The sequence below is a fragment of the Triticum dicoccoides genome, chromosome 1B, assembly GCF_002162155.2.
Source record: "Triticum dicoccoides isolate Atlit2015 ecotype Zavitan chromosome 1B, WEW_v2.0, whole genome shotgun sequence".
NCBI lineage: Eukaryota > Viridiplantae > Streptophyta > Magnoliopsida > Poales > Poaceae > Triticum > Triticum dicoccoides.
The window spans coordinates 663,191,337-663,256,019 of NC_041381.1; the positions used below are offsets into that span (position 1 = coordinate 663,191,337).

At 44.4% G+C, this 64,683-nt stretch overlaps 1 protein-coding gene across 1 annotated transcript; it reads left to right on the forward strand.

Moving 5' to 3' along the window:
• The first annotated feature begins 37,801 nt into the window (after positions 1–37,801).
• LOC119311670 lies at positions 37,802–39,608 on the forward strand. Its single transcript, XM_037587345.1, has 3 exons — positions 37,802–37,999; positions 38,747–38,943; positions 39,206–39,608. The coding sequence occupies exons 1-3, from the start codon at positions 37,886–37,888 to the stop codon at positions 39,381–39,383; spliced, it is 489 nt and encodes a 162-aa protein (XP_037443242.1). The 5' UTR covers positions 37,802–37,885; the 3' UTR covers positions 39,384–39,608.
• Positions 39,609–64,683: the final 25,075 nt, after the last annotated feature.

Below are 64,683 nucleotides of genomic sequence, written 5' to 3' on the forward strand. Positions count from 1 at the left end.
CCCCCGCTGGGGAAGAGGCTTTCTTCTTCTCCTCCTCACCTTGCTAAGAGGAGTCGGGCTCGGAGTCGTCATCTGATAGCACCTGAAAACGGGAACTCTTCCGAGTCCCCGTGGCCTTCTTCTTGGCCTTCTTCCCCGGCACCACATGGGGTGCCGGAGCCAGCAGCCCCGTCAAACGGGCGTCCGCTGGGTCCTCTGGCAATGGGGCCGGACAAATAGCCTATTCGGTCTTCTTCTGCCAGTCCTGTCAAAGGAAAGGGAGTTTAGATCCCGCATAGAGTCAAACTATGGAAAGCAAGCGTCTCTTAAAGGACAAAATCACTTACCTCATCAGCTGGACGCTCCGAGCTGAATCCGCGATCTTCGGTAGAAGATGCGGGAGCCTCGGCGCCCTTGAACAGCACCTTCCAGACATCTTCGTACGTAGTGTCGAAGAGCCCATTCAAAGTCTGGTGCTGCGCCGGATCGAACTCCCACATGTTGAAGCCCCGTCGTTGGCACGGGAGAATCTGGCGGATGAGCATGACCTGGACTACGTTGACAAGCTTGAGCTTCTTGTCCACTAGCTTTTGGATGCAAGCTTGGAGTCTGGTCAGCTCCTCCGAATCACCCCATGACCGGCCGCTCTCTTTCCAGGAGGTGAGCCGTGTGGGGATGCCGGATCAGAATTCGGGGGCCGCTGCCCATTCGGGGTCACGCGGCTCGGTGATGAAGAACCACCCCGATTGCCACCCCTTGATGGTTTCCACGAAAGTGCCCTCAAGCCAAGTAACGTAGGACATCCTGCCAACCATGGCACCTCCGCACTCCGCTTGGCTGCCCTTCACAACCTTCGGCTTGACACTGAAGGTCTTGAGCCATAAGCCGAAGTGGGGCTGGATGCAGAGGAAGGCCTCATACACGACGATAAACGCCGAGATGTTGAGGATGAAATTCGGGGCCAAACCATGGAAATCCAGGCCGTAGTAGAACATGAGCCCCCGGACAAAGGGATGGAGTGGGAAGCCCAGTCCGCGGAGGAAATGGGGAAGGAATACTACCCTCTCATGGGGCTTGGGGTCGGGATGAGCTCTCCCTTGTTGGGGAGCCGGTGCGCGATGTCGCTGGGCAAGTATCCGGCGCTGCGCAGCTTCTGGATCTGCCCCTCTGTGACGGAGGAGGCCATCCACTTGCCTCCCGCTCCGGACATAGTTGGAGAAGGTTGAGGTGAGATGTGCGGGCTTGGGCGCTGGAGCTAGGGTTCACAGAGATGGATAAGCCAAGGAGGAAGAAGGCGCAGGTAATAGGGTTGGATCTTTATCCCCTTATATGGGCGGACGAAAACATGCGTCCCCACCGGCCTGATAAAACTCGCTTATCCCCCAAGCGCCGCAATCAATGGCGCGGTTGGGTTACCCACGTCCGTATTGATGGGGATCCCGGAATAAGGGGAACACGATCTCTGCTTCGACAAGACGTGCCAAGGAAACCGCTTCGCTAAACGCGCTGAGGTGATACAATAAAAACGATTTAAGTAAAAGGCTTGGTAGCGGTGTGACGTCACACCATCAAATACGTGAGCAGATTGAACTTGTGCAAATATTATTCTCTCTACGGTGGTATTGAGCCGGACACTATCCTGGTGTTCACAATCTTCTATAAATTATTCGGAGGAGGAACCCACCTTGCAATGCCAAAGACAATATGTGCGCCGGACTCGTCATCATTGAAGCCTGGTTCAGGGGCTACTGAGGGAGTCCTGGACTAGGGGCTGTCCGGATAGCTGAACTATCATCATCGGCCGGACTCCAAAACTATGAAGATACAAGATTGAAGACTTCGTCCCGTGTCCGGATGGGACTTTCCTTGGCGTGGAAGGCAAGCTTGGCGATACGGATATGTAGATCTCCTACCATTGTAACCGACTCTGTGTAACCCTAGCCCTCTCCGGTGTCTATATAAACCGGATGGCTTTAGTCCGTAGGATGAACAACAATCATACCATAGGCTAGCTTCTAGGGTTTAGCCTCCTTGATCTCGTGGTAGATCTACTCTTGTAACACACGCCATCAATATTAATCAAGCAGGACGTAGGGTTTTACCTCCATCAAGAGGGCCCGAACCTGGGTAAAACATCGTGTCCCTTGTCTCCTGTTACCATCCGCCTAGACGCACAGTTCGGGACCCCCTACCCGAGATCCGCCGGTTTTGACACCGACATCGGGATACATCAAGACCGTGCCATAGAGGAACACGAGAGAGAACACGAGAAAGAGAGATAAAACATATAGCTACTGGTACATACCCTCGGCCTCGAGGGTGAACTACTCCCTCCTCGTCATGGAGAGCGCCGGTATGATGAAGATGGCCACCGGTGATGGGTTCCCCCTCCGGCAGGGTGCCGGAATGGGCACCCGAGAGGTTTTTGGTGGCTATAGAGGCTTGCGGCGGTGGAACTCCCGATCTATCTTGATATTCGATGTTTTTAGGGTACAAGGGAATATATAGGCAAAAGAAGTTGGTTGGGGGAGCCTCGAGGGGCCCACGAGAGGGTAGGGCGCGCCCAGGGGGGTGGGCGCGCCCCCTGCCTCGTGGCCTCCTTGATGATCTCCTGGCTTGCACTCCAAGTTCCTGGATGGGTTCTATTCCAAAAATAACTTTTCCGAATGTTTCATTCCGTTTGGACTCCGTTTGATATTCCTTTTCTTCGAAATACTGAAACAGGCAATAAAACAACAATATGGGATGGGCCTCCGGTTAATAGGTTAGTCCCAAAAGTAATATAAAAGTGTATAATAAAGTCTGTAATCATTCAAAACAGATAATAAAATAGCCTGAATGCTTCATAAGTTATAGATACATTGGAGACGTATCAGCGTCCCCAAGCTTAATTCCTGCTCGTCCTCGAGTAGGTAAATGATAAAAGAAATAATTTATGAAGTGTGAATGCTAGAGGTGCACAAGTTTGATCAATGATAATTTTAATCACCTTTACTAGCATCATTATATGTCATAACAGTAATTCATCTCATAAAACTTTTCACGATCAAGCAACAAGCTATTCATATGTTAAAGCGTAGACCATAAACTTTCTTGAAAACTAGCAAACTTCGTTCTTAGTCATCAAACAATTACAATTCATCTTATTTTCAGGAAGGGTCTATGTCAGAGCTTTGATTTAGCAAACTTCACATACTCAACCATCATATAGTCTTCTACAATTGCTAACACTCATGCAATACTTGTGGTTATGAAGTTTTAATCAGACACAGAGAAAGATAGGGGCTTATAATGTTGCCTCCAAACGTATTCACCTTTGGGTGATGTCAACAATAATAGTTCATGCTAACGTACATCCAATTGGATATATATATTAGGATCACCCCAACACAAATTGCTTGCCAAAGGATAAAATGAAAAAGGGAAAGGTGAAGATCACCTTGACTCTTGCATAAAGTAAAAGATAGTCCCTTCGCAGAGGGAAGCAGAGGTTGCCATGCGCTTTTAGGGTTGGATACACAAAATCTTAATGCGAAAGAACGTAACTTTATATTGCCCCTTGTATATGGACCTTTATTATGCAGTCTGTCGCTTTTATTGCTTCCATAACAAGATCGTACAAAGCTTATTTTCTCCGCACTAATAAGTCATGCATATTTAGAGGGAAAATTTTATTGCTTGCACCGATGACAACTTACTTGAAGGATCTTACTCAATCCATAGGTAGATATGGTGGACTCTCATGGCAAACTGGGTTTAAGGATATTTGGAAGCACAAGTAGTATCTCTACTTGGTGCTAGGAATTTTGGCTAGCATGAGGGGGAAAGGCAAACTCAACATGTTTGAATGATCCATGACAATATACTTTAACTGAGATGTGAGAAAACATAACCCATTACGTTGTCTTCCTTGTCCAACATCAACTCTTTAGCATGTCATACTTAATGAGTGCTCACAATTATAAAAGATGTCTATGATAATATATTTATATGTGAAATCTCTCTTCCTTCAATATTATTTCATGAATTGTTCGAATGACCAATACAATGCTTGCTAACCGTCAATAAACTTACTACCTCTACTTCTTAGATGTGAAGTCATTACTCCCCATGGCATAAGCCTATGAAGCATATATAATTTCAGATCTATGACATTCAACTCATTCAGCCATTTACTCACAGGATATAAGTGAAGCACACGAGTAAATGAAAAACTACTCAAAAAGATATAAGTGAAGATCAATGAGTAGCTAAATAATTATGCAACTATGTGAAGACGCTCTACCCTTTAAGAATTTCAGATCTTGGTATTTTATTCAAACAGCAAGCAAAGCAAAATAAAATGGTATTGCAAGGATAGCACGACTCATCTGAAGAAGCAAAAACGTAGGTTCAACCGATACTAACCGATAGTTGTTGAAAAAGAAAGGTGGGATGCCTACCGGGGCATCCCCAAGCTTAGATGCTTGAGACTTCTTGGAATATTATCTTGGGGTGCCTTGGGCATCCCCAAGCTTGAACTTTTGTGTATCCTTAATTCTTCTCATATCATGGTTTCTCTTTTTATCAAAAGCTTCATTCACACCAAACTCAACAAGAACTCGTGAGATAGGTTAGTGTAAACCAATGCAAAAACCTTATCATTTTCTACTGTAACAAATCACTAATATTATTATTCAACATTTAATACTAAATTTCTCTGCATATTTAATATTCATATCCTCAAATAGAATCATAAAACAAGCAAACATATGCAAACAATGCAAACATAACAGCAATCTGCCAAATCAGTACAGTCTGTAAAGAATGCAAGATTCATCATACTTCCCTAACTCCAAAAATTATAAGAAAAATACTAAGCTGTAAAATATTTATCAGAGCTCATTATGCAAAATTATTCAACATTATATCACACTCTGACTTTTCTAGGGAATTTTTACAACAGCGGTAAACTTTCTGTTTTCAAACAGCAACATGTATACTAGCAAAATAAGCATGGTAAAGGCTATCCTTGACATTTTTATTGAAAATAAAGATGCGAAAGATTATTATAAATAACAAAAAGCTGATACTAATAAAATAAAATGATGCTCCAAGCAAAACACATATCATGTGGTGAATAAAAATACAGCTGCAAATAAAGTTACCAATGAACGAAGACGAAAGAGGGGATGCCATCCGGGGCATCCCCAAGCTTAGGCTCTTGGTTGTCATTGAATATTACCTTGGGGTGCCTTGGGCATCCCCAAGCTTAGGCTCTTGCCACTCCTTATTCCATAGTCCATCGAATCCTTACCCAAAACTTGAAAACTTCAACCACACAAAACTCAAAACAAAACTCGTAAGCTCCGTTAGTGTAAGAAAACAAATCACCACTTTAAGGTACTATAATGAACTCATTCTTTATTTATAATGGTGTTAAACCTACTGTATTCCAACTTCTCTATGGTTCATACCCTTACATACTAGCCATAGATTCATCAAAATAAGCAAACAACACAATGAAGACAGAATCTGTCAAAAACAGAACAGTCTGTAGTAATCTGTATCAAACGTATACTTCTGGAACTCAAATAATTCTGAAATAAATTGGTGGACCTGAGGAATTTGTCAATTAATCATCTTCAAAAAGAATAAACCTAAAAGAACTCTTCGGTAAAAAAATGACAGCTATTCTCGTGAGCGCAAAGTTTCTATTTTTTACAGCAAGATCATATAGACTTCATCCAAGTCTTCCCAAAGGCTCTACTTGGCACTTTATTGAAAAAAAAGCTATAAAACATGATTACTACAGTAGCATAATCATGTGGACACACAAAAACAGTAAGGGTAAATATTGGGTTGTCTCCCAACAAACGTTTTTCTTTAATGCCTTTCTAGCTAGGCATGATGATGACAATGATGCTCACATAAAAGACAAGAATTGAAACATAACGGGAGCATCATGAAGCATATGACTAGCACATTTAAGTCTAACCCACTTCCTATGCATAGGGATTTTGTGATCAAACAACTTATGGGAACAATAATCAACTAGCATAGAAAGGCAAAACAAGCATAACTTCAAAACTTTAAGCACATAGAGAGGAAACTTGACATTATTGCAATTCCTACAAGCATATGTTCCTCTCTCATAATAATTTTCAGTAGCATCATGAATGAGTTCAACAATATAACCAGCACCTAAAGCATTTTTTTCATTATCTACAAGCATAGAAAATTTACTACTCTCCACATAAGCAAAATTCTTCTCATGAATAATAGTGGGAGCAAATTCAACAAAATAACTATCATGTGAGGCATAATCCAATCTTTACCTAATAATAAAGAAAGTTGAGTTTCTATCGTCCGTCGTCATTCGCATTTTTGCAGAAAAACCCTTGTGTTTTCTGATAATTGAACCGGCTGTCCCTCTTAAAAGTGGATCTGAGAAAACAGTATCCTTTGTTTCGTTTTTATCCAGCCGTTCCCTTTCCAACCACGGCGGAGGAGGAGAAGTAGGGGGACGGAGGAGGAGAAGTAGGATTAGGATGGAGGCCGCATCGCCGGCGCCAGGAAATAAATAAAAGGGATGCTTCCACAAAGAAATAGGATTAGCATGAGAATACAAAAAAATTGGCAGGGGAGGCCCTTGAAACAGCCTCTGCTTTGACTCAATTGCAATTGGCTTGACTGCATATATTCGGTGAAGAAATCAGAGATTTAGATCGGGTAAAGAACGAACCCACAACGCCAGCGCGAGGCGAGGGACGTCTGGTAAAGAACGAACCCACAACATGAGCGAGGCGAGGGACGGCCCGAGACCGTCGATGGGGCTGTCAATGTTGTCCTCCCACATGGAGGTGAGGTAGAGGGTGTTGGCGGCGGCGCGACGGCGACGCGGCAGGGCTCCCTGCGTGCGTGCTCCTCCCCGTGCCAAGTGAAAAAGAAAGAATTGGGAGGAAAAGAGGAAGAAGAAGAAAGGAGAGGATCTGGGAGGCGCAAGAGTTCTGGTGGTGCGGCGTCCGCAGGGGCGCGGGAGAGGTGGTGGCTCAGGCGTTGAGTGCATGGAGGAAGAAGGGGAGGCACTCGGGAGACTCGTGAGATTTGGGCGGCCATTGAGGAGGGGGAGTGCTGCACATGGCCCCTCGCTGGACAGAGAGGGAGTGAGAAGAAGGCGTTGGAGATGGGATGATTAGTGGCCTGAGAAGATAAGGTTGCATAGCGGTGCGTGCGGCCAAATGATACGCGTCGCCGGCCTGAGACGGTTGATGGAATCGTTGTCGTCTACAGCTGAATAAGGTAAAACAGATGCATGCACGCGTCCCTCCTGAGCATCTTCATTTGTTTCTCGACGTGCATGCATTTGTTTGCTTCTGCGATTTTACATGCACAGAGTTGCCGGGTTTGGTTCTACTTTTTTTCTTCTAGAAGTTGGATTTACATCTGTTTGTGTTATCATTTTTCTTCTTTCTAAATTTCTTGAAGAAAAAACAGCATAGTACTTAGTATGAAAACAACACATATATTCTGATGCTTATCTCTAGCGTAATTAAATTTATTTATAAGTAGTTACGTATGCTTTATTTATGATGCAAAATTATATCAGCTTTTTAATCAATGACATTCATATAGTATACAAACTCTCATGGATGCAAACAATTTGGATGGCAATCTTGAGTCATGGATGCCAAGGAACAAAGAAGGAAAAAAGATACAGACCGATATGTACCGATGACCAATAAAGTAAAACTGACAAAAAACTGAAAAAACTTCATGAAGCCTATCAACTTAACAAAAGAATAAAAGATTCGATCCAGTTGAAAAAAAATCACACAAGAAAAAAAGAAATATGCAAACATGGAGCCAACCCAGAAGATAAAAAAGTGTTCATGAAAAAGGAAGAAATACACAAATATGCAACCAGGAGAAAAACTAAAATAGAGCAAATTACAGCTAGCCGTGAATTGAGGCGCAACACACTAAGCAAAGATTCAATTGCAAAGAATAATCCTGCATATATCGCGACAGAACATGAAGTTAGTACATCTATACAGAAGAACTTCATGGTTAGCACACACACAACATGGTTGAGCGCTAGGTGAAGTATACAACATTTTTATCATGTAGTATCAGTAACTCAACATAAGTGTTGCGTGTATGATTTTTTTAGATATGCGTTGTCTCCATATATTGATAGTCTCATCTACAATGTCATCTTGAAGTCGGACGAAAAACATCATATTTCCTATTGAATTTTTTTTGAATTAGTAATTGAACCCTTGAAAAATGTTCTTCAAAGTCGAGAAAAATGCACTCCGTGGAAGTCCTACGGGTACCCTCTCTCTTCAACCACTGCCTCTCCACCCCGTAGCAACGCACGAGCATGTTTCCTAGTTGAAAACTAAAATCATGATGACAAGTTTCATGGTTATCATTATTTTTTATAGCATACAAGTCATCACAATAATCATCATAGTTAACAACTTTGTTCTCATAATCAATTGGAACCTCTTCCGAAATAGTGGAATCATCACAAAATAAAGTTGACACTCCTCCAAATACACTTTCATTTCATCACAATAAGATTCAATATCCTCCAAAATAGTGGGATCAATACTACCTAAAGTTGACACTCTTCCAAACTCACTTTCATCAATATAATCATCATAAATAGGAGGCATGCTTTCATCATAATAAATATTCTCATCAAAACTTGGGGGACAAAAAATATCATATTCATCAAACATAGCATCCCCAAGCTTGTGGCTTTGCAAATCATTAGCATCATGGATATTCAAGGAATTCATACTAACAACATTGCAATCATGCTCATTATTCAAAGAATTCATGCAAAACATTTTATAGACTTCTTCTTCTAGCACTTGAGCACAATTTTCCTTACCATCATTCTCACGAAAGATATTAAAAATATGAAGCGTATGAGACAAACTCAATTCCATTTTTTTGTAATTTTTTTTTATAAACTAAACTAGTGATAAAACAAGAAACAAAAAGATTCGATTGCGAGATCTAAAGATATACCTTCAAGCACTCACTTCCCCGGCAACGGCGCCAGAAAAGAGCTTAGATGACGGGGTGTGAGTGCCGCTTACCTAGCCTCCCCGACAACGGCGCCAGAGAAGAGCTTGATGTCTACTACATAACCTTCTTCTTGTAGACGTTGTTGCGCCTGCAAGTGTACAGGTTTCTAGGACAGTAGCAAATTCCCTCAAGTGGATGACCTAAGGTTTATCAACCGTGGGAGGCGTAGGATGAAGATGGTCTCTCTCAAACAACCCTGCAACCAAATAACAAAAAGTCTCTTGTGTCCCCAACACACCCAATATAATGGTAAATTGTATAGGTGCACTAGTTCAGCGAAGAGATGGTGATACAAGTGCAATATGGATGGTAGATAAAGGTTTTTGTAATCTTAAATTATAAAAACAGCAAGGTAGCTAAATATAAAAGTGAGCGTAAACGGTATTGCAATGGTAGGTGACGGTGTCCTGGACTAGGGGGTACTCACCACGTCATCTCCCGATCTGTTAGATTGGGCCGAGGACCCCCATGGCCGTATACTCATGGGCCAGTCCGGACAGCTGCCGCATACAAGGAAGATTCCGCAAGACTTGGCGATCAAGACAAGGACTCCTCCCCCACTGGCGTATTCGGCTAGGACTCATGTTATCCTAGGCCTCTGGTGCATTATATAAACCGAGGCCAGGCTAGTCGACACATATACAACAACAATCATACCATATGCTAGCTTCTAGGGTTTAGCCTCTCTGATCTCGTGGTAGATCAACTCTTGTACTACCCATACAATCAATATTAATCAAGCAGGAGTAGGGTTTTACCTCCATCGAGAGGGCCCGAACCTGGGTAAACATTGTGTCCCTTGCCTCCTGTTACCATTGATCCTAAGACGCACCGCTTGGGACCCCCTACCCGAGATCCGCCGGTTTTGACACCGACATTGGTGCTTTCATTGAGAGTTCCGCTGTGTGATCGGCGAAAGGATCAATGGCTCGGCTGTAGGTCAACTGCAACGTCCGCTTCTTCGTCACCAGCTTGACTGGTCACCTTGGCTTGATCGAGGACTGCGCCCTACCTCCGATCGTCATGTTCGGATAAAGGCCTTCATCAACACCGACTCCGATCTCCATCAAGATCATGGAGGAGTCATCCATGGAGCTCGGGGGCTCAACGTCAACATTGCCCTCAGGCGACCGTGCTGTTTTTCTGGACAGAAAACTTGTATCCGCCTCCACCGCCTCCTCAAGTGTCGCTTAAACGATTACTTCGGTGGAATTATGCGGAATTAAGTCTACAACAACCCTGCAAAAATTTCGTCGAGTTTCGATGGAGGAATCTCCGGCAATCTCCGATATACCGGAGCCCTGTTGAATCTGGACGAGAATCCGGACGAGTTTAGGGTGTGGTATCCAGCATCTCGCTCGGACGTCCTTTGGAGGATCCAACCGTTGATTTGCTGCGGAATTCCCATATTATCACCTGCCAAAAATTCAGCTCGATCTGACCGTCCAAACTCCGGGAAACTTCCGATAAGTGCATCACTTTTTGGATCTGTTTTCTGCGCGAGAACGAATCCGACCCGAATTCATCTTCTTTATTAACGGGATCTCGGACATCCTTTTTGAAGGAAGTTTTCGTATGGGGTGTTGTGTTTTACTCTCAAACACATCCCAGTAGTATTAAAAGTATTCTTGCAATACGAACTTCACCGTCGCGCCGGTGTCAAACCAGCCCGACAACATCACTCCATGGCGGCCGACCTGCGTTAGAAACGTCGTCGCTTTGTTGAGCCGAGCTCAACTTCTTCGGATCATCAACTCGGCAAGCCGAACAAGAGTCCGGCATCGCGAAGGATAAATCATCACCAACATCGCCGCCCCACGGATTACACGGAGCGGGCGTACCGGCATCGCCGCACGGTCGCTTCATCAAGCCGGCATCGACCTCGTCACGACCTGCATCGGCAGAGCCGCACTATTGCTTCATCGAGCCAGTGTCCATCACGCCGAACTACTTCAACACCTCAGGTGACACATCTCCTCACCGACCTGCTCCGTCTCCTCGCCTAGACTGGGGGCTTCGCCATCTCTTCATCAACCTACTCCGGACACTTCGGCGTCACTAGCCGACCAGCTCCGTCACGTTAGCTGGACCGAGGGCTTTGCCTCGGCGAGCCAACCTTTGCCAGCATCGTCATGCCTTCGCTTCATCACCCATCAGGCAATGGGTGTGCGGATCGAGTCCCAATTTTTGGAGTAACCTTTCTTCGAACCGCTACAACAAATAAACCAGGTGCTATTAATCCCAGCAATTTTTGCTTGTTCGGGTTTATTTTTCCCAAGAAATTATTACTCTGCTTTGTTCCATCATCTATAACCAAGTCTATCAAATGGTGGCCGCATTAACGACAGTCGCATGGTGGCCAGTTTCCCTACATAGTCCGGCGAACGCTGCATCCGGAACTCGAACCAACCTGTGAATTCAGGACTTGCCATGCCTTTAGCGCATCACGCCGCCGCCCTGCATCGACATTGACTTTGGCGCTAGGCCATATTTCTTTTATTACTCACTTTGCATAAATTATTTGTTATGCAACGAATTTTATTATTATTATTATTACTATTATCTCCGGTTTGCACTATTTTTGTGCACAGGAAAATGATCCAGCCGGACTATATCCGTTGGCGTCACCTCGGTTGGACGGGGGGCTTCGTCAACACTTCATGCCGGGGACTTCGGCATCACCCTCCCGTCATGCATTGACCGTGCTATGTCACCACTTCGTAGTGCCGACCTCTTTGCTCCGCCACCTCAGGACCGGCTTGGGGGATGGAACCTTGTCCAGCATCAAGCTCGGACCGCGTCACCAATACCGAAGACATTAACCAGCTAAGTTGTCTTCATGCTCAAGGTTTTAAATTTTTAACTTGTGTTCAGCTCGACCAAGCATTATACTTTTTTGGAAAAATGTTGCTTGTAAAAATTTCCTTGTCCAAACTTTGTTTGTGACGCGCAAATTCAAATACCCCGTTTACTTGGGGGCTTCCTTCATGAAGCTTTTTCCTCTTGCATATGGTTATACTTGTACGGCTTCGTTCCTTGTTCGTGTATTACGCCACAATATGCACCATATTGACTTAAGCGATTTGCAAGCTGGGTTGCCTGGCTCCTGTGCTTACCCCTACGTTCCTGATTGTTCGGCTAGGGAGTAAAGGGAGCACCTCTGCGATTGTCACGATCGGGTCAACCGAGCCGGACCTCAGACTGGGTGAAGTTGAAAGCTAGCGCTCTTATTGTTTTCAATCATGGTCGGCACACAACGGAACTCATGAGTACAAAAAATCTATTGCACAAGTCTCATAATAACAATGAGCACCGAAGAAAGGTATCGATGGGGGTACTATTTTCTTCGAAGATGCTTCTTACTCTTCGCAGTAATATAGCATAAGTTCCCTGAGCGCGCTTTGTCTGTTACAGCCTTATGACCCGATTTCCTGGTTATTGGAAACACCGTCGATATTCTCGACAGATGGAGTATATAATACTTGTTGGTCCTTGACCGAAGAGGGACAAGCCGACGGTCGTTTAAGACGCGTTTAAAGTTCGGTTGAACATAGATATGATATAAGTACTTCGGTACATGCAATCATTCTTTTACCCAAGTCACTTGGGGGCTCTTAAATTTATATGAGCCGTTTTATGATAAGTGTTTTTCTTCTTAGTCGTTGCAAAGTTTTTATTATTATTTATCACTCCTTTTTTTCGACACAAGTGTGCGGTCACTAGCCGGGGAGACTAATTCCTCTCTCAAAGCCGCTAGAGTTTAGTTTGGTAAACTGGCCTAGTAAGAAGTACTCCGCATTCGGGATAGGAGGTTGAAGCTGTAGGCTGACCCGCTTGAAGTTTTGAGATAGGATGTGTCATGTTAAAGCACGGCAGAAGCACCTTTTTTTTCTAAAGTCCAATTTTCGAATTGGCACCGAACACTTGATCTAGTTCGGACATTAACCTTTTGAATAAGTTTTTTGGCTTTTCGAGCCCATGGCACTTTTAAACTATTTGTGTATTTTCAGCACAAGTCTCGCAGTGCAACGCCGGACACCTTTAGAGATTCGGCAAAAACATTCTCGGATATTGCTATATATGCATCGGTTTCGAATTGTGTCTTCGGTGAATAGTTGGGTTGCCCGGCTCTTGCGCTTGCCTCCTATGTTCTGCTTTGTTCGGCTAGGTGTGCAAAGGGAGAACCACTGCGATTGTGCTTCCAGCTCACATGGTTAAGCACCTCAGTGGAGAAAGCCGAAAGCTGACTGTCACAATAAGCGTAAACTGGTCGGCGATCCGATGACGACGTTAAACGATGGGTCATTCATAACAATGGCCGAAGTGTTTACGGCTTGACCTCGACTGTCGCCGAACACTACCGGGGGCTATTAACTGGCCTCCCAAACTAAATCCTCGATATTTTGCTCTTACATTGGAGCTGAGGTTTCATGATCATGCTTAGCATGACAACCCAAAGAAAGGAACCGATAGCGGGACTATTTTCTTTGGAAGACATTTCTTCTGTTAAACAGTAATATAACATGTCTCTCCGCGTACCTTTGTTTATAAAACCGTATGGCCAGATTGCCTTGTTTGTTGTAAATCTTTGCCCTCATAAAGGCTTTATAAAGTAGGACAAACACTCCTCAGCTATTGGCCGAGGAGGTGGAAGCCGATGGTCGGTCAACAAAGTTTTGTACAATGCCGATCCGAGCATTAATGACGTAAAGTACTTGGATACATAGAGTCATTACACATAATTTGTTATTTTACTATGGATATCGATCCTTAATTCGGCCTCCCGTGCCCGCATTAAGGCTCGGGGGCTACTGGGCTTCAGGCTTATTATTTACAAATATTAAAGGGGCACATCGATCCCCTGATCTGGTGTTGCCACCCGACCAGTGTCTCGGGGGCTACTGCATTGCCTGTTCTATGCAGAAAATTTTAAGTGCAATACAGTTTCCGAGGAGATTTTGATCCTCAGGTTGGTCGGCCGCACCCAACCTGAGTCTCGAGGACTGAGCACGCCGCTTTTTGTGTCCCGGAGTATTCTGCCGAGCTAGGACTTGATCCTCAGACCGATTTTGCAAATCAACCTAAGTCTCAGCAGCTACGGGGATCAGCGGTCTTATGTCATCCTTCATGTGCATCTCGGGTTTTAGACCGATACCCACCTTGAGGGCTACTGGCTATGTATCTCGGCAGAGAATAAAGTGCACCAATCAAAAATATTGACAAAAATCGGCCCACATTCGGGGTGGTGCACCACCTCGGAAGCAGTCCGGCATAAAGCTCAGGCGCTAGTGGCTAGCTCCATAGAGGGCATTTCCGGCATTAAGCTCGGCTAAACTCCTTCAAACTTCTTCGAACCAAGGTTATTTACAACACCTAGGATACAGTCCGGCATTGGAGCTCGGATACATAGTCCAGCGTTGGAGCTCGGATACATAGTCCGGCGTTAGAGCTGGGAAGCAGTCCGACATTGGTGCTCGGCTGCAAAAGATACCTCGAATGTAGTCCGGCATTGGAGCTTGGACGCAAGAGGACGCTGCCGTCCGGGAACAACTTCAAAACCGAGGTGTGGCATAAAAATAACAAGGCGTTGATAAAGGCCGGAAACTTAAAGGGGCTCCTCGGATACCCGACGTGTAAACTCGTCGAATGCATTTTGGCGATCCTCAAGATCGAAGATGAGAAGATTTGTTGAACCAGTTTTCAAGACCGACGACTGAATATGAAGAACATTCCGGAAGAATCGAGGACCGTCCCTAACTTGAAGACCGGTTCAGGGGGCTATTGACGGTGTCCTGGACTAGGGGGTACTCACCACGTCATCTCCCGATCTGTTAGATTGGGCCGAGGACCCCCATGGTCGTATACTCATGGGGGTCAAGACAAGGACTCCTCCCCCACTGTCGTATTCGGCTAGGACTCATGTTATCCTAGGCCTTTGGTGCATTATATAAACCGAGGCCAGGCTAGTCGACACATATACAACAACAATCATACCATAGGCTAGCTTCTAGGGTTTAGCCTCTCTGATCTCGTGGTAGATCAACTCTTGTACTACCCATATCATCAATATTAATCAAGCAGGAGTAGGGTTTTACCTCCATCGAGAGGGCCCGAACCTGGGTAAACATTGTGTCCCTTGCCTCCTGTTACCATTGATCCTAAGACACACCGCTTGGGACCCCCTACCCGAGATCCGCCGGTTTTGACACCGACAGTAGGAAACAAGGCCTAGGGTTCATACTTTCACTAGTGCAAGTTCTCTCAACAATAATAACATAGATAGATCATATAATAATCCATCAACATGCAACAAAGAGTCACTCCAAAGCCACTAATGGTGGAGAACAAATGAAGAGATTATGATAGGGTACGAAACCACCTCAAAGTTATCCTTTCTGTTCTATCTATTCAAGAGTTCGTAGTAAAATAACATAAATCTATTCTTTCCGCTCAATCTATCATAGAGTTCATACTAGAATAACACCTTAAGACACAAATCAACCAAAACCCTAATGTCACCTAGATACTCCAATGACACCTCAAGTATCCGTGGGCATGATTATACGATATGCATCACACAATCTTGGATTCATCTATTCAACCAACACAAAGTACTTCAAAGAGTGCCCCAAAGTTTCTATCAGAGAGTCAAGATGAAAACATGTGCCAACCCCTATGCATAGGTTCATGGGCGGAACCCGCAAGTTGGTCACTGATACGTCTCCAACGTATCTATAATTTTTTATTGCTCCATGCTACTTTATCTACTGTTTTAGGCAATATTGGGCTTTATTATCCACTTTTATATTATTTTTGGGACTAACCTATTAACCGGAGGCCCAACCCAGATTTGTTGTTTTATGCCTATTTCAGTGTTTCGAGGAAAAGTAATATCAGACGGAGTCAAAACGGAACGAAATCAACTGGAGAAGTTAATTTTGGAAGTAAACCCACCTTATGGACTTGGACTCCACGTCATAAGATACAGGAGGTGCTCACGAGGGTGGGGGCGCGCCCACCACCCTAGGGCGCGCCCCCCCTGCCTCGTGGGGCCCCCGTAGCTCCACCGACGTACCCCCTGCACCCATATATACCTACGTATCGTAAAACTTCCAGAACAGAAGATAGATCGGGAGTTCCACCGCCGCAAGCCTCTGTAGCCACCAAAAACCCCTCGGGGGCCCGTTCCGGCGCCCTGCCGGAGGGGGATCCCATCACCAGTGGCCATCTTCATCATCCCGGCGCTATCCATGATGAGGAGGGAGTAGTTCACCCTCGAGGCTGAGGGTATGTACCAGTAGCTATGTGTTTGATCTCTCTCTCTCTCTCTCTCTCTCGTGTCCTCTCTCGTGTTCTCTCTCGTGTTCTCTCTATGGCACGATCTTGATGTATCCCGAGCTTTGCTATTGTAGTTGGATATTATGATGTTTCTCCCCCACTACTCTCTTGTGATGAATTGAGTTTCCCCTTTGAAGTTATCTTATCGGATTGAGTCTTCTATGAGAACACTTGATGTATGTCTTGCATGGGATAACCGTGGTGACAATGGGTTATTCTATTGATCCACTTGATGTATGTTTTGGTGATCACTTGCGGGTTTCGTGACATTGGGAACCTATGCATAGGGGTTGGCACACGTTCTTGACTCTCCGGTAGTAGCTTTGGGGCACTCTTTGAAGTACTTTTATGTTGGTTGGATGAATCTGAGATTGTGTGATGCATATCGTATAATCATGCCCACGGATACTTGAGGTGACAATGGAGTATCTAGGTGACATTACGGTTTTGGTTGATTTGTGTCTTAAGGTGTTATTTTAGTACGAACTCTTTTATAGATCGATCTGAAAGAATAACTTTGAGGTGGTTTCGTACGCTACCATAATCTCTATGTTTGTTCTCCTCTATTAGTGGCTTTGGAGTGACTCTTTGTTGCATGTTGAGGGCTTGTTATATGATCTATCTATGTTATTATTGTTGAGAGAACTTGCACTAGTGAAAGTATGAACCCTAGGGCTTGTTTCCTATCATTGCAATACCGTTTACGCTCACTTTTACCACTTGTTACCTTGCTGTTTTTACAATTTCAGATTACAAATACCTTTATCTACCATCCATATTGCACTTGTATCACCATCTCTTCGCCGAACTAGTGCACCTATACAATTTACCATTGTATTTGGTGTGTTGGGGACACAAGAGACTCTTTGTTATTTGGTTGCATGGTTGTTTGAGAGAGAACATCTTCATCCTATGCCTCCTACGGATTGATAAACCTTAGGTCATCCACTTGAGGGAAATTTGCTATTGTCCTACAAACCTGTGCACTTGCAGGCCCAACAATGTCTACAAGAAGAAGGTTGTGTAGTAGACATCAAGCTCTTTTCTAGCGCCGTTGCCGGGGAGGTTAGCGCTTGAAGGTATATCTTTAGATCTTGCAATCGAATCTTTTTGTTTCTTGTTTTAGCACTAGTTTAGTTTATAAAAGAAAATTACAAAAAATGGAGTTAAGTTTATCTTATATGCTTCACCTTTTTAATATCTTTCATGAGTATGATGGAAAGGAAAATTGTGCTCAAGTACTAGAAGAATAATTACATAGAATTCTTGGCATAAAATATGTGAAAGATGAGCATGCTTGCAATGTTGTTAGTACAAATTCCCTGAATATCCATGATGCTAATGATATGCAAAGCCATGAGCTTGGGGAAGCTATGTTTGATGGAGATGATATTTTTTGTCCCCCAAGCCTTGATGAGCAAATTTACTATGATGAAAGCATGCCTCCTATCTATGATGATTATTGTGATGACACTTATGCTTTAAAGAATAATTATAACCATGAAACTTGTCATCTTGATCTTAATTTTCAAGCATATGATAGTTATTTTGTTGAGTCTGCTCCCACTACTATTCATGAGAAGAATTTTGATTATGTGGAGAATAGTAAATTTTCTATGCTTGTAGATCATGAAAAGAATACTTTAGGTGCTGGTTATATTGTTGAATTGATTCATGATGCTACTGAAAATTATTATGAGGGAGGAACATATGCTTGTAGGAATTGCAATAATGTCAAGTTTCCTCTCTATGTGCTTAAAATTTTGAAGCTATGCTTGTTTTGCCTTCCTATGCTAGCTAATTATTGTTCCCATAAGTTGTTTTCTCACAAAATCCCTATGCATAGGAAGTGGATTAGACTTAAATGTGCTAGTCATATGCTTCATGATGCTCCCGTTATGTTTCAATTCTTATCTTTTATGTGAGCATCATTGTCATCATCAAGCCTAGCTAGAAAGGCATTAAAGAAAAGCGCTTGTTGGGAGACAACCCAATATTTATCCTTACTGTTTTTGCGTGTCCACATCATTATGCTACTGTAGTAATCATGTTTTATAGATTTTGTTTCAATAAAGTGCCAAGTAGAACCTTTGGGAAGACTTGGGTGAAGTTTATGTGATCTTGCTGTGAAAAACAGAAACTTTAGTGCTGACGAGATTAGCTGCCTTTTTTTTAACTGGAGAGTGATTTTAGGTTGATTATTTTTGCAGATTATTAATAGACAAATTTCGCAGGTCCAGAAATTTATTTCATAATTTTTGGGGTTCCATAATTATACGTTTGTTACAGATTATTACAGACTGTTCTGTTTTTGACAGATTCTGTTTTCTATGTGTTGTTTGCTTATTTTGATGAATCTATGAGTAGTATCGGAGGGTATGAACCATAGATAAGTTGGAGTACAGTAGATATTACACCAATATGAATTTAGAATGACTTCATTACAGTACCTAAGTGGTGATTTATTTTCTTATACTAACGGAGCTTACGAGTTTTGTTTTGAGTTTTGTGTGGTTGAAGTTTTCAAGTTTTGGGTAAGGATTCGATGGACTATGGAATAAGGAGTGACAAGAGCCTAAGCTTGGGGATGCCCAAGGAACCCCAAGGTAATGTTCAAGGATAACCAAGCAACTAAGCTTGGGGATGCCCCGGATGGCATCCCCTCTTTCGTCTTCGTTCATCGGTAACTTTACTTGTAGCTATATTTTTATTCGCCACATGATATATGTTTTGCTTGGAGCGTCATTTTATTTTGGTAGTTTTTGCTTGCTGTTAGTTATAATAATGTTTTGCATCTTTAGTTTCAATAAAAAAGTCAAGGATAGACTTTGCCATGCTTATTTTGCTAGTATACATGTTGCTGTTTGAAAACAGAAAGTTTACCGCTGTTGCAAATATTCCCTAGAAAAGTCAGAGAACGGTATAACGTTGAATCTTTTTTCATATTAAGATCTGATAAATTTATTACAGTGGGAATTTTAGTTCATAATTTTTGGAGTCAGGGAAGTATTGTTACTCTTGCATTCTTTACAGACTCTACTGTTTTGGCAGATTGCTGTTATGGTTGCATTGTTTGCATATGTTTGCTTGTTTAATGATTCTACTTGAGGATAGGAGTATTAAATATGCAGAGGCATTTAGTATTCAATGTTGAATAATAATTTTAGTGATTTGTTACAGTAGAATATGATAAGGTTTTGCATTGGCTTATACTAACCTATCTCATGAGTTCTTGTTGAGTTTGTTGTGAACGAAGCTTTTGATAAAAAGAGAAACCATAATATGAGAGGAATTAAGGAGACACAAAAGTTCAAGCTTGGGGATGCCCAAGGCACCCCAAGATAATATTCCAAGAAGTCTCAAGCATCTAAGCTTGGGGATGCCCCGGTAGGCATCCCACCTTTCTTCTTCAACAACTATCGGTTAGTATCGGTCGAGCCTAAGTTTTTGCTTCTTCACATGAGTTGTGATATCCTTGCAATGTAGTTTTCTTTAGATTTGCTTGCTGTTTGAATAAAGTATCAAGATCTGAAATTATTAAATGAGAGAGAGTCTTCGCATAGTTGCATAATTATTCGACTACTCATTGATCTTCACTTATATCTTTCAAAGTAGTTTGTCATTAGCTCTAGTACTTCACTTATATCTTTTAGAGCACAATGGTGGTTTTATTTTGAAGAAACAGATGAACTCTCATGCTTCGCTTATATTATTTTGAGAGTCTTTAATAGCATGGTAATTTGCTTAACATTAATACACTTGGTATTCAAGATATGTGAAACTTTCTTTTGAGTGCGTTGAATACTAAGATAAGTTTCATGCTTGATAATTGTTTTGAGATATGGAGGTGATAATATCAAAGTGATGCTAGTTGGGTGATTATGAATTTAAAGAATGCTTGTGTTGAAGTTTGTGATTCCCGTAGCATGCATGTATGGTGAACCGCTTTGTGATGAAGTTGGAGCACAATTTTATTTATTGATTGTCTTCCTTATGAGTGGCGGTCGGGGACGAGCGATGGTCTTTTCCTACCAATCTATCCCCCTAGGAGCATGCGTGTAGTGCTTTGGTTTTTGATGACTTCTAATTTTTTGCAACAAGTGCATGAGTTCTTTTGATTAATGTTGAGTCCATGGATTATGCGCACCCGTTCACCCTTCCATTATTGCTAGCCTCTCTTGTGCCGCGCAACTTTCGCCGGTACCATACACCCACCATATACCTTCCTCAAAACAGCCACCATACCTACCTATTATGGCATTAACATAGACATTCCGAGATATATTGCCATGCAACTTTCCACCGTTCCGTTCATATGACACACATTACTTTTGTCATATTGCTTTTTGCATGAACATGTAGTTGACATTGTATTTGTGGCAAGGCCACCTTCATAATTTTCATACATGTCGCTCTTGATTCATTGCATATCCCGGTACACCACCGGAGGCATTCATATAGAGTCATATTTTGTTCTAAGAATCGAGTTGTAATTGTTGAGTTATAAGAAAAATAAAAGTGTGATGATCATCATTATTAGAGCATTGTCCCAGTGAGGAAAGGATGATGGAGACTATGATTCCCCCATAAGTCGGGATGAGACTCCGGACGAAATATAGAAAAATGAGGCCATAAAAAAAAGAGAAAAGGCCCAACAAAAAAATGAGAGAAAAAGAGAGAAGGGACAATGCTACTATCCTTTTACCACACTTGTGCTTCAAAGTAGCACCATGATCTTCATGATAGAGAGAGTCTCGTATGTTGTCACTTTCGTATACTAGTGGGAATCTTTCATTATAGAACTTGGCTTGTATATTCGAATGATGGGCTTCCTCAAAAGTGCCCTAGGTCTTCGTGAGCAAGCAAGTTGGATGCACACCCACTTAGTTTCTTTTGTTGAGCTTTCATATATTTATAGCTCTAGTGCATCCGTTGCATGGCAATCCCTACTCACTCACATTGATATCTATTAATGGGCATCTCCATAGCCCGTTGATACGCCTAGTTGATATGAGACTATCTTCTCCTTTTTGTCTTCTCCACAACCACCATTCTATTCCACATATAGTGCTATGTCCATGGCTCACGCTCATGTATTGCGTGAAAGTTGAAAGAGTTTTAGATTATTAAAGTATGAAACAATTGCTTGGCTTGTCATCGGGGTTGTGCATGATTAAATACTTTGTGTGATGAAGATAGAGCAACAGCCAGACTACATGATTTTGTAGGGATAACTTTCTTTACAACAACAACAACAACAAAGCCTTTAGTCCCAAACAAATTGGGGTAGGCTAGAGGTGAAACCCATAAGATCTCGCAACCAACTCATGGCTCTGGCACATGGATAGCAAGCTTCCACGCACCCCTGTCCATAGCTAGCTCTTTGTCGATACTCCAATCCTTCAGGTCTCTCTTAACGGACTCCTCCCATGTCAAAATCGATCGACCCCACCCTCTCTTGACATTCTCCGCACGCTTTAGCCGTCCGCTATGCACTGGAGCTTCTGGAGGCCTGCGCTGAATATGCCCAAACCATCTCAAACGATGTTGGACAAGCTTCTCCTCAATTGGTGCTACCCCAACTCTATCTCGTATATCATCATTCCGGACTCGATCCTTCCTCGTGTGGCCACACATCCATCTCAACATACGCATCTCCGCCACACCTAACTGTTGAACATGTCGCCTTTTAGTCGGCCAACACTCCGCGCCATACAACATTGCGGGTCGAACCGCCGTCCTGTAGAACTTGCCTTTTAGCTTTTGTGGCACTCTCTTGTCACAGAGAATGCCAGAAGTTTGGCACCACTTCATCCATCCGGCTTTGATTCGATGGTTCACATCTTAATCAATACCCCCATCCTCCTACAACATTGACCCCAAATACCGAAAGGTGTCCTTCCGAGGTACCACCTGGCCATCAAGGCTAACCTCCTCCTCCTCACAGCTAGTAGTACTGAAACCGCACATCATGTACTCGGTTTTAGTTCTACTAAGCCTAAACCCTTTCGATTCCAAGGTTTGTCTCCATAACTCTAACTTCCTATTTACCCCCATCCGGCTATCGTCAACTAGCACCACATCATCCGCAAAGAGCATACACCATGGGATATCTCCTTGTATACCCCTTGTGACCTCATCCATCACCAATGCAAAAAGATAAGGGCTCAAAGCTGACCCCTGATGCAGTCCTATCTTAATCGAGAAGTCATCGGTGTCGACATCACTTGTTCGAACACTTGTCACAACATTATTGTACATGTCCTTGATGAGGGTAATGTACTTTGCTGGGACTTTGTGTTTCTCCAAGGCCCACCACATGACATTCCGCGGTATCTTATCATAGGCCTTCTCCAAGTCAATGAACACCATATGCAAGTCCTTCTTATGCTCCCTATATCTCTCCATAAGTTGTCGTACCAAGAAAATGGCTTCCATGGTCGACCTCCCAGGCATGAAACCAAACTAATTTTTGGTCACGCTTGTCATTCTTCTTAAGCGGTGCTCAATGACTCTCTCCCATAGCTTCATTGTATGGCTCATCAGCTTAATTCCACGGTAATTAGTACAACTCTGAACATCCCCCTTGTTCTTGAAGATTGGTACTAATATACTCCGTCTCCATTCTTCTGGCATCTTGTTTGCCCGAAAAATGAGGTTGAAAAGCTTGGTTAGCCATACTATCGCTACGTCCCCGAGACCTTTCCACACCTCAATGGGGATACAATCAGGGCCCATCGCCTTGCCTCCTTTCATCCTTTTTAAAGCCTCCTTCACCTCAGACTCCTGGATGCGCCGCACAAAACGCATGCTGGTCTCATCAAAGGAGTCATTCAGTTCAATGGTAGAACTCTCATTCTCCCCATTGAACAGCTTGTCTAAGTACTCCCGCCATCTATGCTTAATCTCTTCGTCCTTCACCAAGAGTTGGCCTGCTCCGTCCTTGATGCATTTGACTTGGCCAATATCCCTCGTCTTCCTCTCCCGGATCTTAGCCATCTTATAGATGTCCCTTTCACCTTCCTTCGTGCCTAACCGTTGGTAGAGGTCCTCATATGCCCGACCCCTTGCTTCACCAACAGCTCGCTTTGCGGCCTTCTTTGCCATCTTGTACTTCTCTATGTTGTCTGCACTCCTATCCAGGTATAGGCGTCTGAAGCAATCTTTCTTCTCTTTAAGCGCCTTCTGGACATCATCATTCCACCACCAGGTATCGTTATCTTCGCTTCTCCTTCCCCTGGACACTCCAAACTCCTCCGAGGCCACCTTACGAATGCAAGTCGCCATCTTCATCCACACATTGTCCGCATCCCCTCCTTCCTCCCAAGGGCCCTCCTTAAATACCCTCTCCTTGAACACCTGAGCTACCTCCCCCTTGAGCTTCCACCACTTCGTTCTAGCGACCTTGGCACGCTTATCCCGCTTGACACGAATCCGAAAGCGGAAGTCAGCAACCACCAGCTTATGTTGGGGTACAACACTCTCCCCAGGTATCACCTTACAGTCTAGGCACGCACGCCTATCTTCTCTTCTCGAGAGGATGAAATCAATCTGGCTAGAGTGTTGGCCACTACTAAAAGTCACCAGATGTGATTCTCTCTTTCTAAAGAGGGTGTTAGCTACAATCATGTTGTAGGCTAGAGCAAAGCTTAAGACATCTTCTCCTTCTTGATTCCTGATGCCATAGCCAAAGCCCCCATGCGCCCCTTCAAAACCTGTGTTAGATGTGCCCACGTGGCCATTGAGGTCTCCTCCTATGAAGAGCTTCTCACCAATCGGTACACTCCTAACCACGTCTTCCAAGCCTTCCCAGAACTCCCTCTTGGTGTTCTCATTGTGGCCTACTTGCGGGGCATATGCGCTGATAACATTGAGAACCAAGTCCTCAGCTACCAGCTTGACCAGGATAATCCGGTCCCCACGTCTCCTGACGTCTACCACTCCATACTTGAGGCTCTTGTTGATCAAGATGCCTACGCCATTTCTGTTTGCAGCCGTCCCCGTGTACCACAGCTTGAAGCCGGTATCCTCCACCTCCTTCGCCTTCTGTCCTCTCCATTTGGTTTCTTGGACGCAAAGGATATCAACACCTCTCCTCACTGCTGCATCAACTAGCTCCCGAAGCTTCCCTGTCAGAGACCCTACGTTCCAGCTACCTAAGCGAATCCTCCTAGGCTCGGCTAGCTTCCTTACCCTTCGCACTCGTCGAGTCAAATGCGAAGACCCTTGCTCATTTTCCACTACATCCGGGCGCCGATGTAGCGCGCCACTAAGGATGCGACGACCCGATCCTCGCTCACTTGCCACCGTATCCGGATCAAGATACGGCGCGCCACTTGGGGGGTGATGGCCCGGCCCTTGCCCATTTTCCACCACACCCGGGTTCCGATGTGGCGCGTCGCTGAGAGGGTTACGCCCCAACGAAAATCTTTTGGGTTTCATCTCCATAAGAGTGGCTGAGTTTTTACGTTGGCTCGCCAAGCCTATCACAACCCTCCTCCTTTACCCGGGCTTGGGATAACTTTCTTTAGCCATGCTATTTTGAGAAGACATGATTGCTTTGATTAGTATGCTTGAAGTATTACTATTTCTTTTATCAATATGAACTTTTATTTTGTATTCATTCGGATCTCAATGTTCATGCCACAATTAAGAAGATTTACATTGAAATTATGCCAAAGTATCACTCCGCATCAATTTTTTTTATCATTTACCTACTCGAGGACGAGCAGGAATTAAGCTTGGGGATGCTTGATACGTCTCCAACGTATCTATAATTTTTGATTGCTCCATGCTACTTTATCTACTATTTTAGGCAATATGGGCTTTATTATCCACTTTTATATTATTTTTGGGACTAACCTATTAACCGGAGGCCCAACCCAGATTTCCTGTTTTATGCCTATTTCAGTGTTTCGAGGAAAAGGAATATCAGACGGAGTCAAAACGGAACAAAATCAACTGGAGAAGTTAATTTTGGAAGGAAACCCACCTGATGGACTTGGACTCCACGTCAGAAGATACGGGAGGTGCTCACGAGGGTGGGGGCGCGCCCACCCCCCTAGGACGCGCCCCCCTGCCTCGTGGGGCCCCCGTAGCTCCACCGACGTACCCCCTGCACCCATATATACCTACGTATCGTAAAACTTCCAGAACAGAAGATAGATCGGGAGTTCCACCGCCGCAAGCCTCTGTAGCCACCAAGAACCTCTCGGGAGCCCGTTCCGGCGCCCTGCCGGAGGGGGATCCCATCACCGGTGGCCATCTTCATCATCCCGGTGCTATCCATGACGAGGAGGGAGTAGTTCACCCTCGAGGCTGAGGGTGTGTACCAGTAGCTATGTGTTTGATCTCTCTCTCTCATGTTCTCTCTCGTGTTCCCTCTATGGCACGATCTTGATGTATCCCGAGCTTTGCTATTGTAGTTGGATCTTATGATGTTTCTCCCCCTCTACTCTCTTGTGATGAATTGAGTTTCCCCTTTGAAGTTATCTTATCGGATTGAGTCTTTTATGAGAACACTTGATGTATGTCTTGCGTGGGATAACCGTGGTGACAATGGGTTATTCTATTGATCCACTTGATGTATGTTTTGGTGATCAACTTGCGGGTTTCGTGACATTGGGAACCTATGCATAGGGGTTGGCACACGTTCTTGACTCTCCGGTAGTAGCTTTGGGGCACTCTTTGAAGTACTTTTATGTTGGTTGGATGAATCTGAGATTGTGTGACGCATATCGTATAAGCATGCCCACGGATACTTGAGGTGACAATGGAGTATCTAGGTGACATTACGGTTTTGGTTGATTTGTGTCTTAAGGTGTTATTCTCGTACGAACTCTTTTATAGATCGATCCGAAAGAATAACTTTGAGGTGGTTTCGTACCCTACCATAATCTCTACGTTTGTTCTCCGCTATTAGTGGCTTTGGAGTGACTCTTTGTTGCATGTTGAGGGCTTGTTATATGATCTATCTATGTTATTATTGTTGAGAGAACTTGCACTAGTGAAAGTATGAACCCTAGGCCTTGTTTCCTATCATTGCAATACCGTTTACGCTCACTTTTACCACTTGTTACCTTGCTGTTTTTACAATTTCAGATTACAAATACCTTTATCTACCATCCATATTGCACTTGTATCACCATGTCTTCGCCGAACTAGTGCACCTATACAATTTACCATTGTATTGGGTGTGTTGGGGACACAAGAGACTCTTTGTTATTTGGTTGCAGGGTTGTTTGAGAGAGACCATGTTCATCCTACGCCTCCTATGGATTGATAAACCTTAGGTCATCCACTTGAGGGAAATTTGCTACTGTCCTACAAACCTGTGTACTTGCAGGCCCAACAACGTCTACAAGAAGAAGGTTGTGTAGTAGACATCAGTCACCAAAACATACATCAAGTGGCACATGATATCCCATTGTCACCACAGATAATCACGGCAATACATACATCAAGTGTTCTCAAATCATTAAAGACTCAATCCGATAAGATAACTTCAAAGAGAAAACTCAATCCATTACAAGAGAGTAGAGGGGGAGAAACATCATAAGATCCAACTATAATAGCAAAGCTCGGGATACATCAAGATCGTGCCATAGAGGAACACGAGAGAGAACACGAGAGAGGGAGATCAAACACATAGCTACTAGTACATACCCTCAGCCTCGAGGGTTAACTACTCCCTCCTCGTCATGGAGAGCGCTGGGATGATGAAGATGGCCTCCGGTGATGGGTTCCCCCTCCGGCAGGGTGCCGGAACGGGCTCCCGAGAGGTTTTTGGTGGCTACAGAGGCTTGCGGCGGCGGAACTCCCGATCTATCTTGATATTCGATGTTTTTAGGGTACGAGGGAATATATAGGTGAAAGAAGTCAGTCTGGGGAGCCTCGAGGGGCCCAGGAGAGGGTAGGGCGCGCCCAGGGGGGTGGGCGCGCCCAGGGGGGTGGGCGCGCCCCCGTGTCTCGTGGCCTCCTCGATGATCCCCTGGCTTGCACTCCAAGTTCCTGGGATTGGTTCTGTTCGAAAAATAACTTTTCCGAAGGTTTCATTCCGTTTGGACTCCGTTTGATATTCCTTTTCTTCGAAATACTGAAACAGGCAATAAAACAACAATATGGGCTGGGCCTCCGATTAATAGGTTAGTCCCAAAAGTAATATAAAATTGTATAATAAAGCCCGCAATCATTCAAAACAGATAATAAAATAGCATGAATGCTTCATAAATTATAGATACGTTGGAGACATATCAACCATCAACTTTGTCCTAATTCCATCAACCATGGTCCTTATTGGCTTAGCCCTCACGTCTAGGACCCACCTATTCAAAACCTCACTTAGATTGTTAACAACTAAGTTTGTCTTGCAGTTCAAATGCATGGCATGTCTGGCCCAAGTGTGTTTGGGTATTTTGCTAGGCCACACCCAAGCTGCTTCACAATCTCCCTTTAACTCATGCATTGCAACTTGAAAACCATGTTCAGTATATGAGTAACTTGCTCCATCCATGTATTTTTTTAATTCTGGCCCTCTAAACCCAGCAATTTGAAAGTTCTGGTAGATATGCCTAAGGCAAAACCTTTGTGGGCAATTGGGGAAGACTCTATTTATGGCTTTCAAAAGACCCTGTATGAAACAACTACAACTAAGTAACTACAACTACATGAAAGTACCTACATGAAAGTAACTACACGAAAGTACAACTAAATATATTACCTTTTTGCCTATCTGAAATGATTGTGTACTGTCCAAACTTGCCAGATTCCCCACCTATTGCTACCTTCAGCTGGTATAGAAACCATGTCCAGGAATTTGTGTCCTCCTTGTCTACAATTCCAAAAGCAATGGGAAAAATGTTGTTGTTCCCATCTCTTCCAGTAGCAGCTAGGATTTGTTGACCAGTAGTGAGCTTTATGAAGCATCCATCCAAACCTACAATATTAGCACAAATGATTAGTACTTGAAAGAACATATAAGTGGCATATGAACATATAAGTGGCACAAACAATACAAGGCAATTACCTATGAATGGTTTACAACCATTGAGGAACCCTTCTTTGCATCTATTCAGGCAGATGAACAATCCATGAAACCTAGGGTTCTTTCTAGGGTGCTCCCTAATATATTTTGTTGTCACACTACATCTAGAACTTGGATTAGTGTCTAGACAGCCTGTAAATAATCCCTAATCCTGGTGTATTGGGCCTTCTGATCTCCTAACACAACACTCTTTGTTGCCTTCCTAGCCCTGTAGGCCATGTGGGTTGATATATCCACTCCATACTTTCTCTTTGCAGTGTTAATAATTGTAGTTATTGTTGTGTTAGGGTCATTCCTCACTGCCTCCTCACAATGTTTTGCAACCCACTTGGCAGTGACTTTGGTGCTCTCTGACACAGAAGGGCATGTGTGCACCAAATACAACTTCCTAATGGTAAATGTCTTCTCCTTTGCAATCTGAGAAGCTGCCATGTAGAAAGGGCATTGCTGACCTATGCACTGTGCTATAATCCTGTCACTGCAGTTTCTATGGTACTCAAAGTTCCTGTTCTGTGATGTGCAGGGTTTGGAGTGCAGTTCTGAACTGGTACACATCAATGAAGCAAAGATGCTTCACAAATTGGTCATGTGGGTCAGCTCTGTCCTCAACATACCATAACCTTGGCTTCATCTTCTTTTCTCTACTCTTCCTACCATTGGGAAACACATAAGCCATTGCCTCAGCACCATCATCATCTTCCAAACCCAGGTCTTCTGGTTTTTTGTACTCATCATCTGATGGTATCCAGTCCTCCTCACACATTTCCACTACACTTCCCTGTGATCTACTAGTTGGCCCTTTTCTGTGCCTCTTGGCCTTATTCTTCTTTTGGATATGTTGCCCACTCTCTTGCTCCTCTTCATTGCTTTGCTCCTCTTGCACCTCTTCCTCCAATTCCTCCTCCTCTTCATCATCATCATCCTCTTCTTCACCTGATGGCTCATACAGTTCCTCCTCCTCATTTGTATCCCACATCTCCTCAACATCTATGTCCCCTTCATAATGCAGTAATGGATCATCCCTCTGTTTTTTCATTTCCTCAAGCCTAGCAAGGATATCCCCATATTCTATCAAATTACCATCTTCACTGTTCTCTTCGTTGTCCATATCTGCATCTTTCCTTTTCAAAGGAGTGGCCTTCTCTTTTTCTTTCTTACTCTTCCTAAAAATTGCAATTTCCTTTCTCCTTGTCTCCTCCATAATTTTTTCTATTTGCAGTTGCTCCTCTGAAATGATTGTGCTCTGCTGTGTTACAAACTGTATTGGTAGTGGTTCTTCTTCTGCAACTTCTTCTGCTGCGTCTGAATTTTCTACATTACCTGCATTGAACAACACTCTTTCTTGATCTACCTGATACAGTTGGGGCTCTCCAATTTCCTGCAGAGGGATCTGCTGCTCAATAACATTACCACTGCTATTTATATCTGCAGGTTTGGGGAAACTAGCCCTAGCAACTGTCACATTGAAGATCTTCTGCTTCTGTTGTACTATGTGATTTAGAATTTCCTCCAGCATGTCATCATCCTCTATTTCTTGCATTCCTTCTATCGCTAGGCTAGGACCCTTCACATAGTACATGTAATCCCTCAAACCACATCCTTCAGTCTCTATCAGTGCTACTAGATTGTAAAATGTGATGTCTAACAACATCATAGTTCTCTCAAGATTGTCTTTGTCATGAAAATGCATCCTCAATTCCCAAACCTCATCATCCAGACTACAAATTTATAAAGAAACATGGTGTTGTATAAGTGTTCAATTATAACACTTATGAAAAAGCAGAATAGCAACAAACAAGAGCAATACAAAGCTTTGGGTTACTTAAGTAACCAATGTAGTAGAAAGCAAAACAGTACAAAATCCCTAGCTTTGTTTCATTAAGAACTACTGCAATACAGATCAACACAGCACCTAATTCCAACTATATAACTGTAGCTTATTTCAACTAAATAAGACACAAACAGCGCCTAGTTTAAACATAATGAGTTAATTTCAGAAACATATCATCGCAATAACAACCATAGGCCCAACAATATGCAATGGAGATGGGGAACTGGATCTCATTATAAGCTAACCCTAGCCCTAGAAACGGAATGTAATGGAGAAGGGGAAGGGGATCTCACTATACACCGCCGAAGCATGAGGCGATGTGGTGGCTTCCAATTGGATTCGCCTTCACCGCCGTCGCGAAAGATCTAGCCGCTGCGTATTCCATCGAATACTGCACCTCCTCCTCCGCATTGGGCATTGCCTTGCTAGGGTTCGAGCTCCCGCAAAGCTCACCTCCTGGGTCGGGATCCGAGTCGCCTGCGCCACTGTAGGGAGGATCGCCGCTGCCGACACCGCCTGCTTTCGCCGGAGTAGCCATCTGCTTACGCGATGCGAGGAGGGTAGAGAGCGGATGGGAGAGGGGGGAAGAAGGGGAACAGCGGGCGGACGCTAGGAGGGGGGAGACGACGGGGTCAAACGAATAGAGGGGGGATGGAGGGGGACGTCACTGTCAAACGGCTGTCGGGATGGCCGATTGTGCCACGTACGCAAAAAATGGGCCCCACCTGTCATAAACAAGCTTAACTGAGCCCGATCCGCCGATCAATGCTTTGTGCAAAAATATTACCGTAGACACGGTGTTTTTTGCAAAAGAAATGTATTGTAGTGGTTTTCGCAAAGCTTGCCTTCAAAGTGGTGGTTTTCAGCAATTTACTCAGAGGAATGCCTTGTGTGCTATCAAACGTCACAACGTAACTTGGTGACTATAAAGATGCTCTACAGGTATCTTCGAAGGTGTTTGTTGGGTTGGCATAGATCGAGATTAGAATTTGTCACTCCAAGTATCGGAGAGGTATCTCTGGGCCCTTTCGGTAATGCACATCATATGAAGCCTTGCAGGCAATGTGACTAATGAGCTAGTTACGGGATGATGCACTACGGAACGAGTAAAAGGACTTGCTGGTAACGAGATTGAACTAGGTATGAGGATACCGAGGATCGAATCTCGGGCAAGTAACATACCGATGACAAAGGGAATAACGTATGTTGACATTGCGGTTCGTCCGATAAAGATCTTCGTAGAATACGTGGGAACCAATATGAGCATCCAGGTTCCGTTATTGGTTATTGACCGGAGAGGTGTCTCGGTCATGTCTACATAGTTCTCAAACCCGTAAGGTCCGCACGCTTAACGTTCGATGACGATATGTATTATATGAGTTATGTGTTTTGGTGACCAAAGATTGTTCGGAGTCCCGGATGAGATCACGGACATGACTAGGAGTCTTGAAATGGTCGACAGGTAAATATTGATATATTGGACGATTGTATTCGGACACCGGAATGGTTTCGGAAAGGTTCGGGTATTTTTGGAGTACGGGGAGGTTACCGGACCCCCCCCCCGGGGGGGGGGGGGAATTGTTTGGCCTACATGGGCCATAGGGGAGAAGGGAGGCATCCCACAAGGGGTGGCCGTGCCTCCCTCCCATGGGGAGTCCGAATTGGACTAGGGGAGGGGCGCACCCCCCTTTCCTTCTCCTCTTCCCTCTCCCTTCCCCTTTTCCCCCTCCATGAGAAGGAAAAAAGAGGGGGGGTGAATCCTACTTGGACTGGGAGTCCTAGTAGGACTCCCCCCTCCTTGGCATGCCCCTTGTGGCCAGCCTCCTTCCCTCCTCCTTTATATACGGGGGCAGGGGGCACCCCAAAGCACATCAATTATCTTAGCCGTGTGCGGTGCCCCCCTCCACCATTACTCCTTCGATCATATTGTCGTAGTGCTTAGGCGAAGCCCTGTGCGGATCACTTCACCAACACCGTCATCACGCAGTCGTGCTGACAGAACTCATCAACTCCTTCGTGCCTCCACTAGATCAAGAGTTTGAGGGACATCATCGAGCTTAACGTGTGCAGAACTCGAAGGTGCCATACGTTCGGTACTTGATCGGTTGATTCGAGAAGACATTCCACTACATCAACCACGTTAAGTTAATGTTTCCTCTTTTCGGTCTACGAGGGTACGTGGACACACCCTCCCCCTCTTGTTGCTATGCATCTCCTAGATAGATCTTGCGTGAGCGTAGATTTTTTTTTTTTGAAATTGCATGCTACGTTTCCCAATAGTGGCATTCGAGCCAGGTCTATGCGTAGATATGCACAAGGCGAACACAAAGAGTTGTGGGCGGTGATCGTCATACTGCTTACCACCAACGTCTTATTTTGATTCGACGGTAGTGTTGGATGAAGCGGCCCGGACCAACCTTACATGACCACGTTCATGATCTCGGTTCCACCGACAGACATGCAACTAGTTTTGCATAAAGGTGGCTGGCGGGTGTCTGTTTCTCCAACTTTAGTTGAATCGAATTTGAGTATGGCTGGTCCTTGTGAAGGTTAAAACAGCAAACTTGATAAATCACCGTTGTGGTTTTTGTGCCGTAGGTATGTACGGTTCATGCTAGCAGCCACGTAAAACTTGCAACAAACAAAGTAGAGGATGTCTAACTTGTTTTTGCAAGGCATGTTGTGATGTGATATGGTCAAGACATGATGTGATATAAAGATTGTTGTATGAGATGATCATGTTTTGTAAAAGTTATCGGCAACTGGCAGGAGCCATACGGTTGTTGCTTTATTGTATGAAATACAAGCGCTATGTAATTGCTTTACTTTATCATAAGCGGCAATGATAGTCGTAGAAGCAATAGTTGGGGAGACGACCACGACGCTATGATGGAGATCAAGGTGTCAAGCTGGTGACGATGGAGATCATGACGTTGCTTCGATGATGGAGATCAAAAGCACAAGATGATGATGACCATATCATATCACATATTTTGATTGCATGTGATGTTTATGTTTTATGCATCTTATTTTGCTTAGTACGGCGGTAGCATTATAAGATGACCCCTCATTAAAATTTCAAGGTATAAGTGCTCTCCCCGAGTATGCACCATTGCGAAAGTTCTTCGTGCTGAGACACCAAATGATGATCGGGTGTGATAGGCTCTACGTTCAAATATAACGGGTGCAAGCCTGATTTGCACACACGGAATACTCAGGTTAAACTTGATGAGCCTAGCATATACAGATATGGCCTCGGAACACTGGAGACCGAAAGGCCGAACGTGAATCATATAGTAGATATGATCAACATAGTGATGTTCACCATTGAAGACTACTCCATCTCACGTGATGATCGGACATGGTTTAGTTGATTTAGATCATGTATCATTTAGATGACTAGAGGGATGTCTATCTAAGTGGGAGTTCTTAAGTAATATGATTAATTGAACTTAATTTATCATGAACTTAGTCCTGATAGTTTTGGCATATCTATGTTGTAGATCAATGGACCGTGCTACCGTTCCTTTGAATTTTAATGCGGTCCTAGAGAAAGCTAAGTTAAAAGATGATGGTAGCAACTACACAGACTGGGTCCGTAACATGAGAATTATCCTCATGGCTGCACAGAATAATCATGTCCTTGATGCACTGCTAGGTGCAAGGCCTGTTGCAGCAGCAGAAGCTGACGTTGTGAACGCCTGCCAAGCTCGATCTGATGACTACTCGTTAGTTCAGTGTGTCATGCTTTACGGCTTAGAATCGGGACTTCAAAGACGTTTTGAATGTCATGGACCATATGAGATGTTCCAGGAGTTGAAGTTAATATTTCAAGCAAATGCCCGAGTTGAGAGATATGAAGTCTTCAACAAGTTCTATAGCTGCAAGATGGAGGAGAACAGTTCTGTTAGTAAGCACATACTCAGAATGTCTGGATACCATAACCACTTGACTCAACTGGGAGTTAATCTTCCAGATGATTGTGTCATTGACAGAGTTCTTCAATCATGATCTCCTCCGTATGAAACAGCTCAACCAGGCAGTCACGTACTTTGACTTCTATATTTGACGGGTCGATCCTTGAGGGACTGTTCTGGAACACCTCCAACTCCCACTTCAATTTTTTAATCTCAGCTCAGACATTCCCTATGTTCTTGCCGCTCCAGGACATTAGTGTTCTCGACAGACTCTACAATTTTGTCTTCAGCTCTGGAAACACCTAGCGGCACCATTTCTGGACTAAACGAATTAAGTGGCACTGATTATGGCAGCGGGCGCAACTGCATGTTTTTTTAGGGGAAAGCCAAACTTTATTCATCATAGTCCACAACGGGTGGGATACAACTCGAATCATGGGGTTGGCCCAACCAAAGGTGGCGCCCCGGACCGAGACGAAGTGAATATTTGGCTAATCTATGTGCTTTGACATTTGCAGCACGACCTTCAAAAGAAAAATTACACTGAAATAAAATTGCTCTAAGATTAATCTCCTAGACGATTGAACCACTTTTGCCTCTTCCTCCACATGAGATGTCAGCCACCGTTTTCTTGGAATCTGAAGCAACGATGAAGGTGTGCAGGTTGAGGTCTTCCGCGAGCGCTAAAGCCTCTCTGCAGGCGATGGCCTCAAGTATCGCTGGGTCCTCTAGGCCAGCTACCACCAGGGAAGAGCTGCCTAGGAAATTGCCTTGCCTGTCCCGACAAACGGCTGCTGCTGATCCACCTTTTCTTGCTCTTACTCCAGCATCCACGTGGATCTTGGCATAGCCAGCCAGTGGAGCTTTGGGGCGTACCGGCCGTGCCTGAACCGTGGCCTGAACTCCTCCCCTTGTCGTAGTACTTCTTACATTGATCATGTTGAGCTCATCTATGAAGCGCCTAACAAAGGAGTTAGTAGCTTGAGGTGATTGGAAAATTCCTTCATGAATTGCCTTGCACCGGGCTGTCCAGATTGCCCATAGTGTGACCGAGAGCAGTACGAACTGATCATGCGTGAGCGACTGCAGGAAGGTGAATAGCCACTGCTTGGCATTGGGTTCTGTGTTGGATACTAGATTTTGAGCCAGCTCCTCATCAACAAGAGCCCATACAAATCTCGAGCTAGTACAGTTTACCAAGGAGTGTCTCCATGAATCAGGAGAGCCACATAAACTGCAATAAGCATTATCTGCCATATGCCGATGAGCCCTAATGTCCTCTGTAGGAAGGGATTGCTTTGACAAACGCCAGAGAAACATCCTAACCTTTCCCGGGACCTGGGTCTTCCAGAGAGATTTCCATGCTCCTTCCTCCCGCGCGTTATTTGATGTGCCAGCTGCTCCCTCAAGCCATGCCTCACGATGTTGTCTTGTTGCTACAAGCATACGGTAAGCAGATCTGACAGAGAAGTTTCCACTTGATTCAGAATTCCAGCTCCAAAAATCTTATAGATTGCGGGTGCACACCGGAATCCCCAATATGATCTGATCATCCATGGGCATAAATACTTGATTGACTAGCTGGATATTCCATGAAGCGCTCGTGTGGTCGATCAGTTCCGAGACCAGGTTCGGTGGGTTTGGGTGGATACTTCCATACGGGCGCAACATCTCATCTCTTGGTAGCCACTGATCTTCCCAGATACAAGTTGATTGACCATTGCCAATTCTACGAATGAGCCCTTGTTTCAATGTGTCCCTGCCTTCGATAATAGCTCGCCATATCTGACTTGGTTGGTTGCCCAAGGTTGCCTCCAAAGTGGTCGAGTTATGGAAATATATGCTTTTCAGGACATGAGCACTAAGGGAATCTGGTGTTTGGAGTAATCTCCACGCTTGTCGTGCTAGCATCACCATATTGAATAGCTCAAAGTCTTTAAACCCTAGGCCTCCCATTCCCTTTGGCTGCGTCATGCTTTTCCACGATACCCAGTGAGGTCTCCTTTTGCCATCTTTGCTCCCCCACCAGAACTTCCGAATAAGCATATTAAGATGCTCACATAAACCCCTTGGAAGTTTGAAGCATGACATTGAAAAAACTGGTATGCATTGGGCAACTGATTTGACTAGAACCTCCTTGCCAGCTGTTGACATGGTGTTTTCCACCCAACCCTGCACCTTGCTCCATAAACGATCTTTGAGGTATTTAAAGGCCCCATTCTTCGAGCTCCCAATATTTGATGGCATCCCTAAATACTTCTCATTTAAAGTTTCATTGGGTATATTGAGTAAACCCTTTATTTCAGTTCTGGTATCCTCTGGCACCCCCTTGCTAAAAAAGATTGACAATTTTGCGAAGTTCACTCGCTGACCTGATGCTTGACAATATGTATTCAGTACTAGGTTCACCTTAGCTCCTGCACTACTTGCCTTGCAGAACAGCAGGCTGTCATCAGCGAATAAAAGGTGGCTAACTGGTGGCGCCGTACGAGCCACTTGTACATCACCCAGATTGGATGACTCACTCTTAGATTTTTAACAGGCACGACAGGCCCTCTGCTGCTAGCAAGAACAAGTACGGAGATATTGGATCCCCTTGTCTGATTTCTCTTGAAGGTTGGAATTCCTCCAGTCTCTTCCCATTAAACATGACCGAAAACTGTACAGTAGTGACCAGTCCCATGACTATGTCCACCCATCTCCCAGTGAACCCCAGCTTTACCATGATTGCTCTCAAATATGGCCACTCCACCCTATCGTAGGCCTTCGTCATGTCTAGCTTCAGGGCAAAAGACTGATGTTTTCTGGCTTTATTTCTCTTCATAAAATGTAGGCACTCGTAAGCAGTGATGATGTTATCAGTGATTAGTCTGCCAGGGACAAAAGCAGATTACTCCTCAGAAATAATATCAGGTAGTACCACTTTAAGACGATTGGGCGCAAGTGCATGTGGATCCTGGCGAAACAAGCACGCGACCGAACGACGACATGACAGCGACAACAAAGCTCACCTGAAGTCAGCCCACACATGCGCACAGCCACACAGGAGGACACATGCAATCAGGTGAACGGGGATGGCCCACACGCTCCGAAAATAGCTAGACGCACACACGTTCACGTTAACAAAATTCACGAACGGAGACCTATAGTCACACACAATTCTACGCCATAGGGTCCCAAACAAACACACGTGTCTCCAATGGAGATAGGTCCTCAAGTCACATTCAACCAAGTGGTGAAACGTGATGAAGAAATCTTCGTTGGAAATTGTGGCTTGGGTATATGTTTATGAAGGGAGGGAGTACTAAACTTGTTTGGGATACAAATTCAATGGTACGGTACACTTCCTCCTGCTTGGGTTTACGTTATCCTACGACCGTTGTGGTGGGGTAAAACAAAAAGTGGCTCTTCGGCGAGGACGCGAGGTCAAGAAATCTTGTCACGCATGTTATCCTTTTCCGACACGACATAACAGGAGCAGAGAGAAGAGAGCGCGCGGGTGGATTTCCGCTTCCGTTTCGAAATCGAAACCGCTCGGCGCACGACCGATCGCTACAGGGGAGAGGTAACGGGCCGGGCCGGGCCGGGGCTATATACACTGGAGCCCTTCCTCCTGATCGATGAACGCGTACGGGGCTAGACAAAGCAATCTGATCCCCCTCGAAGTAGCAGAGTCGGCGAGATTATCCATCGATGGCGGCGCTCCGGCACGCGGGGAGGAGGCTCTGCGAGCGGGCGCTCCAGCGAGGTGGACCGCAGGTGATCCCGTCTGGCCGCCGGTCCATGTTCATCTCCATCGGTGGCACGGTACGCGCTCTCCTCTCTCGTACCCTTCAATCCCTCTGCCCCCCACCTCCCTACCAGATCCGGCGGCCTACGGCAGCAATTTGGTCCTCCAGACGCTGCGCAAGTCGTAATTTTCTCTCTCTTAGCTGAGCCCAAAAGAATTCGAGAAATCTTGGAGCTTTCGCCTAACTGGGATTGAAAAAGAAAAAGAATTGTGCAGTTGGCAACTAGCAACGCCTAGCGTGTGTTTGTACGGGGATTGTTTTTATATTTTTGTGGGAGGCACCAGTAAAATTTTCAACAGTCCTATCGGCTCTGCCGCGCCAACAGTTCAACAGGAACACCTAAAATCATCTGTATGACCGATGATTAAACCATGTCTATCTAGCGGCTAGACAGTGCACGACTATGTGACCCACCATCTCGTTGTCATGGAGGCAGACATAAACATGCCGAGGTGTGAAGTTACAGTCCATCCCGGCGATCTGAGGACTAAAGTCTTACTGGAAAGCCAACCAAGCAAAAAATCACACTTGGCAAAGTAGCTTATAATGGTCAGAGATGTGAAGCTTCCAAGTGTTCCAAAGCAGATGAACCTCGAGCAGTGTCAATGTCCCCCCTCCAGTCCATCTATGATTGCTGAAAGCCTCATGAACTGTGTGATTAGTAATGACTTGGATATGGTTGTCATTGTATAATCCCACACTGTGATGATGTGCTGCTTCATTTTTCTGAATGCCCATTAATATTTGTTCTTGCATATGGCAGCCTAAACCTACGACTGCGGCGGCTCAGGAGGAGCTGAAAATGCAGTTCCAGAAAAAGAAAGAAGAGTTGTTCGATGTGCTGGTGGAGTTGTCAAGGACACGCACGTACCCAAGTCTCTCCTGGGAGGCCTTCCAGGTTAATCAGCTCGCCGCTCGACTTGTTGGGAAGGTGGAGCCTAGGCCTGGTGACTACTACTGGTATAGTGTCTCTCAAACATTCGGTTTATCTTTTTCTTTTGTTCTGTTTATACTACTCCCTCCGTTCCAAATTACTCGTCGTTTGAACTAAAATCACGACGAGTAATTTGGAATGGAGAGAGTGGTAGATAATTGCCCGGACGAAGCCTTCTACCTGGCAGGAGAAGGAACCTTACATCTTTACTTTAACTACTCCCTCCGTCTCATAATATAAGAGCGTTTTGAGATTTATCAAGAGTTTGTCTCTTGTCATCACTTGCAGGCGCAGTTATCGACTACAGGGCAGACTCAACACCTTCTTGGTTTCATACTTGTTTCTGCATTTTGTATATATGGAACACTTCTGGATACCCAAGAAGCAGAGAGAAGATGGCGCCACAAGCAACAACAGTGAAGCCAAGATCCTTCCCGACAGCGACGAGAACCAAATAAGGACATGAACTAGCACCATTTAAGTAAAAAAAAAATAGTACTAAGACGTCTTGGTTAAATGTATCATAGTTATTAGATTGTTTCCGTTGTTTGATATAAAGGTACTTTGTTCTCGACCGAACCGACCTGGGTTAGATGGTGAAGAATTCTGCAATTCTAGTTCTGTTTTTCATCTACTGAAGTTGTAGTTTAAAATCTCTACTCCTAATGAAGCAGTTGGTGAATAGTCTCCACGGTTTATTTTTGCTATTTTTTTTCGTATCTCCTCCCACCACCCCCTCCCATCCTGGTCCATCGGTTTATTTTTTCTTCACTCTTTATTACAATCAGGACTTTTCTAACGTCTAACAAATCACGGAGCTAACTTTCTTAAATTATTCATATCAATCGATTCCTTTTATTGGTTCAATTTGTCTTAGGAAACAAATAACAAATTTTTAAGAAACAAATAATAGATTTGAATCTAACTTTCCTAACTTATCTAAATCAATCGATTTCTCTCATTAGTGAAATTTGTTTTAGGAAACAAATAACAGACACGTCACAAACTTTCCTCCCAATAAATAGTTTCTTAACATTTGTAAACTTTCCTAATCAAACACGTCACAAACGGGCAGGTACATATATCATGTTACCAAACAATAAAACTCATTTGCATAGAAATCAGTTCAAAATCCTAACTTTCCTAAATTTTTACCTTTCTTTGATAACATCCAATATTTCTTATGTTTTCCACCTATTGAAGAAATCACCCCTCCATCCATATTAGCAATTTTTTTTTGAAATGAGATCTCTGGGTTATGATTTTTTTTGCGATTTTTTCCAATTGTGACCTCTCCTTCCGCTCCGGCTCCATCTCGCATAATCACCTCCACCACAGCCAGCTGACGCCACCCTAGACCTCTTGCCTCTCCACACCTTCTCCGCCACCTCCTCCTCGTACTCCATTGACAATCCCCCCGCCACGTTTGTCCACGGCGGTGTCGAGGGCATGGCACAACAGCGTACCAGTGGTAGAGCAGAACATAGCAGTAGGAAGAAGCATGCAGCAAGTGAGGCGAGCGGTCGACGGTGGAGGGCAGAGATGCGGTGAGGGGGTGGCCGGCAGAAGATGGCCGCGACAGGAGGCGGCGCGAGGCAGGGGCGCGACAGCGGGGCAAGCGAAGGGATAGGCGGCAGCAGACGGGGCGAGCGCAGCCAGCGAGACAGTGACGCGCGGTCAGGGTGTGCGTCGCGCGGGGCACAGTGGTGCGGTGGCTGTGGCGAGCGTGATGGCAACGGCGGGCACGACGGACACGGTGTGGCACGTGCGTGGGCATGGAGAGCCAAAGAGGGAGTGGCCCCGCGGGCGCGGAAGAAGAGCTGAAGGCTCGGGCATGGGCGCGCATAGGAGCGGCCATGTGCCACAGGGTCAATCCGAGGAGCTCAGTGGCTACCCCTGCAATGGCCATGGCGGACGGCGGTTCTCGGCCACAGCGAAATACCTAACGAGAGCAAACGAGAGGGGAAACTGGGGAAAGGCAAGAGGAGATCACATCGGTGTCAATGGCACCCTAGGGGAAGACAGGGGAGCTCTTGGCGGCGTGGATTGAACGGCAATGTCGCGGTGGCTGAAGGTTGAGGAAGACAGCAACAACGTCGATCTGGGGTGCTGGACTTGATCTCGTTGGCGCAGACGAAGTAGCGGAGGCATTCGGAGCTCCTTGACAAGCTCCTAGCCAGCAGGGAGGGCAGTGGTCATGTGGACGGAGTCAGTCATGGTGGCCGTGGCATCTGACTTCGTCTAGATCACTGGGATCGAGCGAGCGAGGAGGAGAAGTGGATTTGGGAAGGGGCGTCGAGGAGGAGTGAGGCCATGGGGGCAGGGGAGGCAGGGCGTCACCCTTATCCATTCCCCTTCGATGTCGACGAGCACTACAAGAAATATGTCAACTTGTGACCACCACTATTGGTCACTGAAAGGTCATGGTTTTTCATTTGCGACCTTTTTGTGACCAAAAACAGAAGGTCAAAAGCTGGCGATCGTAAACTGACTATAGCGACCTTCTCTGTGAGAAAGTCGTAGACGTTTACGAGCAAAATAGAAGGTCATTGAACCCATGACCTTTTGTTTTGGTCATTGGCTGTCTGCCCAAGCCACGTCGGATCCGACGTGGCAAAGTTGCGACCAATTGAAAAAGTCATTGATAAGATTCAGCCCGGTCCAATTTGGTGTTTTACATGGGCCAAGCCCAATAATTCAGCCCATTTGTTGTTTTTTCCTATGCTTTGAATAGCTACATGGGCCTGGCCCAACATTCGGCTTTCATGAGCTTCTTCCATTTTTTTGGGCCTCATCCTTTTTGCAATCTGTTTCCTTTTTTATTTTCTGAGATTTTATTTTGTTTCATTTTTTAAACGGTCCAGTGCTTGTCATTTTTTAAACGGCCTCAGCCTTCTTCAGCCCAATTATTTGTCCGGTATTAGATCTCAGCCTTTTGGACCAGCCTCTAGCCCAGTTACACACACATACATCCAACATTATTTCATATTCAAATCAGGAAAACACCATATGAAATTCAAATCATCCACCGCATCACATCAGATTTACATAACAAATCATCATAGGAATGCATTTCCTTACACGGGAATATAGAAGGAACAGAGGGAATATGCAATAAGACAATTATGGCACATCCTACAACTTGCCATCCTACAACAAGAAGTATATAACAGGACAGTACAATGGACTTCATTGCTCTCTCTTGTAAGACTTGCTCCAGCTGCGACAACTTGCCATCCTACAACAAGAAGTACATAACAATGAACTTCAAGAACATTACAGGAGCTAAACGCCCAATCAACGCGAAGTGCTCAAAAATGCCTTAGCGCATGCATTCAAAATTTAGACACTTGACATAGCCTCATCAAGCATGCAATAAATTTTAGAAAGTAAACGAGGACCAGACTTTACAATTACAGACACATCCATCAATCCATGAGGCAAAATCATGTGAATCCAAAAGGAGAGGCAGGAAGGGATACCAATTTTGATCCAAAGGGGCTACGAGTGTGGCCTTCTTTCGGAAGAGGTTGGCCCTAACGCACCTTGTATCAGAGGCGATGGGAGCTCATAGATTGTCCTGGTCAGTGAGCAGGTCCACGCATCCGGTCATACTGCTAGCATGAGTAACAGGAAAAATGAAAGAAACAATTTAGACTTGGTATTAACAAACAAAGACTGTAATCAATAGCAGATTAAGCGCCAATTTTCTCGGATACAAGGAGAAGAACGAGCAAAACAGCACAGAGATGTCGGACAATGCTGTACCTGTAGATGATGTTCGCAGCCAAGGAAGACATGGGGCCAGCCTTGCATGTGTGCATGCTTCACCAGTGCATGCATCACCATAGCAGCCAACCAAGTAGACATCATCGACATCTACTCACCGCTTTCCTGGCAATGGAGAAAGAGTCAAACAAAAAAATATTAGACCATGATATGACACCAGACCATAGATTAGTAACTTTACATCACAAAGTATATCCACAACACCATAAAATAGTCCCAAACCCGAGTGTTATTTGAGTATATCGCATGTAGTTTATTTTCATAAGTCCAGAAACATGGAAGGGTTCAATACAGTCCTAATATACATCATGCGCATCAGGATAGATCTAACAAACCAGACCATGATCATCATGCGCATCAGGATAGATCTAACAAACCAGACCATGATCATCATGCGCATCAGGATTTATGGTTCTAGCAAAACAGTAAAGAGATGGACATACACGCTTCAAGCATACCAGCTACTACATCACCATTCTCGTGACCACAGACATCACCATTCACTAATAATTCCCATTGGGAGATCAAACTATGCATCCAACAAGCTACAGCAACAGGGAATGTAGAAAAATTATGACCCGAGATGACGAATCAACTGGGTGCATCTCAATTTGAACAACCACGGCGAGACAACAACCGCATACTAATGCGGCAAAATCAAATCTGCACGCAGGAGCAGCGCCGTTCGTGGCATCCACATGAGGACGCGCAACATCAAGAACATGGCGCATGACAACAACATACCTAGAGATCTAGGACGGAGGGAGGGGGAGCTTACACTTGCGGATGCGGGCGGCCAGGTAACCGCACGAGGAGCAGGTGCTCTTCTGGAGGTGGAAGCTGCGGCGGCCGCAACGGATGCAGAATTGAAGAGGGTCCTCATGTAGCAGTAGTAGCAGCAGCATGAAGAATTGAAGACCGACCAACAGAGCCTGCAATGCAAACAGAGAGGCATGAGGAAACTGAATCCAATCATATCAAATCAAATCGAGCTGCTACACCTTGACCTTGAGGAAAACAAACCTCATCTCATGTCATCTTAGGGAAAAGTAAGAAGAAGAAAAATATATGGCTGCTGCTCCATGACCATGACCTTGAATTGTTGTTGCTGCACCAGATCGAGGAAGGATAAGACCTGCAAAAAAAGCAATAACTAGCAATGCACAAGCATGAATTCATGGAAGGACGGATGCAAGGCCAAACATCCAGCATACTTTTTCTTAATGCCCCAACTACATAAAAAACCATGGTAGTTCTAACCATATTAAATTAAAGGACAAAGTGAAGTCATGATGAATTGATAGTTCCATGTTATAAAGCTTTCTGTTTAGCATATCCTAAATCACAGTCTATCTACCAATATATGAATTCTTTAGTTTTCAGAATGGTGGCTCACATATTTGGGCTGATTTGTACACAGCCAAGAAAAACTTCTTACAAATAAATTCATGGAAGCATATTATCCTTTCAGTCCCTCACCCATATCTCCTAGTAGTATTACAGACAAACTAAATTTTACATAGGGAGGTTCAGATTATCTTCACTGTATTTTTAGTATTTTTTTACTTGAGACAAACTAAATGATAACATCAATGACAACAAGACTTGAACAGAAATAGCTATTGAAGAAACACGTATATAAGATAGAATGAAAATGATTTACACCACAACATATAGTTCACATGTACTGGAGCTAGAGACTACAGAACACACATAATCACACATATGCGAACAGGGTACTACTCCATGGTTCAGGTTACACTAATAAACAAAATTATACAAGCGACTAGACTAGTATCACAGATCTACAGAGTAGTACTAAACAGCTAAAAATAAGTAGTAGAAGTAACTAGTACAGGGAGCAAGTACTCTTAAAATCTGAATCTTACAGACTTATACAACACCGGGAAATTCAGAGAAGAAAGGGAGAAAGAGAGATTGCAGGAGGAGGTCGAGGATTATGCAAATTAACTGCCATGTTCCTAATGGACCCCTGCCTGTCCCCAAATTCGGGACTGAGATTAACACTGAATAAGGTACTGAAAGTAGCTATGTGCATCAGCCTCACCAAGTCTTATCATGAATCACTTGCTTTTACAACAGTATTAGGTTGCCAAAACAACAACTCTAAGAGACTGATATTATAAGTTCATTGACTGACTCACGTGAGATTGACATTCACAAGTTATTTGTATTTTTATTCAGAACTATGTAACACCATTTACATTACTTTCACAACAGAAACAAGAAACTTTGGTGCATTGTAAAAATAATATGCACGCTAAGGTTGATGCACGCTGAGGCTGTAAAAAAATATGTGTACATCCAGCCGAGCTCCATCATGATGTACTGCAGCGTGATGTCCACGCTGAGGTTGTTCTTGGCAAAGAAGTCGTGCTCGATGGCCGTCGCGTCGGCCACCACGAAGTTGATGCCATAGTGCTTGCTAGAGAAGAAAATAACAAGTCAGTATACATATTATATCTGTCAAAAGAAGGACCAATATCAATCAGACCCTTTAATTTTAAAAAACATGGTTTCATTTGATGGTTGTTGAAGTAGCTGCTTTGGTTTGCACTATAAGAAACCTGTAATATCAATTTCTAACTTTCTAATAGTGAATTTGATCCTCAGGTGGTGTTGGGTGTAGTACTAGACAAAATGCTACACCCATGGACTCTGTCTGCTGAATATGATGAAGTTCTACCAACAAGTTCGTCCTCTCTGTACTTTCTTTTAGTTTCCAAATGGATCAAGAAATCAATGTTGTGACTCATCTATACGCAATGGATCCTACATAAAAAGCTACGGTTCCATGCATGGAGAGATCGGCAACCATTTATACATTCCTATCTCTGAACTAAGAATCGGTACAACATGTGGATGTCTGTCTGACAGAAGAAGAAAATGCAAACTCCACTGCTCTGCTCCAGCGACTCCATCTTGCTCCTACTGAGCAGAGGACAAAGGGAGACGCTGCCAATGGCTGATGCAATCCTTTCATGGGAGTAACCTTAGTCGTTCAAAATCAGAGTTGAAAATGCAAGGATATTAAGTTACACAAGACAATTAGGTATTCTATGTACGCAGCATTGTCAACAACAAATACAATTCTCTACTAGTAGCAGAACACGAAGTGCAGCACAGCAATGTCCCTCCCTCTAGAGCTAGTCACAAAGTATGGTGAGAGGATTTACCTTCCAGGTTGCTTCCTGTTGATTGCGCCAAGCTGGCTCTTAACATTACCGTATTCAGCAACTCTAACCTGGAAAAGGGCATATTCAGTCCTTCTGTAAATGTAACATCCAACCAAAACACTTATTTGCATCTATGAGCACAAAATAAAATGAAGGTATGTATAAAACTAAGACTGCACTTGGCAGGCAAGATCAACACGGTATTTCAGTTATAATTACTTCAATTTATTCCTTTTCCTGACAAAATGTGGCACCAATTCCCTAGTTGTTTGCATCATGAACATTATGTGGCAATTCAGTGCCAGAAAAGGGGACAAAAGACTAAGGGGCTGTTTGGAATCCCTCCAGCTCCGTGAAATCCTGAGAGCTGCGGAGCTGGTAAACAGGCGCTCCACGAATTTTAACTATAACTCCACCTGCTCCCGGTGTGGAGCTGTGGAGTGGAGTACATCTGAACAGGGCCTACATAAATAATCATGAAACTAGCTGCACTAACAGGTAGCTAGTCGGAGCCAAACAGACCAAGACAAACAGGAGTAAGCTACATCCAAAATCTACCAATTCAGCGCTGAGGACCAAACCAAATGTAATTGTTAAGCAACATTGTCCAAAATACAGTACCCAGCTAGCCTAGCTAATGCAGTGTTAAGTTGCTGCCAATGTTCCAAAATCTCATTGGAATCCATGCGTGATTTGGTCAGTATGAAGAAGAAGTGGGCTAATGAATAGAGAGAGAAGCAGAGTTAGTTACCTTCATGTCATCCTCGATCTTGGCGACCTGGGACTGGATGCTGGCGACGGTCTCCTTGAGCGGGGCGTTGACGGGGTACTTTCCCTCGTCCCACACGAACCTGCATCCATCCATCCATCCATCCTCAGCAGATAAGCAAGAGCTAGCGCGCAGGTTTCAGAGCCTGAAGGGGAAGGGATCGCGCCTGATGGTAGCGGTGGTGGCCGGTCGTGTTACCTACGCCTACTTCGCCCTCATGTACGGGGAATCCGCCACCGGCGGCGCCCTCGGCGACCTGGAGCGTCCGTTGCTGCTCACCGGTGCGGTGACGCGGTAGGAGCAGCAGCTGGCACTCAGGCGCGGGGTGAAGTGGCTCCTGGGGATGGCGAAGCCGTCGGGGGTGCCGGGGCTCCACCTCTCCGCCGCGGCTGGTGGCAGCGCCCTCCCCCTCCCTCTGGTGGCGGCGCCCTCCCCCTCCCGCTGGTGGCGGCACCGCCCTCGAGGTGGCTGCTCAAAAGGATCTACGGAGAGGGAGGGGAAAGGATGCCGATGGTGGAGTGGAGGCCGGGGTGGTCGCTCGTGGCTGCAGGAAGATGTGCCCGTCGGATCTGACCGGAATAGACGGAGGAGGTCGGTGAGGTTGGGCGGCTCGCTTGATCTGCTGAGGGGGCGACTGGGTGGTGGAAGGGAGGGGCGGCGGAGGAGGAATCTAGATCGGGAAGGGGACGGCGGCGAGGAGATGGGGACGAGGGAGGAAGGGGGCGACGGGGGGAGGGGTCGATCTGAGCTAGGGTTTGGGCTGCGGGTGGTGGGTATCTCTTTTTCTTTTCTTTTTTTCTTCTTTTTTGTAGATAGATGGATGGATGGATGTGGGATGGAGATATGGATGGATGGATGGATGGACGCCATGTTATCGATCCGTGGACAGAGTTATGATTGGTTCAGAAAATCAGTGATGTAAAATAGTTTTTAAGTACTAAAAATAGAGAGATTTTATGAAGTAGCTATCAAAAATATTTTGCAAAAGGGCACCACACAAATTTTCACTAGAGTTAGACCACATTTTACGGATTAGGACCAATTTGTATGCATTTTTCATCTTTCTAGCTATTTTTAATCATTTTTTGAGTGCTCAAAATGATTTTTTTTGTGAAGGAACTACCAAATAATTGTGGCAAAATTGGACCAAATCATTTTTATAAAATATTAGGCCATATTTAATGCACAATTGACCAAATGGTTGGGTGTCAAAATCTTTTATCCACCTCTCGTGAAAAAGACAAATTTCCGTCGATTCAGTAGGAAGCGGGTCAAATTTGAACTGCAGCTACCTCGTAGTTTCCTCTTTATTTTTAAAAAAATTCATTTCTAGGTACATAAGTATCAATTTAATCAGAGAAACACCAAAAAAATTCCAAGATTCAACTACTAGCTAGGAGTGGTCATTCCCGCCGTTTTGACCGCATTTTGAAACGGGCATAAAAAATTGAAAAAAAATCAAAAAATTGGGAGACCTTCGCATTGTGTCATTATATGTGGCCAAGTTCCAAGGAAAAATAATAAACTTGTAATATGACAATTATTTTAAAAAAGTGTTCTCAGAAACGAGCTATCACGTGTGGAGATCAATGGCTTTCGAGCCAAATGATCAATCTTATGGCCTCATTCATGGCATAATTTGTTCAGATGATCTCATATTATGCACAATGGTGCATATTGGAATGGAAAAAAATGTTGCCAAAGGGAGTTTTCACTTTCATTGCACAAAAGAGCCATTTTCCATTTTTCCAGTGCCCCAAATGAGGTTTTTTTGTGAAGAACCTACCAAATAATTATTGCAAATTTGCACCAAATCATTTTTCTAAAATACTAGGCCATATTTAATGCATAATTGACCAAATTTTTGGGTGTAAAAAGTTTTGATCCACCACTGGTGAAAATGACAAATTTCCGCCGATTCAGTTGGAAGCGGGTCAAATTTGAACTGCAGCTACCTCATAGTTTGCTCTTTATTTTTTTCAAAAAATCATATATAAGTGCATAAGTATCTGTTTAATCAGAGAAACACCAAAAAAATTCCAAGATTCAACCACTAGATAGGAACGGTCATTCCCGTCGTTTTGACTGTATTTTGAAACGGGCGTAAAAAATTGAAAAAAAATCAAAAAATTGGAAAAGCTTCGCATTGTGTCATTATATATGACCAAGTTCCCAGGAAAAAAAATAAACTTGTAATATGACAATTATTTTTAAAAAGTTTTCTCAAAAATGAGCTATCATGCGTGAAGATTCATGGCTTTCAAGCCAAATGATCAATCTTATGGCCACATTCATGGCATAGTTTGTTTAAATGATCTTATATTGTGCACAAGGGTGCATATTGGAATTCCAAACTATGTTGCCTAAGGGAGTTTTCACTTTCATTGCACACAAGAGCCATTTTCCATTTTCCGAGTGCCCCAAATGAGGTTTTTTTGTGAAGGACCTACCAAATAATTGTTGCAAATTTGTACCTAATCAATTTTATTAATTACTAGGCCATATTTAATTCACAATTGACCAAATGGTTGGGTGTAAAAAGTTTTGATCCACCTCTGGTGAAAAAGACAAATTCCCGTCGATTCAATTGGAAGCGGGTCAAATTTGAACTGCAGCTGCCTCATAGTTTGCTATTTATTTTTTTCCAAAAATAATTTCTAGGTACATAAGTATCTATTTAATCAGAGAAACATCAAAAGTTTTCCAAGATTCAACCACTAGCTAGGAACGGTCACGCCCGCCGTTTTGACTGCATTTTGAAACGGGCGTAAAAAATTCAAAAAAATCAAAAAATTGGAAAACCTTCGCATTGTGTCATTATATGTGACCAAGTTTCTAGGAAAAATAATAAACTTGTAATAAAGAAATTATTTTTAAAAAGTGTTCTCAGAAATTAGCTGTCATGCGTGAAGATTCATGGCTTTCAAGCCAAATGATCAATCTTATGGCCACATTCATGGCATAGTTTGTTCAAATGATCTCATATTGTGCAAAAGGATGCATCTTGGAATGGCAAACAATGTTGGCTAAGGAAGTTTTCATTTTCTTTGCACAGAAAATTCATTTTCCATTTTCCGAGTGCCTAAAATGAGTTTTTTTAAGGACCTACCATATATTTGCTGCAAAATTGGACCAAATCAATTTTATAAAATACTAGGCCATATTTAATGCACAATTGACAAAATGGTTGGGTGTAAAAAGTTTTGATCCACCTCTGGTGAAAAAGACAAATTCCCGCCGATTCAGTTGGAAGCGGGTCAAATTTGAACTGCAGCTGCCTCATAGTTTGCCATTTATTTTTTCCAAAAATCATTTCTAGTTACATAAATACCTAATTAATCATAAATACATGGTTTGGTGGCGATACGTCGAGGTTTGGACGGTGGCCGAGGGCCCCAACTCTAGAGGGCGTAAACTCGCATGCCCGCCGCGTGGTCACCGCATGACCGTGGCGTTGCCATGTGTTCTGGGCTGCCTAGGAATGTTTAGTGGGTTGGGCACTCCCCAGGTAGGTTCTAGGAAGAAAGTCACAACATAACATTCTCACGAGGAGATCGATCGATGCTCAAACATGAATAAGCAGCCAAGTGTTTGATTAGCGATACGGGAAATGCACATGGCTAATGGGTGTGAGTTTTGGCTGACGATGATCAATTACTAAGAAGACTGTCTTCGCAAATTTTCAGCTCAAAAGAAGGAGCCTAGGTGGTACTTGCTTTGCAAAGTACCACACTGGACATAAATACGAATGTTGAAGCCGGGCTCAAAATAATGAATGGATTGAGCTGGCGTTTGGTGAAGGATGGTTATTTGGGTAGAGGAAAACACTGTAGAAAATGGATACCATTTGAACATGCAAAAGTGGTACTTCCTTCACAAAGTGTTTTTCTGAACAGAATAGGAAAATGAATATTTTTGAATTATTTTTGAACTACACAAGGAAGGTTTTTTTACATATTTGACGAAGATATTACCCAAAGAATTTATGAGATTTTTTTGGGAATTTTGGGAATGATAGAAATATAGGTTGCTTCACAACCTAGGGCAAAAACTGCCACATGGACATGACACATAGGCAAAACTGATGAGGTGGCGCCTAGTCATAGCAACCCACCACAATTTACAAGGTTATGACCATCTATATTGGTCATGATCAGCTAGAAATAAGGCAGCGGACCTGTGCTATTTATTTTATGACCATTTCGTGTAAGGAAATTGCAGCCTTTCTAACCAAAATGGCCGTTATTGTTTAGGGTTTGGAGCCCCCCGAACAGCTTTTGACCAATTGGTCTGAAATGGTCATAGATCTATGACCAATTCTTCCAGGGTCACTGGCAGAAGGTCACTAGTTGACATATTTCTTGTAGTGGAGGTGGTCAGGCGGGAGCCCGACTTTGTGCGACGGACTCGGGGAACAGGAGAAGACGACCGTGCGGGGACTGGACCATTGGGCCGGTTCGGTGGCAAGGCCCGGGGGTAGGGGGAATCCCCTTTTTCATCGTCCTTTAGGTTTTTAATGTATTCTAATCCGTTTCTCCTTTTTAACACCGTTTTCTATTTATTCTTATATCAACTAAATGGATTTTGTTAATTGTGAAACTATGCACACAATTCAAGCACAATATTTTTAGGTGGCACAAAAAGTTTGGGGCCAAAAGGAAATACATAAAATTAGGTTTATATTTAATTGATTATTTTAACTACTGTTGGACCTCTTATTAATTTGACAAGATTTAATTTTTGGGTCAAATAATGTTGGGCTCAATATGTCAAAGATCAGTTGAATTTATAGAATATGGTGAACATTTTAGTTTTACTGTTTGACGAAATAATTTATTTGACTTTATTTTAAATTCGAATTGGGCTTTAATTTTTATCACGTGGCAGTTTGGCTTAGCAAGCTTAATGACATGGCATCATTAGGGGGAGGTCACTATAGCTAACGACTTGAGGTGTTATATAATCTTCCCATTTCTGAAATTTCATTGTTAAATGATTGGGAAATATATCATACTATCCATTAGTTCAATCAAGCTCACAACAAGTCCACACACTATTGCCAATTGAGTAAGTCTTATTGGCAGGGAGAATAGGCTATGTGTGTGTGTTAGAGAGAGAGAGAGAGAGAGAGAGAGAGAGAGAGTGAGGAAGAGGGAGGGGGAGAGAGTGTGTGTGTGAGGATTTGATGGTAAAAAAGGTCGCCAATGTCGTAATATTGAACTATTAAAGTTAATGTGGTCACGTTGCAACGCACGGGCGTTCTTCTAGTCCTCTTAAGTTGTAAATTTGTGGAACGCGTGTGCCAGGCTCCGGTTGACCGGCACAATCGCTAGGCCGGTCGCCGCATAACCGTTGGATTAAGCCAGCGTGCGCCATTGGATGTCTTTCCTCTGAATCATCTCCTTCCTCTCTCTTTAGTCAACGTAAACAGAAATCCCATCATTCCACTTCTCCGCGAGTGTCTGTACCCTCGGCCCCCATGCGTGTGCCCTCCGGCGAGGGGCGGCAGCACCCCGTCCCCTTGCGTCCGGCGGTCCATCGACCAACAAATTTTATTTACCAGCTTCCAGCAAAACAACTCAGTGGTCGATTGTAGCAAAAAATTACACTATTTCTAGCACATCGCGTGGCCGATTGTAGCAATTACCATGCCGGTTCCAGCAAAATGGCTGACCGGTTGCAGCATGGGCTGCCAGCACGGGCGCTTGCCGGTTGCAACTTCTCCGCCCGTCGGTTCCAGCACGGCCGCGCGCGAAGCAACAAGCGATGGGTGGGGTGCTTCTCCCGCTTCTATGACGGGGAGCGCAAGATGCTGCAGCAGAGCCTCTTCGCCGACGACGACCACGGCTCAGGTCACAGCTGGAAGGCCGGCTCGTGAGCTCGTCCATCGGTGACCGCGAAGGCCCGCTGGATGCCTTCATGGCCGGCTCGTGAGCTCGTCCATCGGCGACCGCAAAGGCCCGCTGGATGCGTTCGATGGCCGCAGTTGCCTGCAGCAGGATACCGAGAGCAAAGCAAAAAACAACGGGGGTAGTGCCTGCAGTGGCGCTAGTTGCCTGCAGCGGTAGCCTCGCCGTCATCGAGGTGCTGAGAGCAATAGCGGTGGTGCTTGCCTGCAGTGGCAGCTGGGCCTGCGCTGGGAAGAAAGAGGATCAGAGAGGCTGAATGGATGGATAAGGGCATGTACAATGGAAGCACCCGTTTGGTGCTGCCCCCTAGTCCATCTAGGCATAAAAATCTGAAATCACCACATAATTTTTTCTATTGTCCAACGGAAGCTACCATTTAGTGGGACCTACGCAGTGTTAGCCATCTACTACCATGCAGCGCAGAAGGTGGGAGCAGCAAAGGTCCCCATCTCTCCTTTTCCTCCCCTGTTTCTTTCCCTCTCTTAACTTTTTCCACTTTCCCAGCTGAAGAAGCCGTCTCCTCTGCAAGCTGCGCCTGTGGTCTGCAAGCAGCACCTGCATAACAACTGTGGCATCCGAACCTAGCTGGACCATAGGGCAGTAGGTCTGAGGCAACGCGATGGCCATGCCCTAAGGCAGTGCTTAAGCGGTTCATGGGACCCACCAGCCACATGTCAGCGCGTGAGAGATAGCGGCCGTGCCTATTTTGCTGTGGTCGCAGGATCTAACTAGATCCAATGACTCGTGCGCGACCGGCCAAAGTCTTAGCCGGTCGGCCGGCTCCTGACGTTTCCCTTTGTGGAAAGATGTAAATTGATTCCTGCATCCCAACCTAAAACAATTACACTCTCTAGTAGCAGATCATGGATCACGTTGATGGCCAATTAGTAGAATCCAGTCTCTGCATGACAATTGACGACACGAGGAAAGGTGAAAATTTTGCTCCTTAAATCGTCTGCATACATTCGGACCGTGCGTAAATTGAAGACAAAGTGGGAATGCTCGCGTGTGGAACACTGTCACGCTTGCTTCTGACTGCCCTGACCCATCCAAAATCCTCCTTTCTCGCCCGCGTGCGTTTTCATTCGGCGCTAGCTGCCCGCATTTATGATATTCTACAGCGGCCGCTCCGCAATGACGGCACCCAGGACGGACGGGACCTCTCACAGTCTCATTAGCGCCGGCATTGAAACGCCGTGCCGGCCGGGAGAACCACTTGCATCGCGTCCCCGGTGTCCATGCCTATTCAATGCCGAAGCGATATTTGTTATACAACACGACACGGATATCTACCACACCCGTTCAGTGTCCATCCATCCATATGGTGCCATTAAGTAGGCTCGTCGGCCGAGGAGCCAACTCCGACGTCGCGCATTGGCGCACCCAGACGCTTGGCCTCACCGGAATCCACTATTTAAAGGCGGCCACAACCCGCTAACTCCACACCACAACACATTCTCCTCCTTTGCTCCATAACCGCCATGACCTCGAGGGGGAACGCTCTATGGGATAGTCTGCCGTCGGAGATGAAGCACGAGGTGGCCGACCTTGCAGCCATCTGGCAGTCCCGCAGTGCCAGATGGATCAGGCATTGCATGCCGGCCAGCTTGCTCAAGATCTCCAACGACGACACGGCGCCGGACCCCATGCCGGTGCATGTCGGCCTGACCATTGAGCAGGCGTAGGCGCACCACGACTCCGCAATGGCGGCGGAGGAGTAACCTGCGCCGGCTCCTATGTCGGTGTTCCGGCAGCCCATGAGGAGCAGAGGTACAACCCGTTTCTCCTCGAGCAGCACTGACTGGCGGAGGGCCAAATCTATGGCAAGTGAGGCCATGGCGGCGGCGAACCTGAACGTCATTGCGGAGCAGGGCGCGCTCTACAAGGCCGAAAGCACTGTTTGCAACGAAGTTCCAGCGTAGCCGGACGCGGACGCGTCTGCCAGCTACGCGCCTTACGCGCCGCCGTCCAACTTTCAGGGACGCACGTGGCAGGTGGACAGTGACGGACCGTCCATGTCCGTCATCGACCTCATGTCCACCGGCGCCGGCAACGGATAGGTCGCGGACTCCTCCGAGGATGAGTAGGTTATGGGAGGCAGCGAGGCGTTGTGTCGCAAGTTGGTCGGTCCATCACCCATGTTCTACTCTTCCCCGCCGGAGACCGCACCTTCACTTTATCGGTCTTGAACCCCACCCCGTGCATGAAGACGACAAATGGAGAACGTGGTCGCCCATGAGGAATACAAAGGAAGTGAACGACAGTCGCCGTCGTAGGATAGGTTTAGGGTCGGAACGCTTTTTTCCAAATGTTTGAAATGTAATAAAAATATGTCGTGTTTGCATGAATCTTGTCTAGTATATAAAAAACATGTCGTGTTTGCATGAATTTCGTCCGGTTAGTTGAAAAGGTGTTCAAAATGTATGCAGACAGCGCTGGATAGCTGCCTCCGGCATCCGTGTCCGTGGACAAATGTCGAAGCAAATTTCCGGGTAAGCCTTGGAGATGCCCTTATACGTATCTAAATTCATCTGGATTGTTTGTTAATTTTTATTCTATGTGAATAGAGCTTTTTCCGCGCCTTATTCATCCGAAAACTGTACTCGTGTGTGTTTACTGAAGTAGAAAACAATCATGTACTCCATCCGTCCTTAAAAAAAATGTACTTCTAACATTGTTGGAGAGTTAAACGTTTTTATGTTTGACTGTATTTATATGTACAATAGTACACCAACATTTATGACATCAAATTAGTAGCATTAGATTCATGATAAAATATATTGTCAAAGACAATTAATCTCGTCATAAGTTTAGTAATATGTGTAAAAAACGGCCATAAAATATGTATATACGCGTGCGATTTGGATAACTGCGACCAAATACTTGTTGATGGATTCTCGTCAGAAGTTTGGCCAGGCCAGTGAATAACCTGCCGTCGGCCAAAATCGAACAGCAAAGCTAGCCTTCAGTCGGCACGAAACGCACGACACATGCATGTGAAGGCAGCGCAGCGCGCCACAGCGTCGCCGTCCCACGAGTTGTAGAAGCTGGCGGTGGTGGCAAGCGGTGCCTTAGAGTTCCGACGCCGAACCATTGTCACGCACGCCACACCATATTGCCGGTATCCATCACCGCCGTCGGCCACGCCGTACCATGCCGCTGGTACGGTACCCATCACTGCGATAGCCGGATTTGATTCAGCTTGTAGGAGAGGAGGCCTGCGAAGATGGGAATGGGATCGTTTAAAATCGAGTTGAACGAGGAGAGACGTATAGGCGGCCTTAGATTGATGCGATCGATGGTTGGGATAGAAAGCGTAACCGTTTCGGACTCCGGACCACACGTGCACCCGACTAATACCAGATGGAATTGGGATCTGGGACGTACAAAAAATCTTTTTTTTCCAGGAAACTTTGAGCTTTATCTACTATCTTCTATATCTAAATAGGGCCACCCCACTATCTTATTTTTCTTGATCCTCATGAAGCCACGTCATCTCAATAGTTATACCCGTTGATATAGTGTAACTAAGCAGCCTCCAGCCGTCTGATCAGAAGTTAACGAAATTACTGAGACTTGCCACCGCGAAGTGGAAAATACCGCTTCGTTCTTTCGAGTGGTCCTGCTCGCTAGCGCTACGACTTGATTCTGTGTTGGCTGGGCTGTAGGTGTACCTGCGCTTAAGCCAACAACTGGGGTGCCAGGTCCAATAAATCGTACGTGGCTGGCTTTGTCATTGGTTCCAGCCCATGTAGGCCTGGCCATATTATTTGGTGCGTGGGGTGAGCCCATGTAATTGTAGTTGATCACCTCAAAAAAAATGTAATTGTAGTTGATCGATCAGGCGACCAGGCTTTCTTCTAAAAGAAAAATATCAGGCGACAAGGCTTCATCTTCCTCGCTCCAACCTCGCTCGCCGCCGCCGCTCCTCTCTCTTCCGCTCCCTGCCGCTCTCTCTTCCAACCGATACGCTATCAATTCACGATATGAAACGGCAGCCACAAATGCACATGAAAGAAGAGGATTAATCGTCCCTCACTATTTTGTCCTCGGTGCTAGATTTAACAGAGGGGCGACATTTGCTCTTCCACCCGCCGAATCACATCTCCATTCACCTTCTCCATCAAATCCTACTCCTCTACCTCCCATTGCAGGAGTAACCGATGCAGCTGCTCCACAATCATTGTCGGTGGCTTCATGGTTCTGCCTTGATATATACTTGGGGTCCATTGCAGTTCTTGCCTCTCCAAATTTAAGAAGGCGCTAGGAGGAGTAGGTCCGAAGGATTCTAGGTGAGCGATTCTTGCTGCTGCTCAAGTCTGATCTGTCAGTCACCTTACTTCTCCGTGGAGCAAGAACAGAGATTGACTGGTGGGTTTTTTTGCGGAACAAACAAAAAAAATTGCGTTTTGGAAACAGATCAACCTTGCCTGATCCTTGGGGGAGATCCTGGTGGTGATGAAGATGCCAGTGAGCAAGTGCTGGAAGACGAATGGATAACAAAAAGAGGACCAGTGATGAGGCACCAATTAAAGAGGTACCTAGAATTTACCATATGGATATTAGCTTAAATTTGATGTTTCTTTTGTATATAGTTACATCGTTTGGTTACCTTGCTGAACCCTTCTATTTACAAGATTGGGCAAAATTGATGTCCCATAATGTACTTCCTCCGTCCGGAAATAGTTGTCACTGAAATGAATGTATCTAGATGTATTTTAATTCTAGATACATCCATTTTCATCCATTTATGCGACAAGTATTTCCGGACGGAGGGAGTACTTAACAGAGTTTCTCTGTTCGATGTGTTCATGGTGTCGATGCGGACCACACCACTGATCATCAACACCTATTTTAATCGCTCAACCTACAGCGGCAGGTGTATGTAACAAGTCAATTATGTGGTATGATATCTATGTATTTCTCAACAACCATTTGAGCACTCATTTGATAAATTTCTACAGTTGGTGATAACAAGTCAATTAGTTCATGTAGTAGTTCATATTCATTTTTGGAGCAGAAGGAGTTTAATTAGTTTATGATCTGTATGTTCCTAATCTTTCTGTGGAATTATAAAGGCTTAAAGTATGACATATAAGAGCATTGCATTGCAGCCGGCCTGTATCCTCCACCTCGACGCTCCTGCCAAATACGGTCCAAAATTCATGAGTCCTCATCATTCTTTAATTCCCAGTCCCTTTTACAGTTCATCTTCCATTGCTGGGGAAGCTTTTGTTTATACTTCTACTATTGATTTAAATGTCCCATGTTCATCTTGCTTAATTATAAAGTTTGGTCACCTGACATTGTTTCAAGTCTGATGCATACATCCAATAAGTGTGCAATTTTAAAAGTTTTCCCCGCACTAAATCTCTACTGATACACTACCAAGTGTCTTATTCCTTCAATATATGGTTATATTTGTCTTACATTCATGTATTAATGTCATCGCTCCTTTGTATCAGCTACCCTATATCTTCTTAACAGTGGCATATATATGTGTCAAACTGCCGCGGACAAAGATTGAAGCGTGCAGCCGTGCATACGGACTTGCCATAGGAACAGATTGCCTTTCTGGCCAGTAAAATTATTTTTATGGTTCTGGTCGTTTGTTGTAGATTTACTTATATTCTAAAGATCTATATGAATATCTCTCTGCCACAAATTATGCATAGTAAAATTGCAAGAGAAGTAAATTGTTTTCCGTATGATCAACATATATATCTGTATAATACACTAAGCTTGCTTAAGATGATTATATTATTCATGTATGTATATATTTGAACTTAGTGAGAATTTCCGCATGTCGTATTGTACGTGTGCTTACATGGCCAAGCTGCTATTGTTCTCGAAGTTCATTATTATCCATCTATATATATTTATTGTTGGAACATTATAAAGAGACTTTGCAGAATGATTACTTCACTACAATTGCTTCATTGATTTGACAAATTTCCTGTAATTTGCATGACTGAAAGTATAAAACTGATATTTAAGTATGACAGTGACTTATAAATTTTACAACTGTGGCTTGCGTGACCTCACAAACATACTACTTCAGTGATAAGTTCATTTTCCTGTTATCTCTTATCTGCACTCTAAGAATGCACCTCATGAATGTTTACAATTTTGCATACTAATATCCCGCAGCAACGCGCGGGGTACCACCTAGTATCTAAATAGAAGCTCCCCACTACCTGATTTCTCTGTGCTCTCATGCGTCCACGTTATCATATTTTTTTCCAGCCGTTTGATCGACCACAGATGGCTCAGATCTGCAGCGCAAGTCTTGATCCCCCGAGCTCCATGACCCTCCCGTAATCCCTTTGACTCCATCGTCTCCTCGCCTCCTCCCGGATCTCCCCATCACAAACGCACATTAAACGGATGGCGTTATGCGAGCAATCATCCGGCTTCATCACCCGTCGAGGGATTCTATTGCCCATCTCCTCCCGGTGACGAGACGTGACGAGACGAATTGGAGGCCTGGCCGCCGCCTATGCACATCACCACCGCCGCCGCCGCGAGGGGGCTGCATCTTCTTCTTCCACAGCGCCGCTGACGGGCTGGACCAACACCTCTGTGCATCACGGGTTGATCTCCTCCACATCCCCTTTGGTGAGGCACTGGCCGTTGATCGGTGGATGTGGACTTGCAGGTGCTCTTCCACGCCGACGAGGTGACGACGGCGAGCTGGTACTCCTAAACTATGTGGGGAGGGAGCTATTTGTCATCGGCATCCGGCCGTGAGGCGAAGGTGGAGACGACCCGTCGCCATTCGCAAGAAAAAGGCCATGGTACCTGCTCCTACTTCCTCTCCTTCCTCCTAATTAGGATTGTTCAATAAAAAAATAGTTCATTGTCTGCAAGCTAGGTTATATGTTATTTGTGAATGTTTCGTTTTGTAGTTGAGAATCAGACAGTGGCCCTCGGGACATTCAACCCTCGGCAAGAGCGTTATACACATAAGGCTGAAGAATATACCACTCCAACTGGTATCTTTTCAACGGGTTCCTGTTCTGCTAAATCAAAGATAATATGGGCATCTGCCAGACATAATTTTTTTGTACAAGGAGATGGTGTGCAGTTATTTTGTTCCTGTGAATCTATCTTATGAAGAAGTACGTATGCACGTGTGAATTTTATTTGCAGTTTATGGACGCTGATGGGAAAGTGTACCTAGACACGAGGTACTCCGTTGTGAATAGGAAGGACTCGGGAGGAGTCGTCTAATTAACAAGAGCAAGTAGTACGCCTTCTGGTTCTACAGTGTACGGTAGCTATGGCTAGCTGGCTGTAAGAATGGTCCTATTCCACGATCAGATGAGCTTGAGTCAAGTAGATCTCTGAATCCTATTAGCTATAAATCTATGAATTTGCATGTGTTATTCTCCCTGAACAATTAACCTGCCTGGCTCTGTTATCACACAATGCGCTCTGTCCTCTCCGTTGCACTCGCGAGTGGTGAGTAAGCTGGTCGCCATCCCTTTACACAAGATCCAGCCGTCATCTGGCTGTATGTGTTGCTGCTTATTTAAAATTTGATTCGTCTTTGACTATTTGTTTTTATGTGAGTAGTAATACCCAACATCTTCGGGCTGCATTAGTCTACTGAAATTAAGTCACCCACTCTTACGTTGTTTGTGCAGAGCTTTATTTTGTGATGTCGACAAGGTAGTTGATGAAAATTCAAACAGGTACCACTGAGGTACCGTTGACCAGTGTAATTTTTATAATGTAATCAAAGAATAATAATCCCATCTTCCTCATGTTTTTTCTTCAAATATTGTTTTTAAGTCTTCTTTACTACCTGATTTGAAGACTATTGTTGATCATGTAAGAAAGCTAAAAATATTTACTATCGTGATTTCTGTAACCATACATACATAAAATGTTAGACATGTGCTTCTTACTCATTGTCAAGTTGTTTTATACACAGGAAAACCAGAGGAACAAAGACATGGTAGGCAACATCCAAGGAGCAAACTAAACGTTCATGTAATCTGTTGGCGAGAGCCTTATTTGGGTGTATATTTCTCATGGAACAATCTATCTTAATTATCTATTAAGTTTGTATTGTTTCCTGGTGTATTTTCTTGGCTATAATTTATTGCAGTATAGTTGTTTTTGGACTATTTAGATATACTCCATCCATTCACTAATATATGATGTTTTATATATTTCAATATGGACTACATATGAACTGAAATGAGTGAACATACACACCAAAATGCGTCTATATACTTCTGAATCAGATAAAGGTTAGAAGATCTTATATTTGTGCAGTTGCGACAATGACAGATTACCAATGCCATTTGTTTTCACATTAAGGGGCTCTATACAGTTGTTCACTTATGATTTCTTCTGTCATGCACAACCAAGAGCCAACCATTTAAATACTATAGTCATGTGTTATATTTTTAATTTAATCAATTTGTAACCATAATTTGCCGCAGCAACGCGCGGGGTATCATCTAGTTCAAATAATCTCGGCATCAACACGATCGCCATGACACTGGCCATGAGGAAACCGGGTGGGGAGTCCATTCAACAGTCGGTGACCCCAATTGCGCTTGCATGTTTCGCACACAGGTGAGTCGACAGATTGGCATTTCTCATGACATGTTGAATATAGTAAACAAAAGAAAGGATAGGGCTAGCTCTTTAATATCTAAAAGTAACAACGCTATAATAGAGCGCGAAAAGCGTCATGCGTGCCATAGTTGTACCATCTCTAAGCAATCCGTTTCCACCACCACTCGCGAAAACCCCCGGAGCTTTGCAAGAATCACCCCATCTCGCGGAGCAAAAGCTTCTGCTATTAGTGGATCCGTAACATCGGGGTAAGGCTTGCCCCAGGCAGCAATAAATGAAGGAGTTCTTGCTAATCCTCCTACTCCACTCTTATTTTTAGTCGATGAGACACTAGCATCTGTGTTGATCTTAACCCGGTCATGCTCAAGCGGTCTCCATCCGAACCCAGGCAACATCCTGGTCTATCCCAAAGGAAGCTCCAACAAGGTTAGGGCTTCTCTTATGCGCTTCATGGACTGAACCGGGTTCGTGCTCACTCTATCATGCGTTATGTTGTTAGGGGATGTCCATATCACCCACATAACAGTAATAATTTTGCCCGGTCTGCATCAGCAATACATGAATCACAAAGGATTTCCTTGCACCACGTACTAGGGTGTAACTCGGGCAGCTTGAGGTGAAGCTAGCTTCTCGCTTCTGTCCGGAAGCATTGAGCATGAGAACACTTAATCAATGTATGGATCATATCTTCGTTTGTACCCATGCCTTGCAACGAGCTAAGGTCGCTATATGTCTATGATGATGTGTTGTTTCCACCGGAAGGATGCCACGAAGGACTCGCCACCAGAGCACACGGACCTTGGGTAACACTTTGAGCTTCCATAGTCGTGTCCACAACCGTTTATCATTCTCTGAAGATTCTGTGATCGTCCCTTCCACTAGAGCTAACTGCTCGTTACAAGTCATTAGAGCACGATACACGGATTTCACAGTGTAGGAACCCTACCTCTCATGAGCCCAAGCCCAGATATCATCACCACCCCCTTGTCTGAGCGGAATGTTTAGAATTGCATCAACATCCGGGTGTATGAAGTTATTCCTGACTAAATCAGCTTTCCAGGACCAATTATCAGTGTCTATCAAATGTGCGACTGTATGGTTTATGGAAGTACCAACCTGCTCCGATGGCCGCAATGATAACCTCCCCAGCAGCCATCTATCTTCCTAGATGTTTATAGAGGAGCCATTCCCTATCCTCTTTAGCAGTCCAACCTCTAATGTTGCCCTCCCTGCAACGATCGCTCGCCAGGTAGCCGAAGCGTTGCGCGGAACAGTAGCATGCATGAATTCTGTCATTGGGAAGTAGCGACCTTTGAGCACCCTGGAGCATAAAGAATGCGGACTTGTAATCAGCCTCCAACCATGCTTTCCCAACAATGCAACATTGAAACATTCCAGATCACGAAATCCCATTCCTCCTAATTTTTGGAAGTGACAAGGACTTCCAATCTATCAATTGCATGGAACGCCGGTCAATTGAACTGCTCCACCAAAACTTTGCCATCGATGAAGATATATTTTTGTACACTTTTTTGTGAGCTTAAAGCAGCTCATGTTGTGCGCTGGGACTACCTAAGCCTTTGACTTGATTAAAACTTCCCTCACCACGCAAGAAACCAATCGTTCTGCTCCACCATTCATCTTTGATTTCACTCTCTCTCTAATGAAATCAAAAGTACCAGATGTAATTCGTCCAATTGCTGTCGGGAGGCCTAAGTATCTTTCATTGAAGGCCTCGACGGCAATGCCTGTGGCACCTTTCAGCATTACTCTAACTGGATGTGGTGTGTTTGGACTAAAAAATATGGAGCTATTCTCTATGTTCACGCACTGGACCGAACAATCACCATATATCCTCATAATGTCATTCAAACGTGTAGCACTCTCCAACTTAGCTTGCATAAAGATAAGGTTGTCTTTTGCAAACAGTAGATGATTAATCCATGGTGACTGGGTGCATACTCAGATTCCTTTGTCCACATAAACTCCACCAAAATTGTTTAACAAAGTTGTGAATCCCTCTGCACACACAGAAGAAATAGATATGGTGACATGGGATCTCCTTGCCGGAACCCCTAGATGGGGTAAAAAACGGCAATAATTCACCATTCACATGTACTGCAAACCGAACTGATGAAACACAATTCATGATCAGTCTGATAAAGGTTGAGTTGAATCCCAATTTAGTCATGATGGCCTCTAGATAATGCCATTCAACCCGGTCATATGCCTTCATCATGTCTAATTTAACATCACAAACCCAATTCTTTCCTTTCTTCCTTTTCTTCATTGCCTTAACACTTGCAAGTGCAATAAGGACATTATCTGTTATGAGGCGCCCAGGCACAAACGCACTTTGCTCCTCGCTTACTATTTCATGAAGAAAATTCCTCATTCTGTTGACAATGCATTTGGCTACGATTTTGTACAAAATAGGACATAGGGAGATAGGTCTATACTGGTTTATACTTTGTGGGTGTCGTACCTAAAGGAAATATGCCCTAGAGGCAATAATAAAGTTATTATTTATATTTCCTTATATCATGATAAATGTTTATTATTCATGCTAGAATTGTATTAACCGGAAACTTGATACATGTGTGGATACATAGACAAAACACAGTGTCCCTAGTAAGCCTCTACTAGACTAGCTCGTTAATCAGAGATGGTTAAGTTTCTTAACCATATAGACATGAGTTGTCATTTGATGAACGGGATCACATCATTAGAGAACGATGTGATGGACAAGACCCATCCGTTAGCTTAGCATAATGATCGTTAAGTTTTATTGCCATTGTTTTCTTCATGACTTATTACATATTCCTTTGACTATGAGATTATGCAACTCCCAGATACCGGAGGAATACTGTGTGCTATCAAACGTCACAACATAACTGGGTGATTATAAAGATGCTCTACAGGTATCTCCGAAGGTGTTTGTTGGGTTGGCATAGATCGAGATTAGGATTTGTCACTCCGAGTATCGGAAAGGTATCTCTGGGCCCTCTCGATAATGCACATCATAATAAGCCTTGCAAGCAATACGACTAATGAGTTAGTTACGGGATGATGCATTGCGGAACGAGTAAAGAGACTTGCCGGTAACTAGATTGAACTAGGTATGAAGATACCGATGATCGAATCTCGGGCAAGTAACATACCGATGACAAAGGGAATGACGCATGTTGTCATTATGGTTTTGACCGATAAAGGTCTTCATAGAATATGTAGGAACCAATATGAGCATCCAGGTTCCGCTATTGGTTATTGACCGGAGAGGTGTCTCGGTCATGTCTACATAGTTCTCGAACCCGTAGGGTCCGCACGCTTAATGTTCGATGACGATTTGTATTATATGAATTATGTGATTTGGTGACCGAATGTTGTTCGAAGTCCCGGATGAGATCACAGACATGACGAGGAGTCTCAAAAAGGTTGAGAGGTAAATATTGATATATTGGATGATAGTATTCGGACACCGGAAGTGTTTCGGATTGTATCAGGTAC

Bases quoted from the DNA above. Each gene is read 5' to 3' on its own strand.
- LOC119311670 (XM_037587345.1), top strand. From the start codon at position 37,886: ATGGCGGCGCTCCGGCACGCGGGGAGGAGGCTCTGCGAGCGGGCGCTC. The intron at 38,000-38,746 runs GTACGCGCTCTC...TGCATATGGCAG, and splicing joins TCATCTCCATCGGTGGCACG to CCTAAACCTACGACTGCGGC. The intron at 38,944-39,205 runs GTATAGTGTCTC...CATCACTTGCAG, and splicing joins AGGCCTGGTGACTACTACTG to GCGCAGTTATCGACTACAGG.